A 60,948-nucleotide genomic window follows, 5' to 3' on the forward strand; every position below is an offset into this window, starting at 1 on the left:
TCTAGTTCACCCCCTGTCTTTCACCCTCCAATGTTAAGGTGAAATGACCCAGGGGCTTTTTTCCTCCAGCAATTGATTTCCACTGACAGCCTATCCTAGGTGTAAGGACAATAATCATGGAACCTAGAAAGTGGAGGCACTGAGCGCAATTTACATGAATAATGGCCTCTGCTGGCATTTAATTGTTTTTAGCCTCTTTAATCTTATTAGGTAGGCAGGATTTTGATCAATTTACAGATAGAGAAACCAAGGTCATGCGGTCTGCACGTGGCAGAGCCAGGACTGAAATCTGTTTAGCTCCAAAACAATCAGTGTCTGTAATTCCTCAGAGTGAATTACACTCTGGCTGAAGCTATAGATTCTCCTCCCTGGTTTGTCATTTCTTGGTGCGCTCAACCAATAGTTTTGAAGATCTGTTCTTTTTCTTTCTGTATCCAGGGGACTGTTATGTAGTAATTGCGCAGATCCCTTGAACCCTCTGGTCAGTACTCATACTACTGATTCCTATATGGTCAGAATCCAGGGTACTGGCAGGTTTTGTTGATTTCCAGTGGAGGCGTGACATTGGGGGAAAAAAACGACCATCCGTCCTTGGTGAGGACCCATCTGATTCCTCTCTACTTTCCCTTTGACTCCTCCCAGACACTCAGCAAATGTCAGCTAATGAGTAAGAAATTATTGGTTAAAAAGACACAGATGAAGAATCTGCAGAGGTATTTGCAGCTCCTTCTGCGCTGTGTGGCACCTCGCAGGGGTTCATTTAGTGTTTACTGTAGAGAATGACACTTCCACTAGTTCCTTCAGCAAAGCAGTTATCAAACCTCAACCAGGTCTTTTAAGGACATGCAGTTTAATTCTGTATGGATTCACACACAGCCTCTCCTTTGAGGGCATCTGGGGTCAAGTAAATCAGCGGACAGAAAGCGTTAACTGCTGATAGAAGACTGCCAGTCAAGGCTTTTGACTTTGAAGAAATTGTGAAGACCAGGGGAGAAGTCCTTTACTCTTTACACTGGCTTGTTTCTTTGGGTATCTTTTTTCATGTTCTCCTTAGCAATCTCACGGCCTCAAACTTTTCTTCTCTCTGGGTCAGTCCCAAACCTTTGTTCTGATTTGTCTCCCTACTCTCCCCCTTCCTCCCAGACACCAGCTCTATTTAAATAATCCGCCCGCACTGCAGACTCCATGCATCAAAACCTGCACTCAGAATTCTCTGCCAGGTCTGTGCCTGACTTCTTGAGGAGGGGAAGAGAAGGAAACAGGGCAATGAGAAGTAGGCAATTCATGGCATGTAGAGACAGGGAGACAAAGAAACAGCAAAGAACAGGATGGCACCCGATGAAAGTCTCTGGGTTTTTTGAAATGTGTTCTTGTACCCTCTCCCTCCATTGCCTGATTTCTATCATCAAAGTACAGAATGTAATCTAGACTTTCCCTTTCTGATCTTGAGCTATAAAAGGTTTCCAAGTCAAGGGGAAAGCCTTTCACTTGATGATCCTGTGGGAAGGAATTTAGATCCTCATTTCCGTGAACACTGTCTGAACTCCTCTACGGGAGACTCGCACAATGCAGTAGTCATACCAGAAACACGGCAGGACGACTTAGCATAATACTGCCCAATGAGACTGGAATTTAAGAAAAAAGGAGGGAGGGCAGAGACTGATTATTACTAACATCTTTAGGAAGCTTTCCTCTCCCTATACATTACATCCTTTCTTTTCTATTAGCTACACAGTGGTAAGAAACTAGAGGAAACCAACACTCGGAGTAATGGAATTAAGGGCATCAGGACATCTATCTAGTGGGTGGGTAACTTAAAATCCTCTGGGCGCTCATTCATCTCTTCAGTACCTTTATTGGGGCCTCCAAAAGGAGAACAAGAGATGTGAGCATGGCAAACTGGCCTGTTTTCCAGTGCGCAGCATAGAGACTGTATCCTTTCTTACTCGCAAAGCCTCTGTGGGTTTATTCTGTCATTGGTTTTAACTCCTGATTATCCAGTGTTTATCTCATGCTTACTGGCCCGGAGGAATCTAATCACTTTAGAACTGGGGAGCGCCAAGGCTCAAAGTGGATATTTATGAGAAGAGTTATTTCTCAATTAATTGAGTATATATAGAGGGCCCGCTGTGTCCTCCATGCTGTGTAAGGTTCTGGAGGAGCTGCTGAAGATGGATAAAACTTGGTCCTTGCCTTCTAGAAAATCACAGTGTGGATTAGCTCTTTAGGTCATTACTGCATTAAGCATTTTCCAAATTTTAGTCATTTACACGTCAATCTCAAGGTTCTCGCCATATCCCTGTGCTACCTGTGCTGTTAATTTATGTATTATTTTTCTCTAAATAAATCCACTTTATATTTTTGTGAACAAATAAAAATAAAAATGAATAAAATTAAAGTGAATAAAATAAATAAAATAATAAAGTGAATAAAATTCACTTTATATTTTTCTCTACATAAATTCGCTCTAAATTAAAAAATTAAAAAATTAAAAAAAAAAAAAAGCAGTTGCCCCATTCTTTCAGGCACAACATTTCCCAAAGATGGGTCATTCGACAAAATTTTGTCCAAAGGAACACTCGTAAGGGATATGCAGGACTTTCGGGACCTCTTTTCCTGTGGGCTCCTCCAACAAAGACTACTCTGGAAACTGGAGACAGGCAGCCCCAAGATGGAAGCCTGGGTCTCAGGATGACTGCAGTAAGCTGTCCACTGACCAGAAACATCCACACTGGGCTTTATGAGAGAGAAAGAACCTTGGGAAAGTCCTACAATTGCCTGCCAGTTTCTTCATGTCAAGGACTTGTAATGGTGCCTGACCACGAGTAAAAGCTCAATAAATATTAGCTTCTTTATTCGTAACAGTCCAAACCTCAGGGAAGCAACAGAGGCAGTCCTAAGAGGGAAGTGTATTGTAACACAGGCCTACCTCAAGAAGCAAGAAAATTCTCAAATAAACAACCTAAACTTACACCTGAAGCAGCAAGAAAAAGAACAACAAACAAAGCCTAAAGCAGGCAGAAGGAAGGAAATGAAGCCTAGAGCAGAATCAAATGATCTAGAAACTAAAAGAAACCATACAACTGATCAGTGAAACCTGGAGCTGGTTCTTTGAAAAAATTGATAAAATTGACAAACCTCTAGCCAGACTCCTCCAAAAGAAAAGAGAAAGGACCCAAATAAAGAAGAGCACAAATAAGAGAGGAGAAATACAACAATACTACAGAAATACAAGGAAGAGAACATTATGGGAAACACCAATAAATCAGACAACTAGGAAGAAATGGAAAACTTGAATATTAGCTGTCATTATCACAAAAACAAAGTTTACTTCTTAATTTCCTTTTTGTGGGGGGGGGGGCAAAGTGAAGCTTTGAAGGCGGGGCTGGGGGTGGGGAGTCCGTGGAATCAGGGGCCATATCTGTCAGTTACAAAACACCACCTGGTTCTCTAGTATGTTTAAGTAGCACAACACTGTAACAGTAACTCAGAAAATAATATTTTCTTCTGGATCCCAAGCATTACATTTTAGGACTGGTCTCTTGCTAAAACAAAAAGAATGTGATATCCCCTCTTTTCTCCCCTTGACATTGAGCATTTGGGGACATTTAAAAAAGTCCTGACAATCCATATCAATTCTGTGGTTTCAAATTGACATGGAATTTGTACAAAGAATACTTTGTGCTGTTACAATATTTAACTGATACAGTTTAACAATAGTAATAATCAACTTTTATTGATTTTACATAAATAGCTTATAGAATGCCTTTCCAAACCACGTTTTCCGAATATATTTATGTTACAACTCACAACGTTTCTTTACGAAACTATTTGTTAGATCTTTTTACAGAGGAAGTGGGGAAAAAGTGAAGGGAGAAGAGGGAAAATAAGATTTCAAAACTAATCTTCAGTGATCAGCCTAAATATTTGGCAATTACTTCCTTTTATAGGAAATTACAGGATTGTAACTTTGAAACCTATCAAAAGTGCAGTGCATCCATTTAATTAAAAAAGCAGTAGTGTCAAATATATTATTTGGGCATCAAATTTCCCTTTATAAATATATTCAGGTTCACATAGTTTTTATACTTATTAAATAATGGTTTAAAATAATAACCATTAAAATCTTTAAATAATCCCAGATCTGGATTAAATCATGGTAGTAGCAGTCTTTTTTTTGAATTCTAATTTGTTTTTTCCAGCAGTAAAATGTAATATTTGACAATGTCCCCAGAGAATAAGCTTCCTACACTGGAAGATGATAATCTTACTAAACCTGCTATTAACTAGGTCATTTACGAGGCCACTAATATGTTCTATCAGACATTTTTTTCAGACTGATGTATCCACGTGAACAAAATACTACAGGTAGTCATTACTGTACCAACACTGAAGACTGAACCATTCCAGAAACAAGGAACCACGTTTATATTATTATTTCTTTGTTATGATGCTTAGTCTTGGTATTATCAAGCACAATGTATTTTTCTTAACGAATATGGGTGGATTTATTAAGGCAAAGGACATAGCCTAGTCCTCTCAATAATTTATTCTCTATCCTCATAAAAATTGTTGTTGAGGCTATACAAGTTACAGATATGCTGGCTACAGAGACACCACTTGTCCTGGAGACCAACACCTAGTATAGTAAGCATGAGGTTAAAATTTCGGTGTTCACAGCATTCCTTCTTTGATCTGCCATCACGATCATTCCTCAGCAGTACCCTCGAATACCACTGACTTGCTATGTCTCTTGGTTTTATGTATGTAGATTAATTTTCCCTATTAAAAATATTTCACAACAGTTAACAATAGGACAACAATCTACTCAGTCTTTGTAAACTCTCTACTGAATAATTTTTCATTTTTACAACCGTTTTCTGCGTGGCTGTTGCACTTTTCTTCTGTCATCTTCTTCACATAACTAAGTGGTCCCTTCCCTTCAAAGGAGGAAGGATTTTTGAAGGAGCCTCCAATTCTATCCCACAAGGTGAAATACTGTCCGTAGTTGTAGTCAAAGAACATGTGGTGGTCTGTGTGATGGGCTGAGCCATTAATAAATGGCCTTAAGATTTGGGGGACACGGAAGTCACCATCATGAATGGATATCGTCCAGATATTCACCAAAATGTACAAACTTAAGTAAACCACCTTGTGTAACGGGAAGATAAAAGGGTATATATGATAAGGTAGACTCTGAAGGAAGCCATCCACAGGGTGAAAAGCATGGCTTGCAAATGGAGTCGGAATCTTCCAGAGATGATGAGGTTTGTGTATGCGCTACAGAAGGAAAGAACACAGTTAAGAACCACCTTTAATTTTCAACTTAGCTCTTTATGCTCATGCTGTGGAAATGACCTAACTAAAAAATAAAAAAAAACTCTTTAAATGCCCAAATCACTTTATAAAATGCACCCTTTTACCTAAACACAGTAACATTTTAACACAGCCTGTCCAGACCCATAAAGAACACATACAAAATGTACCTGGTGTCTGTCTTGACTGTGGCTACTCACGTATTCAAAAAATTAGAGAGAATTCTTAGAAATACAAAGCAGAATTTGGGGCACCTGGCCGACTCAGTCAGTTAAATGTCCACCTTCAGCTCAGGTCATGATCTCGGGGCCCTGGGGCTGAGCCCCGCATTGGACTCCCTGTTCAATGGGGGAGTCTGCTTCTCCCTCTGCCCCTCCCCCTGCTTGTGCACGTGCTCTCTCTCTTGCTCTTTCTCTCAAATAAAATCTTAAACTAGAAAACAGAATTTGTAACCATACACTGCTGAAATGTATATTTCTTTCTCTTCCCCTTAAAAATGACTCTACCTGGGGTGCCTGGGTGGCTCAGTGGGTTAAAGCCTCTGCCTTTGGCTCGGGTCGTGATCCCGGGGTCCTGGGATTGAGCCCCATGTCTGGCTCTCTGCTCAGCAGGGGGCCTGCTTCCCCCCCTCTCTCTGCCTGCCTCTCTGTCTACTTGTGATCTCTGTCTGTCAAATAAATAAATAAAATCTTAAAAAAAAAAAAATGACTCTACCTTATACACAAGTCTATGATGAAGGCCTCTGTGAATCCAGTAGATCAGCATGTCGGTGAAGAAGAGGAAGGACAGTACGCTAACGATGAGGCGAAACCAGCCTAGAAGAGACGACAGGGTATGTCAGAATCAAGATCCAGCTTCCAGGACCAGAGTTTACTTGGTACTTGTCCATCTAAGCGCATAAAATGGGAGCCTAGACTCAAACACTATAAACTGTTTGGGCTAATGCGATACATTGTAAATTAATCTCCCTTAACTCTCTGGTATCTGCTGCTTTCCTCATTTCCCTCCCATAAAAACTTGAAGTTAAACTATGAAGGCACTTATGAGACAGACAAAGCATACACTTAAGGCATCTTTATTATTTAAATCTCCGAGCATAAGTAACACCACTTATTTTTCCTTCATATTAGTCTTTGTAAAACATCCTTACATACTATCTTCCTGCTTAGGATTTTATTTTCCACTAAGCACCTCAAGCCTAGCATTTACTCCATAACCCAACACATTCTGATCTTTCCAGCCTCCTCTGTTCCTGTACTGAGCAGGCTGGTTTACTCAGTGTCCTCCCCACATCTTGGAGGTCTTACCTCTGTACCTTGACTTGTTCTGTTTTGGGTTCCTAGAACACGATTTCTCTTTTTATTATTTTTACTCAAAATCTTATCCACTTTTCAAGGCCTAGCCAATTCATCACCCGACTATGTATTTTTGTTCCTTCCTTTAAATATCTGACCTCTACCTTGGACAGCAGGTGTGCTGGTGCCAACAAGCCTGGGTTCCAGTCCTAGATCTGCCCCTTACCTGCTGAATGACCTGGGCAAGTTACGGTACGTTAATTTACTCACCTATAAAAGGAACCTAACAAGACCCATGTCATAGAACTGATGTGGAATGGAACAGATTGATACGCGTGAAAAGCTTAGAACTGTAGCTGGTACGTATTAACACTCAATAAACACTAACTACGATTCTTACTTTCTAATATTTAGATACTAGAGATGGGTCTTCATTGAATAATTTCAGAATTTCACAAAAATTTAATTTAGGCATTACAGGACTATCTATAATAGCAAAAAAAAGAGGAATAATGTAAAGATCTAAAAAAATTGGGGATCATTTAAATAAACTATGGTTATCTATAAACTGTGATACTATAACTAATATACTATATAATGTCAATATTTACTGACATAAAAATATGGGCATTTACACTACTAAGAAAAACAAAAAAAAAATCAAAGTCCAAACCAGTTTGTATGGTAGGATTTCATTTTTGTGAATAATGTGTAAATAATGGAGTAGACAGGCATATATGTCAAAAGAGGTAGTTTCTAGGTAGCAAGTTAGTGGATTTTAACACTCTGACTTTTCTGATTTTTTTCTAATTATCATGTACTACTTGAGGGTTTTTTGCTTGAGTCTGAATTCAGTAAAGAGAATAGTGAATGAATGCAAAGGTCTCTCTCTGATCATACTCAGCTTCCCTGGGCACAATTCCATCTACCACCAAGACTTTAAAATTGATAGATTAGGAAATGAATGTATGTGGCAAGGCACAATACATAAAAACAGAGCATTAAAAACAACTAAACAACTTTTTTTTTTTTTTTCCCGAAGAAGACTGGTTCTTTAGAGAAACCACTCTCTGATGTTCATCTTATGTACTTACCACTGGGAAACTCTCCTATGTCATCATACAATTTGCTGTAACCTCTCAACTCTAGCAGGAACAGGGACACCGTGGGAATGCTAATCCATGGCAATGACTGGACAGTAAATATAATCTCTCTATAGACTTGATTCTGAAAATGAAATGGCCAGTACTTAAAAATCACAAAATCTATGTTCAACAAAAAACAGCATAATATTGTCTTGGATTGGATTTTTACAATCTCTTTTATCTGAGGAAGCTCGTTGCCAAATTGTTTCCGTGAAAATGGTAACATGTGGGAATGTATGGTAAGGAAAACATTCCTTTTGTAAAGAGCAAATGTAAGAAATACTTTAAATTCTGAAACTTTGTCTCCTTCCCACAAAATCTGGATGCTACATTTCCATTTATGGAATAATCCTTTCTTTCACAAATAACATCCATCCCAAACCATCTTGATTTTCTCTCTTTTTTTTCAGTCCTTGGAGTCATTGAAAAATACAAGTAACTGGAGGCGGAAAAAATGACTGTAAACAAATCTACAGTCTCGCAGCTAGTCAAAAAAATAGATATGTAATAAAAACGTAATTCAGTTTGAGAGTCAGATATTAAAACAATTACACAAATGTGTGCATTTATTGATTCCTCCTTATTAGCAAAGAAATTCATTCCTATGTATCTAGGAAGACGCCAGCCAGGCTTATAATTAACAACAACAAAGTTGGATTCATTTATTTGTTTAAATTAAGAGGAGAGAGGGGATTAGCCCTACCAGAAATATCTAACGTATCTGAGGCTAGCTGCAAAAATTTTATTTAATGGTTATAACCCAGTTTAATCTGAAAAGCTCACAAATACCTATTATTTTTACTGTAACTGTACCTAAAAAGTAGGTAAGACAATCACTTACCTTCAAAAATTGTGGATGCTTCATTAATGCATGATCATAGACAAAATAATAGCTCAGTGTTGCAAAGAAGAAATAAAGGATATAAGCTCCAAGATTTGTTACAATCAGGAGACTAATAGTTTGTCGAAAGATGTTATCCTCAGGCCATGAGGCTGGATAGATGTATGGTGTAAAAAAATAATAATCTGCAGCATTGAGTACAAGATCCATCTTAGCCCCTAAAGGATAAACAGGTGCAACAATTATTTACCCATGCAAAAAACTTTTGGAAAAATTGTACATGAAGCTCATGCTTTAATAAGCACTTACAGTGTAAGACTGCAGCTACCAGAATCCCTGAAATGCCATCTTTAGAGCCAACAGGAACTTAAATGTCATCTCTAGCCCAATCTCTTCATATTATACATGGGGACAGCAAAGCTCAGAGAAACTGAGACCCAGAGGTTGGTTTTTTTTTTTTTTTTCCTTCTAACATCTGCTGATTAGTGGCATCGGTGCAGATCTAATGCCATCTTTGTGTTCTTTTCCAACATCTCCTACGGCAACGTGGCAAGTGGTAAAGACGTGGAACGCAGGAAAGTAGGTACTCAGATGTTTCCTCCTCCGGCTACCAGTTTCAGTGATACGTCTCTTCTAAAAGGACTCCAATTTCAGAGGATTTTCCTTCAGTGCTGAGACTTAGAGACAAATTTGCTAGATGGATCTATGCTGCCACCTCAGGGACTATCTGTTCTTGTGACAGAAGGAAAGGCCACTCCCATTGACAGAACAAAAGGAGACAGATTTTCGATTAAGAACTAGAATACACTTATTCCTCCTCCCCCAATCAATACTCTAGATCGGGGGCTGGCAACTGCAAACTTGTAACTCAAAGTTTGAGAAGGAGAAGGCACAAAAGAGTTGTCTGGAAATAATTTAAAATTTCCAATTGTCTATTGTCCAGCCTGCCTGGAGCTTGAATCACCTGTATGTGTTAGTGAATTAGCCTGAAGGTTTCTGCCCAGGTATTTTGTGAGGCTCATTCAAACACAGTGGGTGTGACTATATATGGAAATATCATTTCTTTGCTATTGACTTAATGAACATCCTACAGTTTGATGATACTCTCTGCTGGTAAGAGAATATCATCAAACTGAGTATCATCAAACATCTGCCTTCAGCAGAGCAGTTCTTCAGGACATATCCTAGCTTGTTTCACAATCAATGAAGCAATCGGTGGCGTTTATTTACGTTCTTGTGGTCAAATCCACTTCAAAGATGGTTAGGATGTTCATTTTCTCTCCTGGGCTGTTTTTCATTAGTTCTTACGCTTCCCCACTGGGGTAAAACTCCAGCAATCTGTTTTTCCTGTCTCTAAGTCACATGCGTCGGTAATACCCACGCTGTCCTCTTCAGTAGGAGGCCTCACAGACACTAGGTGGGAGCTCCTACAAGAATTTCATGTCTGTGTTATTCCTAATGACGGATGCTTCCATTCATTGAGTTATTCACATGGGTTATCTTTTTTTTTTTTTTTTTTTAAGATTTTATTTATTTGGGACGCCTGGGTGGCTCAGTTGGTTAAGCAGCTGCCTTCGGCTCAGGTCATGATCCCAGCGTTCTGGGATCGAGTCCCACATCGAGCTCCTTGCTCCGCAGGGAGCCTGCTTCTCCCTCTGCCTCTGCCTTCCACTCTGTCTGCCTGTGCTCGCTCTCACTCTCTCTCTCTCTCTGACAAATAAATAAATAAAATCTTAAAAAAAAAAGATTTTATTTATTTATTTGACAGAGAAAGAGATCACAAATAGGCAGAGAGACAGAGAGAGAAATGAGGAGAAGCAGGCTCCCTGCTGAGCAGAGAGCCCAATGCGGGACTCGATCCCAGGCCCCTGGGATCATGACCTGAGCCAAAGGCAGAGGCTTAACCCACTGAGCCACCCAGGCGCCCCCACATGGGTTATCTTTATTTAAAAACAATATTTCCATCTGCAATGAAACCCAAAGTAATAAAACAGTCCCAGCAAAGAGCAGAGGTAGGGGTATGTGACAGGGGCACCAACACACAGGGGGCACCTCAGTCCGCTGGAGGAAGCCTGTGCCGTCAAATGAGTTTGAGTGCCAGTCTTCAAAAAACAAAATAAAGCCATGTTTTTTCAGACCTTGAAACTGTGGCCAAGGGACTGTGGACCCGTGTTCGTTTGTGTGACCTCACTGCTGTTTATTTAACCCATGTATAAGTATTTGGATAGATTCTTACCTTAAGCTATTTAAAATAACGCAACAATGATTAACCTAATATTGTGTAAACTTCTACAAGTGGAAGAGCTAAGACAGGGATGAACAGGCTTGGTAACTTTGGTAGATATGGCTAAGTTGCTCTGCACAGGAGCTGTGCCACTGTGTGAGCCCACAGCTGTGTAGGATCATACCCGGTTCCCTACACCCTTACAGACTAAGAATATCATCAAATTGTAGGAAATTCGTTAATCTGATAGCCAAGAAATGATTATCTTGGTGTAGGTTTCTTTTTCTTATTATGAGTGAGGTTGAACAGCATTCTTTATATTTAGAATAATTTATATTTTTTCTGTGCAATTCTGTTTTTATCCTTTGCCCATTTTCCCACTGGGTTTTTAGATTCTTAAAATCAAATTCTAGAAGTTCTTTACTGAGGGTGTTTATCCTTGTTTATGGTATGAGTTGCAAGCATTTTTTTTTTCTCACTTTGTCATGGAAAGTTTTCTTTTAAAATATTTTTTTAAAAAAGATTTTAGTTATTGATTTGACAGAGAGAGACATAGGGAGAGAGGGAACACAAGCAGGGAGAGCCGGAGAGGGAGAAGCGGGCTCCCAGCTGAGCAGGGAGCCTGATATGGGGCTCGATCCCAGGACTCTGGGATCATGACCTGAGCCGAAGGCAGACGCTTCATGACTGAGTCACCCAGGTACCCCTTAAAAGAGTTTTTTATTTATTCATTTGAGAGAGGGAAAGAGAGAACACAAGCAGATGGTAGGGTCAGAGGGAGAAGCAGACTCCCAGCTGAGGAGGAACTCTGACCCAGGGCTTGATCCCAAGATCCTAGGATTGTGGACTGAGCTGAAGGCAGACACTTAACTGACTGAGCCACCCAGACATCCCTGTCATGGCAAGTTTTAATTAATTAATGTTAAACACCAGATATTGACATATATCCTTCATTACACATTGTTAATTCATTCAAATAATAAGTATGAAGCACTACACTAGGTAATACAAATATTGAAAAGATACAGTCTAAATCCATATGAAAGGTAAGGCAACTATGGAAACAAACAATTACATCAATAATAATGCTATAATAAAGCTATAGACACAAATTCTACATAATTAAAAAACACAACTACCCCAGCTTATAGTAGAAGGCTTCATAGTGACATTTTATTCAGGCTTTAAAGGACATTATCAGAAAGAAAAGATTAGGGATGGCTATTTCAAATAGAAATAACAACTTGCACGGTGCCTGGGTGGCTCAGTTAGTTCAGTGTCTAACTCTTGGTTTCGGTCCCATTCATGATCTTTTGGGTTATGGGATGGAGCCTCAAGTCAGGCTCCGTGCTCAGCAGGGAGTCCGCTGGAAGATTCCCTCCGACTGCCCCACCCCCAATAAATACATAAATAAATCTTAAAAAACAAAAAAACAACTGGCGAAGGCATAGAAAAAAGGCATGGTATATTCATGACTCACTGGGTGTCACTGATGGGTGGGAAACAGTAAGACGGGGGTGAAAGAGAGGGGGGAAACTGTTCCAGTATAAACCTGGTAAAAGGAAATTCGTGTCAGGCTGTGCAAAGCTCTGTTGCCTTGCTAGGGAATATGACTTTCCCTCATACACAATGGGGAGATACTAAAGGTTTCTTGAGCAGGAAAGAGGTTCTAATCAGACCCATATTTCATAGAAACCACTCCATTAGGAATATGTGTACCGATGAGAGAGAGAGAGAGAGAGAGAGAGAGAGAGACTAATTTGGCTGGTCCTCTGGTAGACTAACTAGCTTAGCAGCTCTGAGAAACACACATGCACGTACACTGGAGATTTAGCAAGTAAAAAACCCACAGGGCTTGATGACCAACTGAATGCTGGAATGTGTACGAGGGAGAAATCTAAGATGACTGTGAGATTTTAGCTGGCCTGAGTGGACGGTGATGTCATCATCAAAAGAGGGAATGCTGGGAGAGCTGGCAGATTTGGTGCCACAGGGACGGGGTGCAGAAGTAATGAGGGGTTCAGTTTGGGTCTTCAATAAGCTTTAAGTCTATGCTTACTCTTAGACATAAGCAGTGGACTACTCAGAAATATGAACCTGAGGTTCAAAAGTGAGCTTGTAGTAGTTGAAATTGACGCCATTAGGGGTAGAGACAGCCAACAGCTATCACATGACAAAGAAACTACACAAAGTAATAGCAGGCAACAAACCTTTTGAAACAACCTAACAACTGGGAAAGATTTTGTGACACCACTAAAGGTTGGTTAAGAGTTTACAGACTAATCTGGATGTTACCTACAGTGTTGCTTACCCCTAAATCAGTACAGTACAGCCCAAACCAACTCAAACATTAACTAAGACGACTCTTTATTCAATATTTAATATCAGATGCAAATAATTATTTTCAAAAGGTCTCAGTCCTTTAAAAAAAACTCCTTAGTTTTACTTTTATCTGAAGACCACGCTAATTGTGTTAATTTGTACATTCCCTGGTCACAATTGCTGTTACAGTAAACCAGTGCTTGGAAGGGAGGAAGAAATGTGCCTCAGTCATTCTAGAGACAGTTTAGATACTGGGAAATAAAACCAGTTTTAAGTGTTTTTAGAATTTTGGTTTCAATTAATTCTATTTGTTGAATGCAGTAATTAAATATTCATACCACTATACTTTGACATCTAACACAAAATCTTCTGAAATCAGTAACAATATGACCTCAAAATTGCAAATCACATTTGAAGTTTAGTGACCTTGTGGCGCAATGGTAGCTCGTCTGACTCCAAATTTGAAGTTTATATGCAGACCCACATCTGTAAAATGGAGATAACATATTTCCATTATAGAACTGTTTTTAAGGTTTAGAGGCTAAGGCCCTAGTGTTTTGGCACCAACTGACACAGAAATTAGTCAAATAGGAGCTATTATTACTGCTGTTAGGGAGCTGAAGAGGAATCAAAATTACTTTAACCTAAGGGAGAAAAAGGTGTCATTTGGCTTTGCCTTTAAAAATAATGGATGATATCTAATATCAATATTTACTCTACACTTGGTACCATAAATATTACCTCCTTTAACATTTTCAAGAAACCCTAAGGGTTCGGCACTAGTGTTAGAGGTACTAGTATGATGGATGAAGAAGCGGGGCACAGGAAATTCAAGTAATCTGGGGCACCTGGGTGGCTCAGCCGGTTAAGCATCTGCCTTTGGCTTAGGTCATGCATCCCACAGTCCCAGGCTTGAGACCCACGTTGGGCCCCCAGCTCAGCAGGAAGTTTGCTTTTCCCTCTGCCCATCACCCTGCTCATGCTCACGCGTGCGCACTCTTTCTCTCTTTCTCAAATAAATAAAATCTTTATAAAAATTCAAGTAATCTGCTTGGGATCATCAAATAAACAAATGCTGGGGCTGGAACTCAAACACTTGCAATCGGGTTACAAAATCCCGAGTTTTTTTTTTTTAAAGATTTTATTTATTTATCAGAGAGAGAGAGGGGGAGAGAGCGAGCACAGGCAGACAGAATGGCAGGCAGAGGCAGAGGGAGAAGCACGCTGAGCAAGGAGCCCGATGTGGGACTCGATCCCAGGACGCTGGGATCATGACCTGAGCGGAAGGCAGCTGCTTAACCAACTGAGCCACCCAGGCGTCCCCCGAGTTTGTTTTTTAAGATTTTATTTATTTACTTGTTTGACAGAGAGACAGACAGACAGACACACACACAGACACACACACACAGAGGCAGGGGGAGCAGCAGGCAGGGAGAAACAGACTCTCCGCTGAGCAGGGAGCCTGATGTGGGGCTTGATCCAAGCACCCTGAGATCATGACCTGAGCTGAAGGCAGATGCTTAACCAGCTGAGCCACCCAAGTGCCCCTCAAAGTCCCAAGTTCTTAAACCAAGACGTGAACCAAGTTCAAATGCCTCTTCATCACGAGCTCAACTCTTCAGCTCCTTATTTTTTTAAATTCTCAGTGACTACCAACTCACAAAATTTTGCATATGATTTTAAGGTGTTTTTACCCCCTATGTCTGGGGGTCTACACACCCTAAGTTAAATATCCCTGACTGAAACAGATGCTTGTATTAGTTTACATTCACAGAAACAGAGAAAACTTTTTTTAATAAAGTACAGTTATTAATAAAACACAATTAGGCTAGAATGACTGAGTCTACTATTACTTTGGCTTTACTTTAAAAATATAGATCACAATTGTTAACATTTGTTGAGAAACAGGTATTATGTAAAAGCATTTTTTATGAATCACCTTGCTTAATTCTCACAACCCTACCAGGCAGGTACTTCCGTAACTCCTACTTTATAAAAAAGGAAACGGAGGGCAGGAGTATTTAAGTAATTTGTCAAGTACCAAGTAACAAATGGGGGGTATATTCCAGAGTCTGCTCTCTCAGCTTCTACATTATCTTATCTCTCAACCTGTATACAAACACATAGGGAATTCTGAGTATCTCATGCTAATTACATTACATAATAATAGGAAAAGCATTCTCTGAGTGATCAAGAATCATGTATTCATCATTTTTTAGATGCTTATCATTAGAAACCTGAACACACGCACGCACAACGACAGGTAACCTGCTGGAAGGTTTTGGTTAAAAATACCTGGCCACCACAAGCTTTCCAGACTGGAAACTTTTTTTCCTAGTGACCTTTGGAACTTCACCTATCTCTACCACTTCCAACTCCACTCTGCTCTAACACGGATGCCGGTAGACACAATGTTTTCCTTTTACGATGCTAACGTAACAGATCATTTCCCTTCCCTCTTAGTCTTGTCAACCCGTGGATTGTTGTCTCCCTCCACCCAGGAACTGGAGTTTGCTCTGTAATGGTCAGGAGGTCACAGCCTAATTTCTTTCCCCCTTTAAAAACGAAAGATCCCTCCAACCCCGAGGGATATCTGTCTCGAAGTCAAGCATTAGTGTTCGCGGCACAGACTCCCTCGGATGAGCGCTCCGCAACATCAGGCATTTCGCTTCCTGCGCGCCGATCTCTGTGCCTGTTCCTTTCACGTGCGGGCCTCCTCGGCGCCCCGGAACCTCCTCCGGCTGGACAGAGCCCCCACACCTCCGGTCTCTCGGCCAGCGGTGTCCCCTGCACCCCGCACTCGACGCATCACGGCCCGTGTCGGCTTCCGGGATGCCCGGCTGCCTGTCAGTCCCTGGTGCGGGTCACCGCGGAGAGCCTGATCCTCAGGCCGGGTCCCACCCACGCCCGCGCCTAGCGGGAAAGGAAAGGGCCGGCCGCACAGCTTCCCCACAGGGGACGCATCGCGCTGAAGGCTCCCCATCCAACTTCCTCCCTCTTCCCCGCCCGTCCAGCTCCGGTGTATCTCGCCTCCTCCTCCCGCCCTCCCGTTATCCCTACCTCCAGAGAGTCCGTGGCCGGCTCGGCCTCCGCAAAGTCCTAGGCAGCCGGGGCCACTGGGCTGCCGGCGGCGGTCAGCCAGCGGGTGAGGCCTGGAGGGGCGTAGCCAGACACACGCTCCTAGCGGCAGGCGCCGCCAGCCAATCAGGGGCCGGCGGCATAAGCTGATATGACGGCAGATCGCGCGACTTGGCTGCGCGCGGCTCTCAGTGGTCACGTGGACGCCGCGCGCTCGGCCACTCCCCCTCCGTCCTCCGGTTGGAAACGAGGGCGGGACGCTGGTTCAGGTACCCGAGCCGCGGAGAATGGAGTTTCAGGTTTTGTTTTTGTTTGCTTTTCAGCCGCCACCACGGGTGTAGTTGAGTCTTGCACGAAAAAGACTGACTGTGTTTATGCAGACATTCCTAAAACCGATGCCCTACCTGGAGGGGAAATAGGTCTTTTCCTTTGAGTTGAATGACGGAGGCATTTCCCCGCTTACCTTGAGGGAAGTTCAGTACCTGTGAGACGAGGACGAGTATTTCCCAGTCGGAGTGTGTGGTTTGGTTTGGTTTGGTTTGGTGGTGGTTTGCGGTGGTCACGCCTGTAAACCGAATTTCTGGGAGCCTCCGTGTGGGGCTTCTCAGGGGCCAGCCGGCCGTGCTGGCCTCCTCGGGGACGTGCTTGGAAAGACGGGTTCTCGGGAGTCGCTCGGGCCTTCTGGATCAGAACGTGCCGGAGGGTCCCAGAAATCCGTATCTTCCCAGACCCCAAGTGAGCCTGAGGTTTGCGCCAGTTAGAAAACCGCAGCTCTAATGAATTAGATCAGTCGGGAGAAAATGTTGTCCTTCCGTGTTGCTCCCTCGTGGGTGATCAGTAGAAGAAAATGCTGAAAAGTGATAATGCTGATAACTAAGTTTGGGAAAGACCTATTTCTGTTTCCTTACGGAAGTGTTACCAGGTAAGGGGAGAAATGAATTAGATTCCATAAAAACCTTTTATATGAATATTGTTTTAAATACCTGTGGCTTGCCTCCTATTTTCTTTTTCTTCTTCTTCTTCTTTTTTTTTTTAAGTGGGCCTGTAACAGTATATTAGTTTCAGGTGTACACCGTAATGACTTGATGACGTATATTCGTTTCAGGTGTACAGCCTCAAGACGATAAATTGGCTCCCGCTTTCCAAGTCACATTTCTTGTTTCCTTTGTCATTCTCATTTAACCCTTTAATGTCTGAGATTAAGATTTTTATGTATTATTTCTGAGAAACATAAAAATGTTAACCTTGAAAATAAAACAGCCAGCTATTTTGCCAGCAAAAAGGGGTTTACTTGAGAATAGTAGAGCATTGCAATTTAGGGCAAGCAAGCTATGGCAAACTCACAGGCAAATCCACAGGGGGGAAAAAAGAAACTCTAGTTCATAGAGGAAAAGGGGAGGTCGGGAAGGCTGTCGTAAATAAAAGTCCATTGGAATAAACTGGGAGTTGGAAGTAGAATGGCTTTTCGTAGGCTTTGTTGTCTTACAATGTCTTTCCATTGGCTGGGTTGTTGCTAGGACAGAGGGAAACCTTCCTCTTACTGGGATGGTAAAGTAACAGCAAAAGTATATGGATGCGCCTGGGTGGCCCAGTGGGTTAAGCCTCTGCCTTCTGCTCAGGTCATGATCTCAGGGTCCTGGGATTGAGCCCCACATCAGGCTCTCTGCTCAGCAGGGAGCTTGCTTCCCCCCAACCCCTACCCCCCACCCCCCGCCTGCCTCTCTGCCTACTTGTGATCATCTCTCTCTGTCTCTGTCAAGTAAATAAATAAAATCTTAAAAAAAAAAAAAAAAAAAGTAAATGGACTTGCAAGGTTAGGCTCTTCCTTGTTGGGTCTGCAGTTGACGAGGAGTGAAAGGGTGTAAGCGCTCCCCCTGCTGGCCACTCAAGTCCCTTGTAGTGAGATTTTCTTTTATTCTCACAGATTTAAAAGGTATTTATCTAGTACAAAGGTTCCACATTTGTAGCTGCTGTGTACTTGCTTATGTGGTTTGTTCAGTCCGAAAGTATTTTTTCCCTTGAATTAAGTAATATCGCATTTGAGAAAAATAACCTATTGTGAAAGATGGGGAAATCTGACATTGAAATTATAAGCAAACCTCCAATATAATACCTGGAATAGCTAGAATTTTATCACTGAATATGTACGGGATCCTGCACCACCACCAGATGGTGATACATGCTATGAAGAAAACAAAAGGGTGAAAGGATCAAAACTGATGATGGCTGTTTTATTAGACAGCTTGGTTACAGTCCCTTTCTCCGTGTGGGGAGCATTTGACTAGAGTGGAGTAAGGGAGCCTCATTTACTTGGTAGATTCTAAACTAGAGTCTGAGTGTTTTTGATGAGCTGGTGGGGCCACAGGCTTGCAAACACCTATTTGTATGAATTTAGTTTTTAGATAGAAAAGAGTATTCAAGGAGAGCCTGGGTGGCTCAGTTGGTTAAGCGACTACCTTCAGCTCAGGTCATGAACTTGGAGTCCCGGGATCGAGTCCCACATGGGGCTCCCTGCCCCGCAGGGAGTCTGCTTCTTCCACTGACCTCTCTCCTCTCATGTTCTCTCTCATTTTCTCTCTCTCTCTCTAAAATAAATAAATAAAATCTTAAAAAAAAAAAAAAAAAAGAAAGAGAAAAGCGCATTCAAGAAAAGGTTCACAAGCATCCAAAAACAGATACAGGAAGAGAAGATATTCATTCCTCAATCTGGTGCCATGGATTAGGTTTTAACCTGCAGTAGCTACTTAATATTTTAGGGATCAGAGATCCCTCTGAAAATTAAATGAAATCTATGGTCTCTCTCCCCCCAGAAGTACACATTGCATACAGTAGAAGCTCTTCCCAACCAGTGTCCACTTAACTAATGTTCTCAGTAGCCTTTCTGAAATGTGCCAGCAGATCTTTGGAAAATACTAAAGACTCAAAGCTTGTAGCCTTCATTTTGGTTCACACCTGCGTATCTACTTCCACCAGTGGAGTGGGATGCTTAACAAGAGTCAGTTATGCTACGAGTCTATTGATTTCTGTTACATTCCTCATAATTATGTAATTAAATTTTACAAATTGATAAAATTTGAGTCTGCAAAGAAAAATAATTTTTTTTTTAAAAGATTGATTTATTTGTGAGAGAGCGAGCAAGTGTGTGAGAGTCCAAGCACACAAGCAGGAGGGGCAGAGAGAGGGAGAATCTGAAGCAAACTCTGCTGAATGTGGAGCCCATCGTGGGACTCCATCTCATGACCCCAAGATCACTGGTCTTGGGGCTTACTCTCACCCAGGCACCCCAAGACTTGTTTCCATGAAAACCAAGAACGTTTTGGGAAGACAACATGAAGATGACTTCTAATATAAATAGCTATTGAATTGGGTATAGGCAATGTGGTTATGAGAGCCTAGAAAGACTTTTTCAAGCCCCAAATCTGGTAGGATTCTGCCTTCAATTTGATCTGCAAGAGTTAACTTGTCTCTACTGTGAACAAATTAAAGCTGAAAATCAAATGCAAAGCACTGGGCCTATAGTTTAGGCAATACCAGAGCTCCAATCAGAGGGACCGTACTCAAAAGAAAGACCTTAGGGAATGACTGGAGAATAAATATTCAGGTAAAAATAAAATTCTTAAAGCATATGTATATATAATATTGATGAGGATGTAGGTCATGTGATAGACACCCAAAATAACAGAAGTTTACTCCAGAGAAAAGGTTTTCTTAACCATGAAAGTGTTAATTAACTTACTTGTCTGTGGTAACAAGCCCCTGAAGTACAATGACCCCCAACACAGTAGAAATTTATCTTTCACTCAAAAAACAGTTCAAATGGATGATCCTGGTCATTGGGTAGCCCTCCTCCAAATGGGATCCAAGTTTTTCCATCTTGTAATTCTGCCATTGTCATAACTCTGTGTCTTATCTAGAGGAATGGCAAAGAGGGAATGGAACGTGCATACCCACTCTTTGAAAGCCTTGGTCTGAAAATTCCATACATCTTTTCTGACATTCACAAGGCTACAACTCGGTTACATGGCTCCATCTAACTATTAGGGAGGCCGAAAAACGTAGCCTTCATTCTGGTAGTCTGTCTGTTCAGCTAAAATCAGTTTCTAGGGGCGCCTGCCTTCAGCTCCGGTCACAAACGCATGGATTCTGGGATCAAGCCCTGAGTGGAACACAGACTGACTGCAGACCCGTAAGGACCAGAAAGCATGCTCTGTCATTTTAAACAATCGAGTCTATTTTCATCAAAGAGCAAGTGTGTATTTAAAAACAAATACAAGAGCTTATAAAGGGGAAAAAAACAACAAAAGAGGCGTGTCCACGTCCTAATTCTGCTCTGCGCAGGTAATTATTCTTTACAATTCCAGCTGTATGCCATGTACCCATATATTCACACAAACATTAGTCATGCTTGCTGTGCCATTTAGGGATCTCTCTCTCTCTCTCTCTCTCTCTCTCACTTTGGAGCCTTAGAATTAGGACTCTGGGCTAGAAACAGTGCTTTTACAGAAAGCTGGCCATGTGACTCCTGTTAAAAACCGAAATTCAACTGAGTGGATCTGAAGATCTATTTGGCTTTATTCAACCACTCATGAATCGGGCAGCATCCCATCTAGCAAGTGGAGAGTAGCTCCAAGGAGGTACACAAAATGGAAGGTGTTTATAGGCAGGAGGAGGGTGAGACAAAGAAGTTGAAAGTGGATTGTTTGAGGCGGGGTCTCTTTCCCTTGGGGGGAAAGCAGGAGTTCTTCCTAAAGCAGATCACCTCACTAATGCTGGTGTGGAAATCCCAGGCTGATTGGCTTCAAATTCCACTCCTGGGAGGCTGAAATTTTAGTGTAGTCAGTCAGGAAGTCTCGGTGGGGCTTAGCAAAAGTGACTCCATTTTGGATCTGCTGGTTTTTTTTCACCTTCCCTTAGATGAGTTCCATAACAACAGCAGAGCGTAGACTCATTCACGTGCACTAATGAGGCATGCCCATAAATTTCCAGAAGTAACAAAGGGAGAGATTTTTGTCCGAGACCATGGGTGAGGGAGCAATTGATCTGTGACATTTGAACTGTTGGTGTTGATGTCATTCATAACTGTGGGCTGGTGGGTCCCGAGGCAATTGGAGTTGTAAGTAAAAAGCATGTGCTGGAACAGAATAGTGTGCAGACAGAATGTTGACTTTCTCTAAGGAACTCCAAGCAGCTTCCCAGGTCAAGTAAAGACTTGAAGGAGAAATGGGAGTTCGCCGGTGTCAGGCAGTAGGTAGGACTAGAAGGGCAAGGAATTGTCTGTGCCGTGGGTGACATCAAAGAGCATAGCCTGGTACAGTAAAGCTCAAGGTGAAAATTGTCTTATAAATGAGACCATGGAGGATGGACTCATGAATGACTTCTATTTGTTGGAATTCTTTTGAAGCCTGGAATGAATTTCTTCATGGGAGAATTTAAATTAGCATCTGCCAGGCTTCTGGGGATTCTACTAATGGAAGGTCTCTCTAACTTAAATTTTCACTTTGAGGTCTTTAATACTACCAAGACAACAAGAATTTGGCCTCAGGCCTGGCTTTCAGCTCTAACATCTTTTTTTTTTTTTTTTTTTTAGATTTTATTTTTAAGTAATCTCTACCTCCAACATAGGGCTCAAATCTATAACCTTGGGATGGAGAGTCACATGCTCTACTGACTAAGCCAACAGGGTGGCCCTGTTTGAAATTACTTGTCAGTGATTTCCTCCCTTTGCTCAGCACCGACATTTGAAATTTTTTATTGGCTTCTGTAGTCCTCTTGAGTCAGTGGTGGAAATTTTTTAGTGAAGAAGTTTATCCAGATACCTAGGTCACCAAATAATCAGAAACAGAATGAAAACCATCTTTCTGATGAAAGAGGCTAGCATTTTATTTATCGGCATCTTACCTATTGAGAAAACTATTTCCAGATTTCTGCGCTTTATAAAATTTGAGGAAAGGGAAGAACATGCAAATGGCTAGTCCACAAAGAGCTAGACTTCCCCAAACATCTTTTATCTACTTATTGCCTTTCTTATCACCAGTGGACTTTGAATGTCAGAGCTAATTTATTCTGGTCCCAAGGTAGTGCCAAGAACAATAGTTTTGAAGACTTGGGTCCAATGCCAGCATGGTTACACTTAAAGTTTGTAACTTTGGGGATTTGTTCCTCCTCTGTAAAACACAGAACGCTAATATATACTCTACCTAGTAGTTTGCTAGGGCTTCCACAACAGAGTACCATGAACTGGGCAGCTTAAAACAACCTAAATTTATTGTCTGACAGCTCCGGAAGCTGGAAGTCCAAAATCAAGGCGCTGGCAGGGCTTCCTGAAATGTTTAGAGAAGAGAATCCTTCCTTTCCTCTTCCTAGTTTGAGGTAATGGCCTTCAGTCCTTGCTGTTCCTTGACTTGAAATTGCCTTACCTCACTCTCTGCTTTGTTCGTTACGTGGTGTTCTCCCTATGTGTATGTCCATATTTCCTTTCTTATTAAGGACATCAGTTATTGGGATTGAGGACACATACTAATTCAGTAGGACCTGATTTTCATTAACTGGTTATTTCTACAACAGCCTATTTCCAAATAAGATTACAGTGTGAAACTCTGGAAGCTAGAACTCCAACATTACTTTTTGTGGAATTCAACTCAATTCAATTCATAACAACTATCTTCTAGGTTATTCCCTTCTCTGTGTTCTTCAAAACACCTCGTAGGTATTATTGTATATACTTTGGTTAAAGCAATTATCATGCTTTAAAGCCTGCTAACCTTTTTATTATTATTATTATTATTAAAGATTTTATTTATTTATTTGAGAGAGGGAGAGAGAGCGAGCATGAGAGGGGAGAGGGTCAGAGGGAGAAGTCGAGTTCCAGCTGAGCAGGGAGCCAGATGCAGGACTCAATCCCGGGACTTCAGGATCAGGACCTGAGCCAAAGGCAGTTGCTTAACCAACTGAGCCACCCAGGCGCCCAAGGCTGCTAACCTTTTTATAAAAAATTCCAGTGTAATTAACATACAGTGTTTTATTAGTTTCAGGTGTACAATATAGCGATTCAGCAATTCTAAATGTTACTCAGTGCTCATCAGTGTAAGTGTACTCCAAATCCACTTCCTTTTTTCCCCCATCTTCCCACCCACCCTCCCCTCTGGTAACCATCTGTTTGTTCTCTATAGTTAAGACTCTGTTTTTTGGGTGGTCTCTCTCTCTCTCTCATCTAATATTTTAAGAGATTTTATTTATTTATTTGAGAGAGAAAGAGAACAGAGGGAGAGTGACAGGGAGAAGCAGGCTCCCTGCTGAGCAGAGAGCCCAATGGGGAACTTGATCTCCGGACTCTGGGATCATGACCTGAGCCAAAGGCAGAGGCTTTAACCCACTGAGCAACCCAGGTGTACTGGTTTGTCTCTTTTTTGTTTTATTTCCTAAATTTCACATATGAGTGAAATTATGTGGTATTTTTCTTTCTCTGATTTACTCCACTTAGCATTGTACCCTCTAGATCCATCCATGTTGTTGCAGATGGTAGGATTTCATTTTTTTTTTTTAATGGCTGAACAATATTCCATTGTATTATATATGTGATACCTGTTCATCTACCGTTGGACATTGGGCTGTTTCTATAGTTTGCCTATTGTAAATGCAATAAACATAGAGGTACCTCTATTTTTCCATTTTGGCATATTCATATCCTTTGATTAAATACCCAGTAGTGGAATACTGGATCATATAGTAACCCTATTTTTCATTTTTTGTAGGAACTTCCACTGCCTTCCACAGTGGCTGGAGCATTTTGCATTCCCACTAACAGAACACAAGGGTTCCTTTTTCTCAACATCCTTGCCAACACTTGGTGTTTCTTGTGTTTTTTATTTTAGCCATTCTGACAGGTGTGAAGTGATATCTCATTGCAGTTTTGATGTGCATTTCCCTGATGAGTGCTGTTGAGCATCTTTTCATGCGTCCATTGGCTATCTGGATGTCTTCTTTGGAGAAATGTCTGTTCATGTCTTCTGCCCATTTTTAAACTGGATTTTTTTTTCTCTTAGTATTGAGGTATATCAGTTCTTTATGTACTTTGAACACTAACCCTTTATTGGCTGTGTCAGTGGCAAATACCTTTTGCCATTCAGTAGGTTGTCTTTTTGCTTTATTGATTCTTTCCTTTGCTGTGTAGAAGCTTTTTATTTTGATGTAGTCCCAATAGTTTATTTTTGCTTTTATTTCCCTCACCTCAAGAGCTCTATCTAGAAAGAAGTTGCTATGGCCAATGTCAGAGAAATTAATGCCTGTGCTCTTTTAGAAATTTTATGGTTTCAGGTCTCATGTTTAAACCTTTAATCCATTTTGAGTTTTTGTGTATGGTGTAAGAAAGTGATTTTTTAATTTCTTCTTTGATTTCTTGACTGATCCATTCATTGTTTAGTAACATGTTATTTAACCTCCATGTACTTGTGTTATTCCAGATTTTTTCTTGGGTTGATTTCTAGTTTCATAGCATTGTGGTCAGAGAAGATGTGTCGTATGATTTTTTTTTTTTTTTAATTTGTTGAGACTTGTGATCTGTTCTGGAGAGTATTCCATGTGTGCTTGGAAAAGAGTGTGTGTTTTGCTCTTGTAGGATGGAATATTCTGAATATATCTGTTAGATCCATCTGGTCCACTATGTCACTCAAAGCCACTATTCCTTGTTGATTTTCTGCTTGGATGATCTGTCCATTGTGGTAAGTAGGCTGTTAATGTCCCCTACGATTATTGTGTTACTATCAATTACTTTATTACTTTATTTATTATTAACATCTTAATTTAATTTTATTTTTTTCATGTTCCAAGATTCATTGTTTATGCAGCATACCCAGTGCTTCATGCAATATGTGCCCTCCTTAATACCCTCCACCAGTCTCACCCATCCCCCCCACCTCCCTCACTTGGTAATTACTTCCTTTATGTTTGTTATTAGATGCCTTATATATTTGGGTGCTCCCATGTTCAATGCATAAATATTTACAATTGTTATATCTTCTTGTTTGTTCATTTTGATTATGCAGTGTCCTTCTTTGTCTCTTGTTACTGTCTTTATTTTAAAGTCTATTTTGTCTGTTATAAATATTTCTACCCCAGCCTTCTTTTCACTTCCATTTGTGTGATGAATGTTTTTTCATCCCTTCAGTTTAAATCTGCATGTGTCTTTGGGTCTGAAATGAGACCCTTTTAAGCAGCATATAGATGGATCTTACTTTTTTTAATCCACTCTCACCCTGTGTCTTTTGATTGAAACATTTGGTTCATTTACATTTAAAGTAATTATTGATAGATATGTATTTATTACCATTTTATTACTTGTTTTATGGTTGTTTTGTGGTTCTTTATTTCTTCGCTTGCTCTTTTCTCTTATAATTAGTTTGCTTTCTTAGTGTTATACTTGGATTCCTTTCTCTTTATTTTTCTTGCATATTTATTAACATTTTTTGATATGCATTTACCATTAGGTTTATATTTAATGTTTTCTGTATATGGGTCATTTAAGTTTGAATCTACTCTGAAAGCATTAGATTTTTACTCCTTCAGTCCCCTACCCTGAAATTTGGGGTATATAGTGTCATACTTTACATCCTTTTGTGAGTCCCTTGACTGATTTGCATAGATAATTTGGCTATTGTAAATAATGCTGCAGTAAACATAGGGGTGCATATATCTGTTTGAATTAGTGTTTTCATATTCTTTGGGCAAATAGCCAGTAGTAGAATTACTAGATCATATGGTAATTCTATCTTCAGTTTTTTGAGGACCCTCTATACTGTTTTCCAGAGTAGCGTAAGTTTTACTTTTTCTTTACCAGTTTGGATTCTTTCTTCCCATCTATCTATCTATCCATCCATCAATTTATTTCAGTACTGTGCTGAAAGTGGGGAGAGTAGACATCCTTTTCTTGTTCCTGACCTATCCGTTCCCTTATTGATGCAATGTATCATGTTGATTGATTTGCAAATATTGAACCATTTACGCATACTGGGAATAAATCTCACTTGATTATGGTGAGTGATTTTTTTTTAACGTATCTTTGGATTTGGTTCACTAGTATTTTGTTGAAGAGTTTTGCATCTATGTCCATCAGAGATATTGATCAGTAGTTTTCTTTTTTTGTGGTGTCTTTATCTGGTTTTGGTATCAGGGTGATACTGGCCTCATAGAATGAATTTGAGAAGAATAGGTATTAATTTTTCTGTAAGTATTTGGTAGAATTCACCTGTGAAGCCATTGGTCCTGGACCTTTTTTGTTTTTTTAAGATTTTATTTATTTGTCAGGGAGACAGACAGAGCAAGGACAATCGCGGGGAGCAGCAGGCAGAGGGAGAAGCAGCCTCCCTGCCGAGCAAGGAGCTCAACGTGGGACTTGATCCCAGGACCCCAGGATCACAACCCGAGCGGAAGGCAGACACCTAGCCGACTGAGCCACCCAGGCGTCCCTGATCCTGGACTTTTGTTTCTTGGGAGTTTTTTTTTTTTTTTTTTTTTTTTTTTTTTTTTTATTGATTTACTTTCATTGTTGGTAATTAGTCTGTTCAAATTTCCTATTTCTTCTTAATTCAATTTTGGGAGGTTCTATGTTTCTAGGAATTCATTTCTTATAGGTTTTCCAATTTGTTTGCATATAATTTTTCATAATATTGTCTTAAAATCCTTTGTATTTCTGTGGTGTTGGTTGTTATTTCTCCTCTTTCATTTCTGATTTTGCTTGAGACCTCTCTCTCACTCTCTTTCTTGATGAGTCTGGCTAGACGTTTATCAATTTTGTTGATCTTTCCAAAGAACCTGCTCCTGGTTTCATTTATCTGTTCTATTGGTTTTTTAGTTTCTATCTTATTAATTTCTGTTCCAATCTCTATTATTTCCTTCTTTCTGCTGGTTTTGGGCTTTGTTCTTCTTTTTTCTATGTCCTTTTAGTGTAAGGTTATGTTGTTTATTTGAGATTTTTCTTGCTTCTTGATGTAGGCCTATACTGCTAAAACTTCCCTCAGAAGGGAAAGACTTTGGACAGTTGTTTTCATTTTCATTTGTCTCCACGTATTTTTTAAATTTCCTCTTTGATTTCATGGTTGAGACATTCATTGTTTAGTAGCATGTCATTTAGCCTCCATGCATTTGTGTTACTCTACATTTTTTCTTGTGGTTGATTTCTAGTTTCATAGGATTGTGATCAGAGAAGATGCATGGTATGACTTCAGTCTTTTGAATTTGTTGAGGCTTGTTTTGTGGCCTCTTCTAGATGTTTTCTGGAGAATGTGATCTCTTTCTGGAGAATGTTCCAGAATGTACACTTGAAAAGAATGTGTATTCCAGTTTTAGGATGGAATGCTCTGAATATATCTGTTAAATCCATCTGGTCCAAAGTGTCATTCAAAGTTACTGTTTCCTTGTTGATTTTCTGTTCGGATGATCTGTCCATTGTTGTAAGTGAGGTGTTAATGTCCCCTCCTGTATTGTAGTACTATGAGTTACTTCCGCTATGTTTGTTATTAACTGCTTTAAGTATTTGGGTCCTCCCATGTTGGGTGCAGATATACTTACAGTTGTTATATCTTCTTGTTGAACTTTTCCATTTATTATTCTATAATGTCCTTGGTCTCTTGTTGCTGTCTTTGTTTCAAAGTCTATTTTGTCTGGTATCAGTATTTCTACCCTGTCATGCTTTTCACATCTGTTTTCATGATAAAGGCTTCTCCAACCCTTCATTTCAATCTGCCTGCATCTTTAGTCTCTTTGTATGCAGCATATAGATGGATCTTGTTTTTTTATTCACTTTCTCACCCTATGTCTTTTGATTGGAGTGTTTAGTCCGTTTACATTCGAATTAGTTATTTATAGGCATGTATTTATTGCCATGTTTACTTGTTTTATAGTTATTTTTGTAGTTCTTTCCCGATCAGTTGGCTTTTTAGTGATGTACTTGGATTCCCTTTTCCCTATCTACTACTGGTTTTTGATTTGTGCTTACCATTCAGTTTGTATATAAAAATCTTCTACATATAGCAGTCTATACTAAGTTGATAGACTAAGATGATTGCCTAAGTCTGAACCCATTTTTTACTCCTCCCCCACCAATGTTTTAGGTATATGGTGTCATACTTTTCATTCTTTCATTTTGAGACCTTGGAATTTTTACAGATATGCTCGCTTTTTTTGTTGTTGTTGTTGCTTTTGTGCTTTCCTTACTCTTACTTATGGCCTTTCCTTTCCACTTCAGGAGTCTCCTTTAACATTTATTGTAGGGGTAGTTTATTGGTCATGAATTCCTTTAACTTCCATTTGCCTGGGAAACTCTTTATCTCTACTTCTATTCTGAATGATAGCCTTGCTGGATAGAGTATTCTTGGTTGCAGATATTTTCCTTTCAGCACTTTGAATATATTATGCCAATCTCTTCTGGCCTACAAAGTTTCATTTATCTGTTCTATCTTCTGGCCTACAAAGTTTCTGCTGAACAGTCAGGTGATAACTATAAGGAGTTTCCCTTGTATGTAACTGTTTTCTAGTCCTGATTAAAAACTCTATGATTATTTTTTGCCATTTTAATTACTATATGTCTTGATGTGGACCTCCTTGGGTTGATTTTTGGGGGCACTCTGTTCCTCCTGGATCTGGATTTCTGTTTCTTTCCCAGGTTTGGGAAATTTTCAAATAAATTTTCTGCTCCCAATTTCTGTCTTCCTTCTAGTATCCCTATAATGTTAATGTTATTATGCTTGAAGATGTCACTGAATTCTCTAAGGCTATTTTTGCTTTTTATAATTCTGTCTCCTCTCAAGCTGATTTCTTCCATTATTCTGTCCTCCATGTTACTCATCTGTCCTTCTGGCTCTAGGCTACTGTTTATTCTACCTCCTATATATATGTATAAAGATATTATTTATTTTAGAGAGAGAGGGAAAGAGTATGTGAGTGGGGAGAGGACCAGAGGGAGGAGGACAAGCAGACTCTGTGCTGAGTGCAGAGCCCAATGTGGGGCTCAATCTCACAACCCTAAGATCATGACTTAAGCCAAAATCAAGAGTTGGACACCTAACTGACTGAGCCACTCAGGTGCCCCTCCACCTCATATATTTTTAATTGCAGTTATTGAGTTCTTCATCTCTGATTGGTTCTTTTTTATGCTTTCTGTCTTACTCTTTTCTCCTGTCCAGTGAGTATTTTCATGATCATTACTTTAAATTCTCAATCAGGCATATCATGTATCTCTATTTCACTTAGGTCTCTTGCTATGATTTTGCCCTGTTCTTTCATTTGGGACATATTCTTCTGTCTCTTCATTTTGTTTGTCTGTTTCTGTGTCACAGGAAAGTCTGCTATGTCTCCTGCTCTTGAAAGTCATGGCCTTATGAAGAAGAGGCCTTGTAGTGTCCTGTTTTACAGAGCCCCCTGTTCACCAGAACCTGGTGCTTCGGAGGTGTCTTCTTTGTGTTGCGTGCACCCTGCTCTTGTGGCTTGGCCACTTTTTCCATCAGTCTACTCATCTGTGATGGCTCTCTTCCTGTTGTGTGCATTGTTTGGTCTCTGTAGTGTTAGTGGGCCTGTCTAGGGCTGCCTTAAGCTTGAGTTGAGTCAGACCAGGCATTTGCCAGAGATGCAGCAGTACTAAAGTTCAGGGTACTTTCCCTGTATTGTCCCTTGAGAAGCCTTCATAGGTGCATGGGGCTTGCAGTCAGACTAGATATCTGCTCCCAACCCACTGCTGAGGCCAAAGTCTGACTTTTGTGTGTGGCTATCTTCCCCTATTTCCAGGGAAGGAGTCGCTTTGGAGTGGTGCCAGCCCCTATTGGGGCTGCTTGCACAACTGCCAGGCCTGAGGCATTGCCCTGGATGGGCTCCAGGCAAACAGCATTTGAGGGCTCAGATTTGCCTTGTGGACAGGGGAGCAGGTTGGCAAGTGTGGTGGTGTTAGCAAGGCTTGTGTGCTTCCTGTCCTCTGTAGGAAGGGCATTTGCAACACTGGGCCTGAGACAAGACTGGCTGGAGGGGGCAGGTCTACCAAAGTGCAGGGGCAGTACATGTGGTGTTAGTAAATTAGGCAGCGAGTATAGGCACTGCACTGGCTCCCACAGATGGCCCTGTGTTTATGCTGGGGGGTGGGAGTCTGCAGTGTTGTTTGCCAGTTCCTTTGTTCCTGCTGGCATCTCCCAGTCATTTCTGTCTCTTTGGGGACTTGCTCTGAGATTAGTAACACTTCTGTATGGCCCAGGTGTTTTTGAAACTGCTGCTTATAATCTTCATCTCCATAGGGCTGTTTGTTGTGTTGTCTCTTTAAGGATGCGGACTCCGTTTTCTGTCCATTCTCTGAATTCTCTGAGAGCCAAGCCTATGGGTTTTTAAAATTCCAGGGTTTGGGTGATGGGTATTAAGGGAAGCACTTGTTCTAATGAACAGTGGGTGGTGTCATGTAATGATGAGTCATTCAATTCTACTCCTGAAACCAGTACCATACTATATGTTAACTAGCTAGAATTTAAATAAAAATTTGGAAAGTCAGTGGCTCAGTTGGTTAAGCATCTTGTCTTTGGCTTAGGTCATGATTCAGGGTCCTGGGATCAAACCTCCTGTCAGGCTCCCTGCTCAACTGGGAGCCTGCTTCTCTCTCTGCCTGCAGCTCCCCCTGCTTATGCACTCTCTCTGACAAATAAATAAATTTAAAAATTTGGAAAGAAAAAAATAAAATGAAATTCCTGGGTAAGTCCCACTGGTTGTAAGAATTCATGAAAATTCATCCCCTGTTATTTTCAAAGCCAGATGTTATGGGAACTCATCTTCCTTGTGTGAGCTCGCCTGTGTAAGGGTCTGTTTCTCTCCTCTTTGCCTGTGGGTCCGCCCACTTCCCTGACAGACAGTCCTGTAGTGTGTTTAACTCCCCGCTGCATCTCTGCCCTTCTTCTTCTCTGTCTTTAGTTGTGTAGTTTGTTCTGCCAGTCTTTGGGTCATTTTCTGCGCTGTTATACTGATGTGAGTGTTGATCTGTTTGTATCTGTGGGAGGAGGTGAGCTTATCCTCATACTCTGTCATCTTCCCTTAAAGTCCGTTCCATAGTCTTTTAAAGAAATGTAGCTGTAAATGTATAATTCTCCCTCTAAAAAAATTAAATTTGTCTTTTTTACTTACCCACATAATTTTCTTGTGTTCATTCCTTTCTTAAGCTCTGAGCTACCATCTGGTATCATTTTCCTGTACCCTGAATTACTTTTTAGTGTTTATTGCAATGCTGCTCTTCTGGAGATGAAATCTTTCCACTTTTGTCTGTCTTTAATGTATTTTTCATTTGTTTTTGAATGATGTATTTTGCTGCATATAGAATTCTAGTTTTATTTTTTTTTTCTTCAAGCACTTAAAAGTTGTCTTTCCATTGTCTTCTGGACCACCTAGTTTCCAATGAGAAGTCAGCGGAATTCTCACTGTTGTTTCTCTGTATGTAATATTTGTAGCTGCTTCTAAATTTTATCTTGGTTTTCAACAGTTTGAGTCTGATGTGCCTGTGTGCTGGGTACTCTGTGTGTGTATGTGTGTGTGTGTTTATCTTGCTTGGAGTTTGCTAATTAACATCTTTCAACAATTTTGGAAAGCTCCCAGCCATTGTCTCTTCAACAGTTTCTTCTACCCCATTCTCTCTTTTTTTCTGATATTTGAATTACATGTATGTGTCTCATAGATCTCAGATATTTCATTGCATTTCCTAATTTTTGTGTTTTGGTTTATATAATTTCTGCTCTTTTTCCATTATAGATCATTTTCTTCCTGTGCCCAGGCTGCTTCTGATCTTATCGAATTAATTCTTCACTTAGGGTATTATATTTTCCATTTCCAGTGCTTTCATTTGATCATTTTTATCATTTCGGTCTCTCTGCTGACATTTCCCATATGTCTGTGAATGTTGTCTAGCTTTCCTTATAGAACCTCTAACATTTTCCTGGTTATTTTAGAGTCCCTGTCTCATAATTCCAATGGCTGATCCATCTCCTGGTCTGCTTCTTTCCTCTCATGATCATGAGTTGCATTTTCTTCTTTGTATGTCTCCTACATTGTACATTGAACACCGTGTATATGAGACTAGTAGAGGTTAAAGGAAACAATATTTTCTATGGAAAATTCCTCAGCCCTTCTTCTGTCAGAATGCCTAGAATCCCTAGCCCTGTAGAGGCCCCAGGCAAGTACCAGTAACTCCTCATTAATTCCTTTGATAATTTACAGACTAGACACCCGCTTTTTGAAACATGAGAGATTTCTGTCCGCTTCACAGCCTGTTTTCTAGCATTTTGAGTCACTAGAAATTTCTATTGGCTCTGCAGTTCTGTCCTTATCTTTATATACCCAAGGAGAGCTCTCTCTGTTCTACTAGTCTGCTTTTAGTCTTTGGAATTTGCTGTTTGCACTCAGTAAAATCCCAGAGTGCCTGAGAGTGATTTCCCTCCTCTTTCTGCCTTGCTCGTACACTTCACTGAGCATCATTTTACTTGGGAGAGGTCAGAGCACCTTATATGGGATCTCTCTAAGCCCTTCTGCTCTTCTCTCAGCCTTTAGCTTATAATCCATGTGCCTTCTATGAGGACCTATGGTAAATAGCAGGCAGGTGCACACTCTGCTTGGGGCTCCTTGGGGTTCTAGTTCATCATGCTACTTTACATGCAATCATTAAAAATTCATTAAAATGTGGCTGGCTTCTCCTTATCACCTACTATGATGACTCTTTCATCTTTTAGCATTTCTACTATGATGAAAACAGCTATAGATTTCTACTTTTAAAGGAAGGACTCTTTACTTTCTAGAGCTTCATTTAGTTAGTTTTATTTTCTGTCCTCAGGTCTCTGTTGGGTGAAGAACTATGATTTTGTAGCTTATCTGGTTTTTAATGATTAGGGTAACACCAAAAATCTTTTGTGACTGAAAGTTGGAAGGCCTGAAATTTGCATTTTAATGACCTCTAATAGGAGGCAAAGTCTGGATCCAAGGAAGGGTAGGAAGTAGAATCCAAGATTCTAGTACAAGCCAGGACTCTAGAAATGGTTGATGTAGAAACTAATCACTCAAAGGGAAACTTATCTCTTTAGGCTGGTTCTAGAATGAATAGGAAAAGAAAGAAAGATCCTACTTGGGAATTTTGAACCACAAGCCCACACTCTTGCTGTTTTGGGGACAAAATTCATGCTAGCTTGTGGTCTGAATACTATCAAGCCAGATTTCATTTTAAAGTGGCCATAGGTTGGTATTGCCTCTATGCTCCTGGCCTGGCAGGAGCAAAGCAAATCTTCCCTGTGTAGTTGATGCATGGATTTCAGCTCTTTCTGTACCTGGAACAGTCATGACTCATGGTGCTGAAACATATAGCACTCCAAAGCATTAGATACTCAACATACTAACTGACGTTTTTGTCCGTTGTGCATTCACTGGCCCCTCTCATTATTTTACTAAAGAACAGATTCAAGTGTGCTCTGAGAGGAGAGAAAGTAGATCTGCAGGCCACGATTCCTTAAGCTTGACTGCAGGCTGCAAACCAACATAGGATACCCTGCCAGTTATGAATGTCTTCAACATTGACAAGAGTGGCAAGGATTTCTATGTGATCTGTGACCCAAAGGTCACCTTGCTGTTCATCATTATGCCTGAGGAGGCCAAGTATAAGTTCTGTGACATGAGAAAGATCTTTGTGGGCACCAGCCAGATTGACAATCCTCTTAGATTGATTCAGGACTTGGCCAAATCAATTGGGCATTCCATCAAGTTCTGCTAGTTATGTATGTTGACTGAATGTGCTAACGTGGGCCACTGACAGAGAAAAGGAGGGAGACAAGCTGCTCTTGATGTGGCTCATGTGAAAGATGGCAATAGCTTTGCCACCAGGCTTTCTAAAATACTCATCTTTGGAGAACACGACAAGCCATGGATCTCCCTGCCCAAAGGAAAGAGTAATTGCCCGCCTCCCTCCCATTGCTGAAGACAGAGACTATTATCCTGATTGAGCAATGGGTGCAGTGATTTCCAGATAAGAGAAATGGAGAGCTCCTGGCACTTAATTAGGATATATAACCATGGGGGAGAAAACAAAACATTTTGAGAGACCTGCCACCTAAGGAACATGCACTCACAATTTTTTCTTAATTACCAAAAGCACATGAAGAAACAAGCCCGCCTAAATGAACATCAGCAGGAAAAACAAACAAACAAACTGGAGGGTCAGACTCCCTCGACTGATATTGGAATTATCCAACACAGTTTACATATCAACAGTGTTTAATCTGTCTAAATTTTAGTTGCATAATGAAAATGAGAATCCTAAAAATGATAGTATTGAATGAAAAAAGCAAGTCTAAAATTGGTAACACAGATAAATGAATTTTAGTCTATTCATACAGCAGCATATCCTAGAGCAGTTTGAAAAAAAAAATGCACTGGAGCTATACATACCAACATGGGTGAATCTGAGAAATAGAATCAAAGTGAGACAAGATAAGCTACAAAACCTAGAAAAATTCAACATTATATTGTTTAGTGACATATCATATATTGTAAAGCTAATTTTTTTTAAAGTATCTGCTAATTTATAATTCAAAATATTGGCTTCATACGCATGCGAAGGAAAGGGAGAAGAGAGGGGGAGTGCAGTTAGCTTAGAAGATTTATTGGGCTGTATGTGATTTCTTAAGCTGGGGGTTTTACACACAGGTGTTTGTTTTTATTAACATTATTTAAGGATGTGAGTTTATTTCATTCATTATTTTGTATGAGTGGTTCTCTTTTTAAAACTCAAATCTTGTTTTAAGATCAGTGATCTAAATCTTTCTTAGGAAGACTTCACTGACTATAAAGCTGTTTTTTCTCTGAAGACAAAATATCAAATAGGTCCATCTAGTGGTGGATTACAGAATCTCAAACAGGGATACTCCAGCTTAAAGGAATACAGGAGGAGGTAAGGCTTTTGCTCAAAGATAGCCCCTTCAACAAATAACCCGGTTAAAAAATGGGCAGAAGACGTGAGTAGACATTTCTCTAAAGAAGACATCCCAGAGAGCCAACAGACACATGGAAGATGCTCCACATCACTCGGCATCAGGGAACCAGAAATCGAAACAACAGTGAGACACCACCTCAACCTGTCAGGATGGCTAACATCAACAACACAGGAGACAATGGGTGTTAGCGAGAATGCGGAGAAAGGGGAACCCTCCGACACTGGTGGGGGGAATGCAGGCTGGTGCAGCCAGTCTGGAAAACAGCATGGAGGTTCCTCAATAAGTTAAAAATAGAGTTACCCTACGACCCAGCAATTGCACTACCAAGTATTTACCCCAAATATCCAAACAATACTAATTTGAAGGGATAATGCACCCTAATGTTTATAGCAGCGCTATCAACAATAGCTGAATTATAGAAAAAGCCTGCATTGTTTGTCAACTGATAAATGGATAAAGAAGTGGTGTGTGTATATATATATATACACACACACACACACACACACACAATGGAGTGTTATGGAATGTTACTCATCCATAAAAAAGAACAAAATCTTGCCATTTGCCATGCCGTGGATGGAGCTAGAGAGTATTACGCCAAGTGAAATAAGTCAGTGAAAGATAAATACCAGATTTCACTCATGTATAGAATTTAAGAAACAAAACAGATGAGCATGGGGCAGAGGGAGAGAGAGGCAAAAATGAGAAAACAGACTCCTTAACTACAGGGAACAAACAGGTTTACTAGAGGGGAGGTGGGCAGGGGGATGGGCGTTAAGGAGGGCGCTTGTGATGAGCACTGGGTGTTGTGTGGAAGTGAGGAGTCACTAGACTCTATATCTGAAACTAATATTACACTGTATGTTAACTACCTGGAGTTTAAATAACAACTTGAAAAAAATAGCCATGAATACAAATAGGAAAAAAAAAATCATGACTCAAGTGACGAACTCTTTGTTTTCCGAAGCGTGGTAAAACTTTCAGTTTCTAACTTCTTGAAAGATTAAAAATCAACTTTAGGCAATTTGTGGGGCTCCAACCTCCTATCTGCTTCACTTTTATCCCTCGTTGGCTGGTTTTCCCCCGTACTTCCCAGTGCTGTGGCCCTTTCCTCCAAACCTTCTGTTTTTTATTGCATCTCCCCTGCCTGAGCACTGGAGAGCTCCTTCTCACCCCATTTTTTGTCTATGTTCCAATGCTGCCCTCACCTCCACTGTAAGGTCCTGAGATATATCTCCATGTGGCTGTTCAAGATTTAGGTCACTCTATCTGTGTGAATAAATTCACAAAATGCACAGAGGACAGAACTGTTTGCAGCACATGTTCTTTTTTTTTTTTTTTTTTTTTTTTTTAAGATTGATTGATTTGAGAGAGAGAGAGCACACAAGCGGGAGGAGGGGCAGAGGCAGCGGGAGAGGGAGAAGCAGTCTCCCTGTGTGAGGCTCAATCCCAGGACCGTGGGATCATGACCTGAGCAAAAGGCAGACACTTAACAGACTGAGTTTCCTAGGCAACTCCCCACCCCCCATTTTGTATTTTTAAAAAGGATACATATGTATTTTCATATATAGAAATTATCTGGGGTAGGACACACAAGAAACTGATAACCTAGGCCTATAGAGTAATTAATGGGGGGAGGACTCCGGGGAAATGGAGAAAGAGACTTTGTTTTTCTTTTACTGTCTGTTGATGCTGGGTTTTCTTTTTGTTTTTTTGGCAATGTGCATATATTACTTCTTCATATAAATTTTAAAGCAAGGAAATACTATGTATTCTATCCATGTAGATGCTATGACACTGAGAAACTTCCTACAGATGAAATACATTGATACTTCCTAACGGATTTCATTTAGATCTTCTGCCCTGGATATATTTGTGGAAACGTGTGTATGTTCGTGCACTGTGCCTGGAGTGTAAGACAGACTTGGGTTGCGAGGGGAAAGGTCTTGCTTGGACTGAAAGGCTCTCTCGTGTGTGTTTGGACATATTCATTGCTCTTAATGTTTAGCTGTGACTTTTAGCTTAAAGTGATTTATCTTACAGTTGACCTTTTTTTCCAACTAGGTCAAAAACAATTAGTTGACATTTTTTATTTACGTTTCAGTCTTGATATTTTATTGAAGAGATCCAGAGCTGAAAGAGTTAAATTGTGTGGAGCTTCTGCTAACTTGCTTTTCTGTAACTGCTCTGCTGCTTTGCGGGCTGAACCTTGAGAAGTAGCACCCGGATGATAAGATATGGCTAACTGAAAAATGTAAACTGTGCAGAGTACACCAGGAACTTTAACTGTGTAAAGAGGTCACTGTGATTGTGGCTTTGTGACAAGCCTTTGTCTAAAAAAAAAGTATAAAAACCATATGCTCCCCTTGATCAGGGCTCTCAGCCTCTGCCTGATCTTCGGATATGTTGCAGAGCCCCAGCATGCTGGAACAATAAAGCCCATGCTGTTGCAGAAAGAGCTGCCTTGGTGTCGTTCCTCTGCGCCTCCCTAGGTTGAGATCTTCTCGACCCTAACATTATCAACTGCATAAATCTAACAGCAACCTCAGAATGGCACATAACTTTTGCAAAGATCTTATTTTAGACACTAACTGGAAGACGCACCGTAATTCCTTTTATCTTAGCAAACTCCAAAATGAATGTACAATCAAGGATCACCAGTGAAAATGCAAGGGTTTCTGAGCAAGTATTTTGTAGTGGATGGAGTGCTTGATGCTTCAATGTTCACTCTCCCTTCCCATTGCATGTATGGCAGCAAGAAGCTTTGAGGAAATGCCGTGAGCTCCACTGATAGGCCTTGGTTAGGAAGCCAGTGACTGTTTCAAGGACCTAGCCCTACCATTGTTTGGGGGAAACATAAATGGGCCCCCAAAGACTGAGGATAAAGACTTCCTTTTGGTGGCTTAGGGAGAGGCAGTTTCTCTCCTCTTCTGGATGTAAACAAAGGAGTAAACAGGCCTTGTTGTAACTGGCAGCTGTCCTATAGCCTGGAGGGGAAACCAGTCCTGGATTGATACAGATCCTGTGGTTATGGAGAAAAGAGAGGGAAAGAAGTAATAGTCTTGATGACACAGGTTGCTCAACCAACCAACCATGGAGTCTGCCCCATCCCTACTACGTGATTTCTGCACCTGCACCCCAACCACCCTTCCTCCTGCCATCAGGGTCGGCTCTGTTCTTGCCCATTGTTTACTTCTAGGAATAATGAGCACATCAGGCAGCTGCTGGGGACTGAAGCTAGAAGAATGTGAGACCAGCTTAGAGGGCATTTGTAATAATCCCGAGAGCACTGCTAACTGGGGGCGACAGAACTAGACCACACATCTCCTGTGCCAGAAAGACTCAGTGGGTTCAAGTGGGGCAGAAGAAAACCAAACTACCAAGTAAAGGGAAATGGTCAACCACACTAAATTCTGCAAACAGTGCCCACACCTATAAAATCATACTCATTACATAGTCTAGTCCCTTCGCAATCTTGTCACTTCTCCGGGCTTATGTCTTAACTCCAGCTAGGTTAGACAGCTCGTGTGTCTGTAAGCACACCGTGCTGGTTAACACGTTATTGTTTCTCAGCGCCAGATTCACCCTTCGCCTGAATTGATAAGACCCTGCACAGTCCTCTCCCTAGAAGGCATCTTCGCTTGCCTAGCTTATTCCTTTGCGTCTTCCAAGACTTGGTTCAAGCGAAACTTCCTCTAAAAAGCTTTCCATGATCTCTGTTACATGGAATCCGCCTGAGCACAACTCCGTGGAGCCCCTCTTGGCTGTAAAAGGCTTTATGTCAGGAGAAGCTCATTTGAATAATGATCAGATGTGAAATAAGCAGAAAACAGAAGAGAGGATTAAGTAGCAGCTGTTAGAAGGACTGACTCAGGAATGAACGGAATACCAGCCCCTAAAAGTGCTTCCTCAAGAGAGGGAGGCAGACACATGAGTTATGATGTGCACACATCCTTATGTCACCGCCTGAGTTAAAGCAGATATATAGCCCATATCGACATATGTCTTGTGTGTATGTATATATGAAGTACTAATTATTATACTTCACTATGTATGTATATATAATCGAAAGCCCGAAATGGACAGATTTTTTTTTTTTAATCCATTTGTAACTGGGGCAAAACTGATCTGGCTCTAAATTAATGAGAACGACACACTATAATAGCAATTTGTGTTACAAACTGTTCTTGAGGCAACCATCTGTACTACACAAATAAATTTCGCTCTGAAACTGCAAGGCAACACTTTCCCAGAGTCCTACAGAGAATCCAGATGCAAATTTGCCTGGCTCGCTGCCTTTGCTATATCTCTTTGGCTCACCAGTTTGTGAGCAAATTTATATAGAAAATTTTAAAAGCTGGCTCAGGACTCTAGTGTGAGGCTGAAACATAATAACAGCAGTTTGTATTTATGTAAGTAGAATATTGGTCCTAAGTGATCAGATCATTTCAAAATAGGCTCTCATTCATTTACACCACATTATCAAAAGTGGAGAAGGTTTATATAAATATTTTAAAGTGATTTGAAGTAAGGAGTCTTTTCAACAGTCTACATTAGTTTGAACCAGATATGGGTGTTGTAATTTGTATGTTCCTTAGGGAATGTTCCAATGGAATCATTCTTTCAATCCAGAAATTTTCTCACCAACTGATGGTTTGAAGTCCCTTAAGGTTGTTTTTTTTCCTTCATCTGTCATGCCTATGATCTGTCAAACACTGAGCTCAGAACTAGAAAAAAACGAAATCGTAAGACCCAAACTTTGGAACACATAAAACTTACAGCTTAATTATTCTTTCCTTCCCCCAGCTTTATTGAGATATAATTACATAGAACATACAATTGTGGTTTGAGACCTAGATCTATCGTGAAATGTTTACCACGGAAAGGTTGGTGAACACATTTTTTACCTCACATAATTATCATTATTGTCCTTAACCTAAGAACATTCCAAGTCTACTCTTAAAACAACTTCCCGTATACAGTATGGTAGCGTTAACCACGGTCACCATGCTGTGTGTTAGATTCCTGGAACGTACTCCTTGTATAACTTGGAAGTTTGCACTCTTCGACCAATATCTCCACGATTCCCCACCTCCAGTCCCTGGCAACCAAGGTTCTACTCTTTGCTTCTGTGAGTTCACCTTTTGAAAAGTCTACATTGAAGAGGGGATCATATGGTATTTGTCTTTCTCTTTCAGTCTGAATTCATTTAGCATAATGCCCTTAAGGTCCATCTTTGCTGTTATAGGGGAAGGATTTCCTTCTTTTGAAAGGCTGATTAAACATTCTTGCATGTGTGTGTGTAGTTATATATATGGGTGTATATACATAGTATATATATAATTTATTAATATAATTTATTAATCTGTTGATAGACACTTTGGTTGTTTTCATGTGCTGGCTATTGTGAATGCTGCTGTAGTGAACACCAGAGTGCAGATACCTCTTCAAGACAGTAATTTCATTTCCTTCGACTATATAGCCAGAAGTGAAATTGTTGGATATGATAGTTACATTTTTACATTTTTTCCCATTTTTGATTTTTTTTTTAAGTAATCTCCACACTTTTCCACAGTGGTTGGCACCAAGTTACACTTTCATCAACAATACACAAGTGTTCCCTTTTCTTCACATTCTTGCCAGCACTTGTTATCTCTTGTCTTATTAGTGCTAGCCATCCTAATAGGCGTGAAGTGGTGTCTCATTGTGGTTTTGATTTGAATTTCCCTCATGGTTGGTGAGACTGAGCACCTTTTCATGTACCTGCTGGCCATTTGTATGTCTTGTGTGTAAAAATGTCTATTCAGGTCCTTTGCCCATTTTTTTGATTGTGTCTTTTTTTTTTTTTTTTTTTTTTTTTTTTTTTTTTGCTGCTGTTGAGTTGTATTATCTCCTTTCATATTTTAGATACTAACTCCTTGTTAGGTGGTTTGCAGATATTTTCTCCCATTCCATAGGTTGCCTGTTCTTTTTGTTCCTTGTTTCTTTTGCTGTGCAGAGCTTTCTATTTTATTTTATTTTAGATTTTATTTATTTGACAGGCAGAGATCACAAGTAGGCAGAGCAGCAAACAAAGAGAGAGAGAAAGCAGGCTCCCCACCGAGCAGAGAGCCCGAAGCGGGGCTCAATCCCAGGTCCCTGAGACCATGACCCAAGCTGAAGGCAGAGGCCTAACCCACTGAGCCACCCAAGCACCCCATTTTTATTTATCATTATATCATAAGTGTACTCTTCAGTCTCCATCCTCCCCACTCACCTCACCTTTGGTAGCTGTCAGTTTGTTCTCTGTAGTTAAGAGTCCGTTTCTCAGTTTGTGTCTGCTCTTCTTCTTTGTTCATTTGTTTTGTTTCTTAAACTGCACACATGAGTGAAATCATATGGTATTTGTCTTTCTCTGCTGACTTATTTCACTTAGGGTGATACTGTGTGGCTCCATCCATGTTGTTGCAAATGGCAAGCTCTTATTCTTTTTTATGGCTGAGTAATATTCCATGGTGTGTGTGTGTGTGTGACATCTTTATCCATTCATTTATTGAAGGACAATTGGGCTGCTTCCATATCTTTGTTATTGTAAATGCTATAATCAACGGGTGCATGTATCTTTTCAATTTAGTGTTTCCATTTTCTGTGGGTAATACCCAGTAGTGTGATTACTGGGTTGTAGGATTGTTCTATTATTTATTTATTTGACAGAGATCATAAGTAGGCAGAGAGGTAGGCAGAGAGAGAGGAAGGGAAGCAGGCTCCCCACTGAGCAGAGAGCCTGATGCGGGGCTTGATCCCAGGACTCGATTCATGACCTGAGCCCAAGGCAGAGAGAGACTTAACCCACTGAGCCACCCAGGTGCCCCAGGATAGTTCTATTTTTAACTTTTTGGGAAACCCTGTACTTTTTCCAGAGTGGCTGCACCAGTTGCATTCCCACCAACAGTGCACAAGGGTTCCTTTTTCCTCCACATCTTCAACACTTGTTTCTTGTGTGGTTGACAGGTGTGAGGTGATATCTTATTGTACTTTTGATTTGCATTTCCCTGATGATAAGTGATATTGAGCATCTTTTCATGGATCTGTTGGCCATCTGGATGTCTTCTTGGAAAAATGTCTGTTCCTGTCTTCTGCCCATCTTTTAATTTCATTATTTATTTTGGGGATATTGAATTGTATCAGCTGTTTATATATCTTGGATACTAACCCCTTATTGGATATGTCATTTACAAATATCTTCTCCCATTCAGTAAGTTGCTTTCATGCAGAACTTTATAGTTTGATGTAGTACCACTTATTTTTATTTCTGTCACTTGTATTTTTGGTGTCATATTGCAAAAGGCTTGTCAAGACCAGTATCAACATTTTTGTCTATTTTTCTCTTCTAGGATTTTTATAGTTTCAGGATTACATTTAAGTCCTTAATTTATTTCATGATAATTTCATGAGTATAGGTGAGGGGTCCTATTTTATTCTTTTGCATATGATTATCCAGTTTTCCTGGCATTTATTGAAAAGACTGTCCTTTCTCCATTGAGTATTCTTGGATCCCTTGTCAAATATTAGTTGACTATATATTTGGGTTTATTTCTAGGTGCTCCGTTTTGTTCTGTTGGTCTGTGTATCTGTTTTTATTCCAGTACCTTACTTGTTTTGATTCTTATCACTTTGAAATAATAGTTCGAAATCAGGAAGGATAATAATTCCTGCTTTATTATTCTTTCTCAAGACTTCTTTGGCCATTTGGGGTCTTTTGTGTTTCCATTCCAATTTTACGGTTGTTTTCTATTTCTGTAAAAAATGCCGTTGGAATTTTGGTGGTGTTTGCTTTGGAGATTATGAACACTTTAACAATACCAATGCTTCCGGGCACCTGGGTGGCTCAGTTGGTTAAGGAGCTGCCTTCAGCTCAGGTCATGATCCTGGAGTCCCCGGATTGAGTTCCACATCAGGCTCCCAGCCCCACAGGGAGTCTGCTTCTCCCTCTGACCTTCTCTCCTCTCATGCTCCCACTGTCTCTCTCTCTCAAATAAATAAATAAAATCTTAAAAAAAAAAATATCAACACTTCCAATCCATGGCTTGGAGTATCTTTTCATTTATTTGTGTCTTCTTCAGTTTCTGTGATCAGTGTCTTAGTGGTTTTCACTTCCTTGGTTAAATTTATTCCTGAGTATTTCATTCTTTTTGATACTATTATAAATGGGATTGTTTTCTTAGTTTTTCAGATAGTTTATTATTTCAGTACAGAAATGCATTTGACTTTTGTATATTGTTATTATCTCCTGCAACTTTACTGAACTAATTTATTAGTTCCAATAGTATTTTTGGCGAAATTATTGGGATTTTCTATATACAAGATCATGTCATCAGCAAATAGAGACAATTTTACTTTGTCCTTTGTGGTTTGGATGCCTTTTATTTGTTTTCCTTGCCTAGCTGCTCTGCTAGGACTTCCAGTACTATGTTAAATAAGAGTGGTAAGAGTAGGCACCCTGGTCTTGATCCTTAGAGGGAAAGCTTTCAGCCTTCCACTCTTGAGTATGTTAGCTGTGGGCTTGCCATCTATGGCCTTTATTATGTTGAGCTACATTCCTTTTGTACTCATTTTATTGAGAATTTTTATCAGGAATGAATGTTGAATTTTTGTAAAATGTGTTTTTTGCAGATGATCTGCATCATCACATCATTTCTAAAATTATCATGTGATTTTTATGTTATTCTATTAATGTGGTCTATCATCTTTATTGGTCTACATATGGTAAACCATCCTTGCATCCCAGGGATAAATCCCACTTAACAGGATGTACAAGCCTCTTGATGTACTGTTGAATTCAGTTTGCTAGTATTTTGTTGTGAATTTTTACATCTATATTCATTTGAGATTTTGGCCTATAGCTCTCTTGTAGTGTCCTTGTCTGGTCTTGGTATCAAGGTAATGCCAGCCTTGTAAAATGAATGTAGAAGTGTCCCCACTTCTTCAGTTTCTTTGATGAGTTTGTTAGGGATTGATATTAATTCTTTAAATGTTTGATAGAATTCATCCATGAAGCCATCTGATCATGGGCATTTCTGTGTGAGGTTTTGTTTGTTTGTTTGTTTTCTTTAAAGTACCAACACAGGGCTTGAACCCACAACCCTGAGATCAAGACCTGAGCTGAAATCAAGAGTCACATACTTATCCAACTGTACACCCAGGTGTCCCTGTTGGAAGGTTTTTGATTATTGGTTCAATAGTAGTGGTATGTTCAAATTTTTGATTTCTTCCTGATTCAGTCTTGGTAGGTTGTATGTTTCTAGGAATTTACTTATTTCTTGTAGGTCGTCCAGTTTTGTTGGCATAATTGTTCATAAATGCCTTTTATGATTCTTTGTGGTTTTTGTGTATCCATTGTAATGTCACCTCTTTCATTTATAGTATTATTTGAGTCCTCCTTTTTTCTTGGTAAGTCTAGCCAAAGGTTTGTCAGTTTTACCACTTTATAACACCAGTTCCCAATTTTGTTGATCTTATCTATTTTTCTGCCCTTTATTTCTGCTCTGATCTTTGTATTTCCTTCTTTCTGTTAACTTTTGGACTCTGGGCTTAGTGTGTTCTTTTTCTGGTTCCTTGATGTGTAAAGTTAGGTTTTTTATTTGAGATCTTTCTTTTTCTTAATTTGGACGTTTATCACTATAAACTTTCCTCTTAGGACTGTTTTTGCTACATCTCAAGTTTCGTTTCATTGTTTCCTTTTTTGTTTGGAGGTATATTTTTTTACTTCCCTTTTGATTTCTTCTTTACTAGCTTTTCAGAAGTGTGTTTTTTAACTTTCACATGTTTGTGAATTTCCTAGGCTTTCTTTTCTTTGTTGTTGTTGATTTTTAGTTCCATACCATTGTGCTTAGAAAAGTTACTTGGTATGATTTCAGTATTTTTTAATTGCTAAGACTTGTTTTATGGTCTAGCATACAATGTATATCCTGGAGAATGTTCCATGTGCGTTTGAAGAATATGTATTCTGCTGCTGTTGGATGGGATGTTTTGTCTATTTCTGTTAGATCCATTTGGTCTAAAATATAGTTGAAGTCTAGTGTGTCCTTATTAATTTTCTGTCTGGATGCTCTTTCCATTGTTAAAAATGGGGTGTTAAAGTTCTCTATCATATTGTTGTCTGTTTCTCCCTTTATATTTATTGGCATATATTTACATTTATATATAAGTTTATGTCTATTAAGTTTATAGGTTTACTATGTTCCTTTAGTGGCGGCATGTTTCCCTGATTCTTTACCACCCCTCTAGCCTTGTACAGATGTCTGCACATTTGAAGACACAGTCATCTCTTCCAGACTTTATGGACTGATTTTGATTAGGAAAGACCTTTACCCCTTGGGTGGGGACACACCAGAACATGTTGGAACCCTGGAACCACATGTGGGGGCTTGTGATGGTTCAGCTCAGGCTTCTGGGGTCCAAGACATCAACAGCTACATGGTTCTAGACAAGGACTGCAGAGAGATTGCAGTGACTACAAGGCCTGTTGGGAGTCCTCAACGGTGCCTCCAGGTCCAGTGGCCAGCGACCAAGGTGAACAGAACTGGTGATGTACAGATACTCGGTTGTGGGGACCACCCATGCCTTGCAGTGGCAGGGGTTGGATTAGGTACAGAGGTGGTAGCCAGGGCCAGCAGCATGGCACCACAGCTAACTGTAAGCACACTGGCAGCTGTCAGCATGCACTCTGTTGCTGCAGACTCACCCTACAGGCACAGCAGAGCAGGACCAGCCAGTGTTGGGAATCTGCCTGGGGGCATGCGCATGTATAGTGGGAGGGGCTAGCTGCAGGTGAGCACTGCTGGTGCAGGCCAGCCCCAGGAGACAGGGCCAGGACCACAGGCAACTGTAAGGGCTCTGGATGTGGTGTTCACTGTTAAGGCTGTGGGATCTCTCCACTGGTGTGCATGTGCTGGTCAAGGTTGGCAATGGAAATCAGGCCAGGGGCATGTGGGTACACAGCCGGAGGGGCTAGTTAGCCCCAGATGTGTCTGCCGTGGTGGGGTTTCGGCCACCAGCATCTCGGCTGGCATCTGTACTCTCACAGCCACAGAAGCCAGGGCTGGCTGCCCGCATAGATACTAGTTCTGAGAGGGGGGGTCCAGAGTGAGACGGGCATCAGGTAGCTGTCAGCTGTGATGGGGAAAACCTTTGAGGGGAACCCTCAGTGGTGAAATCTGTAGGGGTCCATGCTGCTGTGTTGGTCATTGGTTTCTTCAGTGCAAAAGCTACTGCTGTCCTCCGCAGAACAGTTCACTGGGAACCACAGTCACTCCTGCTGGTGGCTTCTGCTGGTAGCCCTACTCTTCTTCCAGGCCCCTACTACCTCTGTATGTTACAGCATTTTCCACCTCTGGGTGGGATGAGACCAAAGTGGGTCCCTTGTCCAGTGCCCCCAAAGGCTCGGGGACCTGGGGGATGGGATGGTGCTGGGAAAGCGATCCTGTTTCTCCTTCCTCTTTTGTGTGGTGGTTCTCAGGTTTCATTGTTCCATTGTGTTGCTTGCTGAAGTGGAAGAGGACCTTGAACGCTATTTTTCTGTTTGTGGAGAGCTGTCTTGTTGTTGATGTTTATGGGTGGATGGAAGGTGGGTCTCCTACCCTGCCACAGTGGTGATGGCACTCAGCTTCATTATTCTTAGCAGTAACTTGACACCTCTTCTAAACGTAGGAAGTTCGCTTTCTAGCATGCTTTTTAAAGTATTATAGATTTAATACAGGCTTATTTTAAAAATTGGAAAATATAAAAAAGCAAAAGGAAGAATGTTGAAGCCATCTGCAATCTTAACATTTAGGAATAGTTATTTAGGAATAGCTATTTGGTAATTTTGGTGCCCGGGTGGCTTAGTCAGTTAAGCGTCCCACTCTTAATTTTGGCTCCGGTTATGATCTCCGGATCCTGGGATCCAGTCCCATGTTGGGCTTCCTGCTCAGAGGGGAATCTGCTTGTCTCCCTCTTCCTCTGCCCCTCCCCTGCTCCCCACCCTCTCTCTTTCTAAAATACATGGATAAATCTTTACTTTTATTTATTTTGAAAGACTTTATTTATTTGAAAGAGAGTGAGAGAGACAGTACAGCGGGGAGAGGGGCAGTGGGAGAGGGAGAAGCTGACTCCCCGGTGAGCAGGGAACCTGATGGGGGCTCCATCCCAGGACCCTGAGATCATGACCCGAGCTGAAGGCAGGCACCGTGGTAAGTCTTTTTTTTTTTTTTTCCTTTAACAAATTGGTACATTTTGTAAGTCTTTTTAAAGTGCTCATGTTAAAATATAAATTTTATGTAGTTTACACAGATCTTGTTTTCCAAATGAAACATAATGTGAATTTCCAAAAGTGGCAAAATATCCTTCACAAACTTTATTTTAATGACTGCATGGTTATTTACACAACCATTAAATATTTTTTATCTATCCTTTTATGTCAGTTCATCATTGCTTGCAGGTTTAAGTATAAACTTGGCAGTGCCTCCAAGACTATTATTAAACTTTGCCTTGCCTCATCTCCTGCTTTCCTCCTTCACATTCTAGACCAGCTGTGCTCAGTTCCCATGTATCATATTCTGTCTCATCTCCTGGACTCTACCTATGTGTGTCATTCTAAGACATTTTTATTCTGTTTCTGCCTCATTCCCTCTCTCTACTTCTCCCACTCCTTTTTTCTCCTAGTTAACACCTACCAATCTTCGATGGAGGGTGAGTGTGTGGATAGAAAAATAGAGGGAGGCCTAGGACTAAGGCCTTGATACCTCATTTATAAAAGCAGAAAACCAGAAGAAGGATGTGGAAAAAAGATGAGGAAAAGCAGGAGAATACAGTATCACAGAAAGTAAGCAAGGAAAAGAAATGTCAAAATTTGTAGACCAACAGAACAGAATAGAGTCCATCAGTAGACCCATGCATATGCTGTCGATTGATTTTGACAAAAGACATAAGGTAGTCTTTTTAACAGAGGGGGCTGGAACAATCAGATATCCATATGGAAAGGGAGAACGTTAAGCTTTACCTCACACCATATACAAAATTAACTCAAAATAAATCATGTACCAAAATGTAAGGATTAAACTACACCAGTTCTAGATGAAAACATAAAATATAATCTTTGAGATTTGGGGGGAGGCAAATGTCATTAAGAAGACTTTCACTGAAGGGGAGTGAAGACCAAAACCTGATTGAAGTGGGTTTCTTTTGTTTAATATTATTTTTTAATTTCCTTATAGTTCACATAAGTACAGTGTTGTATTAGTTTCAGGTATACAAGTCATTGACTTCTGTACATTTGTCAGTACTGTTCAATTATGTTATTTAATCCCATCACCTGTATCCCTGCCCTCTAACCATCTGTTTGTTCTCTCTTAAGAGTCTGTTTCTTGGTTTCTCTTTTTTCTCCCTTTGCTTATTTGTTTTGTTTCTTAAATTCCAAATATCCGTGAAATCATACGGTATTTATCTTTCCCGACTTATTTCACTTAGCATTATTTGCTCTCATTTCATCTATCTTGTTTCAAATGGCAAGTAATCTTTCTTTCTTTCATGGCTGAATATTTCATTGTGTGTGTACATTGTTAAAAGGTTTTCCTTATAAGGCCTTAATTCGGACCTACTTTTTTGAGGGATTTTATCATAAATGTATGTTTTATTTTGTCAAATGCCTTTTCTACATCTCCTGCAAGGATCAGATGTTAATTGACTTGCAAATATTGAACCATTCTTGCAGGCCAGGAATCCCTCTTGATTATGCTGAGTGGTTTTTTTTAGTGTATTGTTGGATTCGATTTGCTAGTATTTTGTTGAGGATTTTTGTGTCTATGTTCATCAGAGATATTGGCCTATAGTTCTTTTTCTGTGGTGCCTTTATCTGATTTTGGTATCAGAGTGTTACTGTACTCAATTAATATGGAAGTGTTCCTGCCTCTTCTATTTTTTGGAATAGTTTGAGATGAATAGGTATTAATTCATTTTTAAATGTTTGGTAGAATTCACTGGTGAAGCCACCTGGTCCTAGACTTTTGTTTGTAGGGAGTTTTTGGTTATGGATTCGATTTCATTGCTAGTTATCAGTCTGCTCAAATTTTTTATGTCTTCCTGTTTCAGTAGGTTGTCTCTGGGAATTTATCCATTTCTTCTAGGTTGTGCAATTTGTTGGCGTATAGTTTTTCATGATCTCCTCTTACAATCCTTTGTATTTCCGTGGTGTGTGTTATTTCTTCTCTCTTGTTTGTGATTTTATTTGGATCTTTTTTTCTTTTGATGAGTCTGGCTAAAGGTTTAATTTTATTGATCTTTTCAAAGAAAAAGTTCCTGGTTTAATTAATCCGTTCTATCTTTTTTTTTTTTTTAAGTTTCTAAATCATTTATTTCTGTTCTAATCTTTATTATTTCCTTCCTTCTGTTTTGGGGCTTCATTTGTTCTTTTTCTATCTCTCTTACTTGTAAGATTAGGTTGTTTGAGATTTTTCTTCTTGAGGTAGGCCTGTATTACTATAAAATTCCTCTTAGAACAGATTGTGTTGCATTCCAAAGATTTTGGATCATTGTATTTTTTTTTTAATTTTTATTTATTTAATTGACAGACGTGGTGGGAGCAGGAGAAGCAGGCTTCCCATTGAGCGGGGAGCTTGAAGCAGGGCTCGATTCCAAGATCCTGGGATCATGACCTGGGCTGAAGGCAGACACCTAACAACTGAGCCACCCAGGTGCCCTGGACCATTGTATTTTTGTCCTTTTTTTTTTTTTTTTTTTAATTCCTCTTTGATTTTTTGGTTGAACCATTCATTTTTAGTAGCATGTTATTTAACATTCTTGTATTTATGCTCTTTCCAGATTTTTCTTATGTTGGTTTCCAGATTTATACCATTATGATTAGAAAAGATGCATGGTAGGATTTCAGCCTTTGAATTTGTTGAGACTTATTTTGTGCTCTAACCTGTGATCTCTTCTGGAGAGTGTCTTATGTGCACTTGAAAAGAATGTGTGTTCTGCTGTTTTTGGATGGAATGTTCTGAATATATCTGTGAGATCCATCTGGTCCAATGTGTCATTCAAAGTCATTGTTTCCTTGTTGATTTTGTTTAGAAGATTAACCCAGTGATATATGTGGGGTGTTACAGGCCCCTGCTTTGCTCTATCACTATCAACTACCTTGGTATTAACTGCTTAATGGATTTGGGTGCTCCCACATTGTGTATGTAAATATTTACAATTGATATATCTTCCGGTTCTATCGCTCCCTTTGATTATAGCAAGAGATAAAGGAGACTGCATAGTCTTTTTTCTTTCCCCCTTTAATTTTGTCTGATCTATTTCTATGCTGGCTTTCTTCTCACTCCCATTTGCATAATAAATGCTTTTCCATCCCTTTACTTTTAATCTGCATGTGTCTTTCGGTCTGAAATTATAGACGGGTCTTGCTTTTTCACCCATTCCATCATCTTACGTCTTTTGATTGGAGTGTTTAGTCTATTTACAGGAAAAAATGGGCATTTTAAATAACATAGCCATTCTGGAAAGCAGAGTCTCCTCATTCTTGGAGTTTGTTGTTGCTATACATCTAGGGTTTTCCTGTATTATATAGTCTTTGTGTGGCTGAATTCTCTGATTAGCTTAATGGTGAGCCAATAATTGGACACAGATTTTCTTAGATGCCTAGAACCACTGTCTTCCAGTCTTTGCAGAAGGACTATGTGCGTATTGGGGCAGGTCTTTAACCTTCAACTAAGCTGTTTCCAACTGTTTTAGCCTTTACTTTCTGCTTGAGTGGAGCCTCAAGGTTACCCCGAGTGAGCTCCTCAGACCTTCTCAGCTCTTTCCTGAGCATGTGCATGGCGCTGGCCTTCCACACCACTTTATGCATCTGTATTGCCCTGTAGAGTCCTGGGAATAGGCCACAGCATTTCAGAACATTTTTATGTCTCATTAAGACTTTCAGTGGGGTGAAGACTGAAACCTGATTGAAAAGAAACTTTTTCTTTTATCCCCCAGATTTTTGGTTATCCTATTGTGTTTTAAACAAACAGCTCTTTTTTTTTTTTTTTTTTTTTTTGCTGTCTCTGGTAGTTGCCAGGCTGCTGGTCTTAGCTGTGATTGTGGGCTACTGCTTTTCATGGTCACCAAAGAGTTGGAGGGGAGGGTGGTGGGGACTTAAAATGCCACAAGGCTTATTGTTCATACCAAGATGTGGCTATTTTTTCTTGAACATGTTTCCCAATTGCTTAAGTCTTTGATTAGTTTCTAAAGGTTATTGACATTCTTTTCCAGTGTTCTCATTGCTTTTGGAGAAAATTTTTAGAGGTCCTTACTCTGTCGTTTTTACTAATATTACCTGTATCTTAAGCTTAATTTTTTTAAAACTGAAAATACATTGTCAAATATGTTTTGAATACTAAAAGGTCTGTTTATGCTGTAAAGAACAGTCAGGTAGGTCTTGTAGTAGTCAAATGTATTGTGGAAAGAGATGTTGGAAAAAAGGGAATGGTGAATTTTACATTCTAATTCTGTAAGTGCTCTATCTGGTTAGGAGGTACATGTAAATAACAGCTTGGAGGGAGGGTTATGTATTAAATAAAGTAGAAATAGCCATATTCCTCAAGATACATTAATAAAAAGTCAGGAATGTTATTAAGAATTAAGGTGGTCTCTGGCTATGTTAAACATGGAGGAATATTTTACTCTGGAAAATTCAACCTCCTTAAGCACTTGAAAAAATAGAGGGGCTTCCTTTTTTCCAACAAATCACAAGTTAGATCAAAATCTCTCATACAGTGTCTCTTTAAGACTCTAAGCTTTAAGGCACGGAATCTTAAAAAGGTGTGCTGGGTCACACCATCCTCAGGCTGGTAGACAAAAGGAGACGGAAACGCAATGCTTACCCTCTTAAGCAGCAGTGAGTTCTGAGCCTCTAGCTGCCAGGACGTGCTTGATAAATGATTCTCTTATGTGGCAAACACTCTCGAGGGCACATTCATATTTTGACAAATATCTCCCAAATTTGGAAGTCATGCACTGTGGTGCTGTGTAATCATCAGAAGAGTTAACTGCATCTGTAGTGGTGGCTCTTCGTGATCTAGTGCAGAGATGAACTTGGGCTCTAGAGCAGGACAATTCTTAGCATTCTGTCCATGATGCCTTTCTCTTGTGTCTCAGAATTCATAGATATGTATATATTTATAATGTCAGGACTTTGGAACCCAAAGACTTCAAGAAGAAGACACCTATTCACCACACTCTTGCCTAGAAGACAACCAGAAATATTTGGTAGGTTTTAGATTCTTTTGAAATGTGAAAGTTAACCACAAGCAGATATAATCATGTCATTGAGTCTAAAACTCAGTTCCTATTGTATTTAATATTGAAGAACTAAGACAAGTGTCTGCTGAAGCATGACCCTTTGTATAAGCAGATGTGGAAAGGGGAATTCTTGTTTTTCATGCTTGAGCAGCAAGAACAGTAATCGAAGTTCCTGTAAATGGTTTTCATTTCTGTCCCTTTTGAAGTGTAATTAGAATGACTGGTCTATCATGTAGGTTACAATATTTGCTGGTAAACAGCTTATTCATATGTTTCTTCTGAAATAAGAGTGATTAAAATGCATGAGACTGTTTTCTGGAACGAATCATTCAAGCATTATTTCTGATGGTGGGAACTGAATTAGAAAAGTGAGATATTTAAGTATCCTCCTATGGTATTTTTCCATGTAAGAGGATATTTTTCCCCACCTCAAACATTTGCTAACACCAATAATTTAAGTTGTTTTATGTAACATCCATTGAAGAATGAGCTATTGAAAAATACAAGCCATTTCCTGACCAGTGCCTCTTGGCTCTTGGTGTATCATTGGCTTTCTCTTACCTTTTCTTAATTTTTAATTTAGATGGAAAAAAGAATGGAGGGTGAGGAATTGGGGAACTGTGGAGAAGGGAATTATAAAAGCTCCTGGGACTGAGAATGTATACTATAAATTTTGCTCAGATTCCATGAAAAATAATGATTCCTTTTCTACTTGGTAATGCAAATAGCCTAGCTGACCTCCAAGTACCTACCGTGCAACATCTGTTCTGAGGAGGGAAAGCATTTTTACACAGTAAAGATGGAACATATATAGTCTAATCATTCTGTGGTATAGATCAATATTTTTAATACCAAGGGCTCATAATATGAAAAGCTCTTACCCCTCTCAGCAATAATTTTCAAGGGGAATGTACGTGACATCCTTTGCAAATTTCCACCAGTCAAGATGTCAATCTTTTGTATAGTCTGTATTACTAAAGAAAGATAAAATTATACACTTGGAAAACAAAAGCCATCTTAAATGTGCTTTTATTCTATAAACTTGCCCCTTCCCCCAAATGACAAAATGCATGGCGGGGGGGGGGGGGTTGATGTCTTATCCATGGATGATAATTATTGCTACACGAGTGGTCCCCAAATTCATTGGGGGGTAGGCAGATCCTATTAAACTTGTACTAATATTTTTAGCTAACAAGGGAAACAAATTAGAGTTTCCTAATAATGAACGTTAATGCTGATACTAATCAAATGAGAGTAAGTGCATACTTACCTGTGACATACCGGACCTGAGTATTCTGAGGAAAGAAAGGGAATTTGAGTGTAGAAGTTTTAACAGTGGTACTTTCCTTCACTCACTACTTTATCACATTGTGACTTAGGCAATTTACACTAAGTAGAATTTATAAGCCTAAGCACAACACAGTAATTAGATTAAAATTAAGCATCTTTAATGTGAAAATACCTATACCATTGTGTTTTAGAGACACAGGGTATTAAATGTTACAGCACAAATTAAATGAGTAATGAAAAAAATTTAGGATCAAGCTAAAGCCATTCTTAAAAATTTATGTTAAAAAAATTATGTAAAAAAAATTATGTAAAATTAGCTAAGCCTACACTTTGAGGAGTTAGGAAAAATAACAGGAATGTAGTAAGAATGAGCCAAAGCTAATAAAATAGAACACAAATACAGTTAGAAAAGATTTACGAAATGAAAGGGTTTTTGAAACATTGACAAAACTGCCAACATGGATTTAAAAAAAATAGTCTAATATACTTCAGGAATGAGTAAACTGTAGACATTTCAAAAGAGATAAATAATCAACTTAATGCAAAAACATATTTACTTATTTGAGAGAGATAGCACAAGAAGGGGGGAGTGGCAGGGATAGGGAGAAGCAGACTACTCTCAAATAAGGGACCCTGATGTGTTGATCCCAGGACCCTGGGATCATGACCTGAGCTGAAGGCAGATGTTTAACCAATTGAGCCACCCAGGTGCTCCTAATGCAAATATTTAAAATTTAAATATGATGTATTAAAAGTAAAAATAGATTATCAAGACAGTAAAAATTATTAGAGGAATGAAAACAATAGTTAAATTCTTCCACAAAGAAAACTCTGGGGCTGTAGGGTCTATAAAACATCAAAGGAGAACTTCTAATCTTCTAAAAAAAAAATAATTGCGGAGAATTTTTGAAAAGAAATATTCTGGAACTCAGGAAGAGAGCATAATTTTGGTATACAATTCCAGTGAGGACAGTAAGGAAGAAAAAGTATAGGCCGTTACAAACTCAGCAATACAACAGTTTTCAAAAAAGTTAGTATTTCATAAGCAAGTTTTATGTATCCAAGGAATGCAAAATTGGCATACTAGAAAATTCACAATGAAAGGAGAAAAGCCATATAGAATTCTATAGATGGGAAAGCATTTGAGAAAATTCAGCATCCAGAGTATAAGCAAATTTCATACTTAATGAAGACAAGACTGAGTTTTCATTTGTATCAGAAACAAGACAAAAGCACCTGCCATCACTCCTATTGAAGAGTGTCCTTGATATCCTACTCAACACAGTAAGACAAGGAGAAGGAAAAAAGGATTGGAATGAAAAAAATTATTTTAATATACAAAAGGCAATCATTTCAACATAGTAGCCCCAATTAGAAGATGTATTTAGAAACAAATACTACTTACATTAACAAAAAATTACAGTTTTTTGTTTTTTGTTTTTTTTTTTTTGAGGTATGAAACCTCCAGAGGGGAGCAAAAACGGTATTATTTGGAAAGACTAAAAACCTAAATAGAACATACTATGTTCATGGGTAGGAAATCTCAACGATAACAGATTTCAAATGGATCTTTGGATTCAGTGCACCTCCAATTGAAACCCCAGTAGAAATTTCCCAAAACAACACAACAAACCTAAGTTTTACTTCTATGAATGCATATGGAAGAGCAAATTGTATCTGCCACAACTGATATGGAACAGCAAATGCCAAAGAATCACCAAGATCCCCTTGATAGAAACCGTCAGGAAACAAGTCCTATCCCCTTCAAGGTCCGAGGTGGACTAAGAATCAAAATTGACATGGGACAGATTAACAGAAAATAAAATTTAATGGTATACATATGGGGAACCTACTCAGGCATGCAAAGTTCAGAGACAGGCAAAATGAGGTGACTAGGTCATTCTGAACTAAGGAGAAAAGGGTAGAGGGTCTGGGATTTTAGAGGAAAGGACTGTACTTCACAGGGTGATGAGAGAAACTGTTTGAAACATAATTACATGTTTACGATTTTTTTTCTAAATTTTACCTATTTATTTGACAGACAGAGATCACAAGTAGGCAGAGAGGCAGACAGAGAAAGAGGATAATTAGATGTTTACCTGCCATACAGATGGCTCACCTAGATAAAATTTATTTTTGCTAATAACAGCTCATTCTAGGGAGGACTACCAATTTAGACTCTTAGATGCAGTGAAGGGAGGAACAAAAATTTCTCTTGAGCCCATAGGGTCCTGACTGCCTTTAAGAATAACTTTATACCAGGACGCCCGGGTGGCTCAGTGGGTTAAAGCCTCTGCCTTCGGCTCCGGTCATGGTTCCAGGGTTCTGGGATCGAGCCCCACATCGGGCTCTCTGTTCGGCGGGGAGCCTGCTTCCTCCTCTCTCTCTGCCTGCCTCTCTGCCTACTTGTGATCTCTGTCAAATAAATAAATATTTTTTTTTAAAAAAAGGAATAACTTTATACCTTCGGAGTAACCTTTATGCTGAAGTAGTTTGTTTTAGGGCAGCCTGCCCTGGGCTGCTACAGCTACTTCCTTTGAAACTTCCATGAATTTTCACGCATAAAAGTTGAGCTAACAGCAGATATGCCGAGGGTAACAATCCTGTCAGTGTAACTCAGAAAAATCATAGAGGCCACATTGAAAATGGGTAGGAAGGGTGGAGATGTGTTCAGGAACCAACCAGTCTGCAAGGCCAACCACCAATGGAAGGGACACCCAGAAGCAGAGAGGAGCAGACCCTACAACCAGGCAGCCCAGATAAAGAAGTACCTAAACTGGGAAGACAAGTCCTTATTTGGTTTTTAAAAACCGGAGGGGCTTAACTTTGTGGTGTTTCATAAGTGGGGCTTAACATCAGGATCCTTGAAAATCAGTGGGCTCAACTCAGAGCTGGAGAGCAATAGGAAGTGGAGTCCCCACCCTTAAAGAGAACAGCACAACAAACAACCCCGTCCAGATACAGCATAGAAACAGCAGTTTGAAAAGAGCCTAGGGCCTGTGGGGAAGGAGTTGTATTCACTAATCTCAGAACTGGTGGGGGGTGGGGTGCAGGGAGGGATCTATAGGAGACTTCTCAAGAACAAAAGAGCTAATGGTGTCTCTTCTCTCTCCTGCTCCCCCAGCCCAGGTACACAGACACCTGCGGAAACCAGTACAGAACCCTCACCACTTAGCTTTTGCTAACAGCATGCCTTGCCACTGAGTTTTCCTGAAGACTGTCCCATTCAACCTGCCTCACTCCATAGGCCTCCCTCCAGAGTGATTCCTCATTGTGCCTCAACGGGGGTCAGCACCACTCCAGAGGTACTCTTGCCCTGGGGAGAGCAGAAGATAACCGCACACACAGCAGTTCAATGGCAGCCCCGACTGCCTGCCCCACCCACCAACAGAAACCCTCCGGGGGTGGGGGGGCGGGGGTCAGCACAAAGAGAACCCAGTCATTCAGGGTCACTGCAACCACCACAGAAGACTGGGGACAGACATCTTCTCTTACTCCTGACCTTGCCCACCAATGAAAGCCCCTTGGGGACAACAGAGGGAGAGAACTCTATAGTTTGGTGCAACCATGGTTCCAGCAAGTGGGCTGAAGGCAAATATTGGGTCTGACCTAATTCAAGCCCAGAGTGGCCCCAGACTGGCACCTTAACAGCACAGGGACCAAACCCTGATGACAACAGGCAAAGAGGGCCAGGGAAGCCAACTAGACTAAAGGCAAATGTGGCTCAACGACAGTAGTAGGGTACATGCAACACACACAGGAGATCCCCCTGAAGCACCAGGGTCTCCGGAGGAGGAACACTGCCCTATAGGGCATTTCAGGATCACTTCATAAGGCCTCTCATTTCAAGATCAGGAGACCTAGCTGACTTGAATACACAGAAGCAGAATTAGGAATTATGCCCCAAATGAAACAACAGGACCAAGAAGAGTATGTAATTGTCATAAAGATACTCACTAGACTTAAGATTGAAAGATCCCCACGTGGCCTTCAGCAAAGAAAGAAAATATAAAAAAGAACCAATTAGAGATGAAGAGTTCTGAAATTAAAAATATGCTCAAGTCAATAAATAGTAGGCCAGAGGAAGCAGTAAAACAGATAGGAAGCTAGATGATGGTAATAGAGCAACCAAGCTGGACAGGACCAAAAAAAATGGTAAGAGAACTCAGCAACACCATTAGGTGTAATAGCAGTCACATTCTAGGGATCCCAGAAGGAGAAGAGAGACAAAAAGCAGAAATTCTGATTAAGTATCTGAAAACTTTCCTAATCTGGGGAAGGAAACAAATCTAGGTGCAGAAGGCACAGAGAGCCACCCAAAAAAAAAAAAAAAAAAAAAAAAAATCAACCTAAGGAAGTCCACACCAAGACACAAAAAATGGCAAAAAGTAGTGAGAATTTTTAAAGCAGCCAGAGGAAAAAACAATTATATACGTACAAGGGAAACTCCATAAAGCTGTCCGCAGATTTTTCAGCAGAAACTTTGCAGGCCAGTGGCGAGGGGGTTGATATGTTCAAAGTGCTAAAGAAAAAAACCCTGCAGTTAGGAATACTTTATCCAGCACGACTGTCATTCAGAATACAAGGAGAGAGAAAGTTTTTCAGACAAAAGCAAAAGGAATGTGTGACCACTAAACCAGGCCAACAAGAAATACTAGGGGGAATTCTTTGAGTGGAAAAGAAAAGGCCATGATCAGGTATAAGAAAATTAGAGAAGAAAAAAATGTAAATATAACATGTTTACATGCTCAGGCACCTGTAAACATAAAGTAGATTAACCAGTACAGGGATTAAAGCACAAAGCAGTAAGATCAGTTAGATCTAGAAAAAGATCAGTAAAGGGATTCACAAAAGAATATATGGTATGATGTCATATACATAAATGTGTGGGGGTGGGAAGAGTAAAAGTTATATTGTCCATGCTACGCATAGCAATCTACAGATATAATGCAATCCCTAGCAAAATACCAACAGTATTTATCACAGAACTAGAACAAACAATCCTAAAATTTTAGGGACCACAGAAGACCCTGAATTGCCAAATCAATCTTGAAAAACAAAACTGAAGCTATCCCAAGTCCAGATTTTAAGATAGACTATAAAACTGTAGTAATCAAAATAGTATGGTACTAACACAAAAATAGACCTATAAATCAACAGAAAAGAGAGCCCAGAAAGAAACCTACAATTACATGGTCAATTAATCTACAACAAAGGAGGTAAGAATATACCAGGGGAAAAAGCCTCTTAAACAAATGGTCCTGGGAAATCTGGACAGCTACATGCAAAGGAATGAAACTGGATCATTTTCTTATACCACACACACACATCTCAAAAGGGACTGAGGACCTCAATGTGAGATCTGAAACTATACAACAAAGGAAGCCAGAGTATGCAGTGCGACAGTTCTCTTCAAAAAATGTTGGGAAAACTGGAAAACTAGACCACTTTCTTCCACCATACACAAAAACTCAAAATGGATTAGGGTTCTAAACGTGAGACCTAAAACATAAAAATCCTGGGAGAGTGCACAGGCAGTAGTTTCTCTGCCATCACCCATAATATTTTTCTAGGTATCTCCTGAGGCAAGGGAAACAAAAGCAAAAATAATCTATTGGAACTACATCTAAATAAAAAGCTTTGGTGCAGTGAAGGAAATAAACAAAACTAAAAGGCAACCTGCTGAACGGGAGGGGAGATTTGCAAATGACATATCCAACATATAAAGAGTTGATGCAACTCAACACCCAAACAATAATTAATTAAAACCAATTAAAAAAGTGGTCAGACATGAACAGATATTTCTCCACAAGGCATACAGGTGGCCCAAAGACCTGAAAAGATCAACATTACTCATCAGTGAAATGCAATTAGAGGTACAATAAACTGTCACTTCCCACCTGCCAGAATGGCTAAAGTCAACACCACAAGAAACAACAAGTATTGGCAAGGATGTAGAGAAAAAGGAACCCTCGTGCACTGTTGGGAATGCAAGCCGGCGCAGCCACTCTGGAACACAGTATGGGGGTGCCTCAAAAAGTTAAAAATAGAGTACCCTAAGGTCCAGTAATCACACTGCTGGGTATTTACCCACAGAAACTGAAACAGTAAATCAAGAAGATGCAAGCATCCCTAGGTTTATTGCAGCATTATTTACATTAGCCAAGATACGGAGCCAGTCCATGTATCTTTCCATAGATAATAAATACATGGTATAAATACGGAAGGGAGTATTACTCTGCCATAAAAAAGAAAATTTGTCATTTGCAACATAGAATTCTATCTTCTAAATCCATCTGAGTGAAATAAGTCAAAGACCTATCATAGGATTTCATTCATATATGGAATTTCAGAAATGAGAAACCAAAAAACATATTCTTAACTATAGAGAACTGATGGTTATCACAGGGGAGGTGGTTCGGGGTACAGGTGAAACAGGTGATGGGGATGAAGAATACACTTAGCACTGAGTAATGTATAGAATTTTTGAATCATTATATTGTACCCTTGGAATCTGTTACATTTGGATTAAATATGAATTAAAGATAATTTTTTTTAATTGAGCTGGTAGTTTCATTGAAATAGTCTCTTGGTCATCCTTATAATAGTTGAGCTCATTTTAGGAGGCAGTAAGTCAGGTGTATTTTGGTTCAAGTAATCAGGTATTAAATAGGAGGCATTTTTATTGCCTATACATAAGCTGCTGTTGTGATTTCTCTCAAGTTAACATCAAGTCATTTATACTTAGTTCACAGGGCTTCAGGAAAGAGGGCAGTTTTAATTCTCAAATGATTCCAAGTCAGCAGGGTGGGGGACAAATCAAAATGTTAGTTTGGAAAATCATAGCCAGACATTGGAAGATACTAGGAGAAATCAGGATCTAGTCCAGTTTATAATGCATAGCATTAACATCTAATATCTACAAAGATGTTGCATTTTTTTAAATGAAAGAGCCAAATTAGCAGTGGTTTGTTTGTAAAATTAGTTTAAAAACAAACTTGGCCTGAATATATAAGTGCAGCAGGAATACTGGTTGACCATACAGAGTTTTAAAAACCCTGCTTTTGGGGCACCTGGGTGGCTCAGTGGGTTAAAGCCTCTGCCTTTGGCTCAGAGAGTCCTGGGATCGAGCCCCACGTTGGGCTCTCCGCTCAGCGGG

General features: G+C 39.9%; 1 protein-coding gene and 1 long non-coding RNA gene across 5 annotated transcripts; one reads left to right on the forward strand and one right to left on the reverse strand.

Moving 5' to 3' along the window:
* Window positions 1-3,709: 3,709 nt before the first annotated feature.
* Window positions 3,710-16,349, reverse strand: SC5D (sterol-C5-desaturase). Of its 2 annotated transcripts, XM_004750084.3 has the most exons (6): window positions 16,204-16,306; window positions 8,907-9,324; window positions 8,598-8,815; window positions 7,706-7,838; window positions 6,031-6,131; window positions 3,710-5,280 (listed from the first exon to the last, which is right to left on the reverse strand). In XM_004750084.3, the coding sequence occupies exons 3-6, from the start codon at window positions 8,805-8,807 to the stop codon at window positions 4,825-4,827; spliced, it is 900 nt and encodes a 299-aa protein (XP_004750141.1). In that variant the 5' UTR covers window positions 8,808-8,815; window positions 8,907-9,324; window positions 16,204-16,306; the 3' UTR covers window positions 3,710-4,824. The 2 variants fall into 2 exon arrangements, with proteins under 2 accessions (XP_004750141.1, XP_004750140.1); XM_004750083.3 differs by lacking the exon at window positions 8,907-9,324 and having other exon boundaries at window positions 16,204-16,349.
* A 77-nt stretch (window positions 16,350-16,426) lies between these two features.
* Window positions 16,427-60,352, forward strand: LOC101683545. 3 transcript variants are annotated; one of them, XR_001179009.2, is made up of 3 exons: window positions 16,427-16,520; window positions 52,389-52,466; window positions 56,914-60,352. It is a non-coding gene; the product is annotated as an uncharacterized LOC101683545 (long non-coding RNA). The 3 variants fall into 3 exon arrangements; XR_199234.3 differs by having other exon boundaries at window positions 16,440-16,520; window positions 52,356-52,466; XR_001179008.2 differs by having other exon boundaries at window positions 16,442-17,143.
* Window positions 60,353-60,948: the final 596 nt, after the last annotated feature.

The sequence above is a fragment of the Mustela putorius genome, unplaced genomic scaffold (assembly GCF_011764305.1).
Source record: "Mustela putorius furo isolate JIRA1106 unplaced genomic scaffold, ASM1176430v1.1 tig00000460_pilon_pilon_pilon, whole genome shotgun sequence".
Classification (NCBI taxonomy): Eukaryota; Metazoa; Chordata; class Mammalia; order Carnivora; family Mustelidae; genus Mustela; species Mustela putorius.

Coding starts and splice junctions, on each gene's coding strand:
- SC5D (XM_004750083.3), bottom strand. CDS start 8,807: ATGGATCTTGTACTCAATGCTGCAGATTATTATTTTTTTACACCATAC. Junction 7,839..8,597: donor AGCATCCACAATTTTTGAAG/GTAAGTGATTGT, acceptor TTTCATTTTCAG/AATCAAGTCTATAGAGAGAT. Junction 5,281..6,030: donor ATCATAGACTTGTGTATAAG/GTAGAGTCATTT, acceptor TTCCTTCTGTAG/CGCATACACAAACCTCATCA.